Source organism: Leuresthes tenuis, unplaced genomic scaffold, assembly GCF_036924035.1.
Source record: "Leuresthes tenuis unplaced genomic scaffold, fLeuTen1.0.hap1 SCAF_10, whole genome shotgun sequence".
Classification (NCBI taxonomy): domain Eukaryota; kingdom Metazoa; phylum Chordata; class Actinopteri; order Atheriniformes; family Atherinopsidae; genus Leuresthes; species Leuresthes tenuis.
In genome coordinates this window covers 28,028,425-28,088,150 of record NW_027325364.1, presented here as the reverse complement: position 1 = coordinate 28,088,150, position 59,726 = coordinate 28,028,425, and the positions used below count along the sequence as shown (strand labels likewise).

Genomic DNA, 59,726 nt, shown 5'->3' with positions numbered 1-59,726 from the left:
GGTGCGAATGCCTAACCATACATCATCAAAAGAGGGAGCGGAGGTGTTCCGCTGTAAGACGGTGTGAATGTCCGACCATAGATGGTAAAAAGCGGGTAAGAAAAGGTTAAATTACCCGACTGTACACAATCAAAAGAGGGAGCGGAGTTGTTCAGCTAAGAGAAGGTGTGAAAGTCCGACCTTGGTTTGTAAAAAGCGGGTAAGAAAAGGTTCGTATGCCCGAATATACACCATCAAAAGCGGAAGCGGAGGTGTTCGGCTGCAAGATATTGTGAACGTCCGACCAAAGTTTGTAAAAAGCAGTTAAGAAAAGGTTCGAATATCCAACCATACATAATCAAAAGCGGGAGCAGAGCTGTTCGACTGCAAGTAGGTGTGAATGTCAGATCATAATTTGCAAAAAGCTGATGAGAAAGGGTGAGAATGCCCGACTATACACCATCAAATGCGGTAGCGGAGTGGTTCGGCTGTGAGTAGGTGTGAATCTCCAACCATAATTGCTGAAAAATGTGTTAGAAAAGGTAAAAATGCCGGTCCATACATAATCAAAATCGGGAGAGGTGGTGTTCAGCTGCAAGAAGGTCTAAATGTCCATCAATAATTGCTAGAAAACATGAAAGAAAATTTTCGAAAATCAAACCACACATGATCATAAGTGGGAGAGGAGGTGTTCAGCTGCAAGAAGGTGTGAATGTCCACCCATAATACCTGAAAAATGGGTAAAAAAAAGGTGTGAATGCCCAACCATACATCATCAAAAGCAGGAGTGCATGTGTTCGGCTACAAGAAGGTGTGAACGTCCAACCAAAGTTTGTAAAAAGCAGTTAAGAAAAGGTTCGAATATCCAACCATACATAATCAAAAGCGGGAGCAGAGCTGTTCGACTGCAAGTAGGTGTGAATGTCAGATCATAATTTGCAAAAAGCTGATGAGAAAGGGTGAGAATGCCCGACTATACACCATCAAATGCGGGAGCGGAGTTGTTCGGCTGTGAGTAGGTGTGAATCTCCGACCATAATTGCTGAAAAATGTGTTAGAAAAGGTAACAATGCCGGTCCATACATCATCAAAAGCGAGAGAGGTTGTGTTCGGCTGCAAGTAGGTGTGAATGTCCAGCCATAATTACTCACAAACGGGTAAGAAAAGGTAGTATTGCCAGACCATATATGATCAAAACAGGGAGCGGAGGTGGTTCAGCTGCAAGAAGGTTTGAATGTCCGACTAAAGTTCAAATATATTAACAAAAGCGGGAGGAGAGGTCTTCGGATGAGAGTGGTTGAAAATTTCCAACCATAATGTATAAAATGCGGTGAAAAAAAGGTGTGATAGAACACTAAAAGGTGGAGCGGAAGTGTTCGGCTGCAAGAAGGTGTGACTGTCCGACTATATTTGGTGAAAAGCAGGTGAAGCAAGGTCTGAATGCCCAACCTTACATCATCAAAAGCGAGATCAGAGGTGTTTGGCTGCAAGAAGGCCATAGTTTGCCAAAAGCGGGTAAGGTGCGAATGTCCGACTAAATATCAACAAAATTTGGGGCGGAGGTCTTCGGATGCAAGTGGGTGTGAATGTCCGACTATATTTGGTGAAAAGCAGGTGAAGCAAGGTCTGAATGCCCAACCTTACATCATCAAAAGCGAGATCAGAGGTGTTTGGCTGCAAGAAGGCCATAGTTTGCCAAAAGCGGGTAAGGTGCGAATGACCGACTAAATATCAACAAAAGTGGGGGCGGAGGTCTTCGGATGCAGGTGGGTGTGAATATCCCACCATACAAGTATGGTGGAGAGGAAGCTGTGAATTGCCGACCATAGTAAAAGGCGGGTGAGAGAAGGTGCGAATGTCAAACCATACATAATCAAAACAGGGAGCGGAGGTGTTCTGCTGTAAGAAGGTGTGAATGTCCAACCATAGTTGGTAAAAAGCGGGTAAGAAAAGGTTAAAATACCCAACTGTACACAATCAATAGCGGGAGCGGAGTTGTTCGGCTACTAAAAGGTGTGAAAGTCCGACCATGGTTTGTAAAAAGCGGGTAAGAAAAGGTTCGAATGCCCGACAATGTATGATCAAAAGAGGGAGTGGAGGTTTTCGGCTGCAAGAAGGTCTGAATGTCCAACCATAATTTGTAAAAACCGGGGAAGAAAAGGCTCGAAAGCCCGACTATACACCATCAAAAGTGGGAGCGGAGGTGTTCAGCTGCAAGACGGTCTGAATGTCCATCAATAATTGCTAGAAAACATGAAAGAAAATTTTCGAATATCAAACTGCACATGATCATAAGCAGAAGAGGAGGTGTTCAGCTGCAAGAAGGTGTGAATGTCTACCCATAATTACTGAAAAATGGGTAAGAAAAGGTGCGAATGCCTAACCATACATCATCAAAAGAGGGAGCGAAGGTGTTCCGCTGTAAGACGGTGTGAATGTCCGACCATAGATGGTAAAAAGCGGGTAAGAAAAGGTTAAATTACCCGACTGTACACAATCAAAAGAGGGAGCGGAGTTGTTCAGCTAAGAGAAGGTGTGAAAGTCCGACCTTGGTTTGTAAAAAGTGGGTAAGAAAAGGTTCGTATGCCCAAATATACACCATCAAAAGCGGAAGCGGAGGTGTTCGGCTGCAAGATATTGTGAACGTCCGACCAAAGTTTGTAAAAAGCATTTAAGAAAAGGTTCGAATATCTAACCAAACATAATCAAAAGCGGGAGCAGAGCTGTTCGACTTGAAGTAGGTGTGAATGTCAGATCATAATTTGCAAAAAGCTAATGAGAAAGTTTGAGAATGCCCGACTATACACCATCAAATGCGGTAGCGGAGTTATTCTGCTGTGAATAGGTGTGAATCTCCAACCATAAATGCTGAAAAATGTGTTAGAAAAGGTAAAAATGCCGGTCCATACATCATCAAAATCGGGAGAGGTGGTGTTCAGCTGCAAGAAGGTCTAAATGTCCATCAATAATTGCTAGAAAACATGAAAGAAAAGTTTCGAAAATCAAACCACACATGATCATAAGTGGGAGAGGAGGTGTTCAGCTGCAAGAAGGTGTGAATGTCCACCCATAATACCTGAAAAATGGGTAAACAAAAGGTGCGAATGCCCAACCATACATCATCAAAAGCAGGAGTGCATGTGTTCGGCTACAAGAAGGTGTGAACGTCCAACCAAAGTTTGTAAAAAGCAGTTAAGAAAAGGTTCGAATATCCAACCAAACATAATCAAAAGCGGGAGCAGAGCTGTTCGACTGCAAGTAGGTGTGAATGTCAGATCATAATTTGCAAAAAGCTGATGAGAAAGGGTGAGAATGCCCGACTATACACCATCAAATGCGGGAGCGGAATTGTTCGGCTGTGAGTAGGTGTGAATCTCCGACCATAATTGCTGAAAAATGTGTTAGAAAAGGTAACAATGCCGGTCCATACATCATCAAAAGCGAGAGAGGTTGTGTTCGGCTGCAAGTAGGTGTGAATGTCCAGCCATAATTACTCACAAACGGGTAAGAAAAGGTAGTATTGCCAGACCATATATGATCAAAACAGGGAGCGGAGGTGGTTCAGCTGCAAGAAGGTTTGAATGTCCGACTAAAGTTCAAATATATTAACAAAAGCGGGAGAGGTCTTCGGATGAGAGTGGTTGAAAATTTCCGACCATAATGTATAAAATGCGGTGAAAAAAAGGTGTGATAGAACACTAAAAGGTGGAGCGGAAGTGTTCGGCTGCAAGAAGGTGTGAATGTCCAACTATATTTGGTGAAAAGCAGGTGAAGCAAGGTCTGAATGCCCAACCTTACATCATCAAAACGGAGATCAGAGGTGTTTGGCTGCAAGAAGGCCATAGTTTGCCAAAAGCGGGTAAGGTGCGAATGTCCGACTAAATATCAACAAAATTTGGGGCGGAGGTCTTCGGATGCAAGTGGGTGTGCATATCCCACCATACAAGTATGGTGGAGAGGAAGCTGTGAATAGCCGACCATAGTTTGGAAAAAGCGGGTAAGAAAAGGTTTGAATGCCCGAACATACACCATCAAAAGAGGGAGCGGAGGTGTTCCGCTGTACGAAGGTGTGAATGTCCGACAATACTTGGTAAAAAGCGGGTAAGAAAAGGTTAAAATACCCGACTGTACACAATTAATAGCGGGAGCGGATGTGTTCGGCTACAAGAAGATGTGAAAGTCCGACCGTGGTTTGTAAAAAGCAGTTAAGAAAAGGTTCGAATATCCAACCAAACATAATCAAAAGCGGGAGCAGAGCTTTTCGACTGCAAGTAGGTGTGAATGTCCAGCCATAATTACTCACAAACGTGGGAAGAAAAGGTAGTATTGCCAGACCATACATGATCAAAACAGGGAGCGGAGGTTCAGCTGCAAGGTGTGAATGTCTGACTATAGTTTGTAAAAAGCGGGTAAGACAAGGTGCGAATGCCCGACAATGTATGATCAAAAGAGAATGCGGAGGTGTTCGGCTGCAAGGTCTGAATGTCCAACCATAATTTGTAAAAACCGGTTAAGAAAAGGCTTGAAAGCCCGACTATACATCATCAAAAGCGGGAGCGGAGGTGTTCAGCTGCAAGAAGGTGTGAATGTTCGACTAAAGTTTGTAAAAAGCTAGTAAGACAAGGAGCGATGTCCCGACATTGTATGATCAAAAGCGGGAGCGGAGGTGTCCAGCTGTGAGTAGGTGTGAATGTCCGACCATAATTGCTGAAAAATGTGTTAGAAAAGGTAAAAATACTGGACCATACATCATCAAAAGCGGTAGAGGTGGTGTTCGGCTGCAAGAAGGTGTGAAAGTCCGACAATGGTTTGTAAAAAGCGGGTAATAAAAGGTTCGAATGCCCGAATATACATCATCAAAAGCGGAAGCGGAGGTGTTCGGATGCAAGAAGGTGTGAACGTCCGACCGAAGTTTGTAAAAAGCAGTGAAAAGCGAGAAAAAGCTTTTCGTGAGTTCTGCATGATTTGGGATTTTGCTTATAAAATGCATTACTTCACTCAAACTATGTTAAAACTGATTTGTCCTTCATATTTACCATGTCTAGAAAGATTTAAACAAAAAAAACAACGTTGTACTTTGCAGTAAAAGAAAGAGCAAATCTAAAGTTTCAGGAATCCGAGTATAAGCCTGCTTTCATGAGTTCTGCACGATTTCGGATTTTGCTATAAAATGAATTGCTTTGCTCAAACCAAGTTAAAACTGCTTTGTCCTTCCATATTCATCAATGTCTAGATCGACTTCAACAAAGAAAAACATTGGACTTTGCAGTAGAAGAAGTTGAAATCCATCTACACATTGATAAATATGAAGGACAAAGCAGTTCCCACTTGCCCATAAGAAAATAAGCTTATTCTCGGATTCCTGATCCTTCAGTTTTGCTCTTTCTTCTACTGCAAAATACAATGTTTTTCTTTGTTGAAGTCGATCTAGACATTGATAAATATGAATGAAAAAGCAGTTTTAACTAGGTTTGAGTGAATGAATTCATTTCATACATAAAATCCGAAATCGTGCAGAACTCATAAAAATAAGCTTATTCTCGGATTCCTAAAACTTTTGATTGGCTCTTTCTTTTACTGCAAAGTACAACGTTGTTTTTTTGTTTAAATCTATCGAGACATTGATAAATATGAAGGTAAAAGCCGTTTTAACATAGTTTGAGTGAAGGAATTGATTTTATAGATAAAATCCCAAATCATGCAGAACTCCTCAAAAGGGGCGTATGGCTTAATCACAAGTGTGGTTCTTTCTCATTCAGGGTAGTATGAGGAAGTTTATGCTTGAAATATATGTAGAAATGGGTACATATGAAGGACAAAGCAGTGTTAACTTAGTTTGAGTGAAGGAATTCATTTTATACATAAAATCCCAAATCATGCAGAACGTATGAAAAGAAGCTTATTCTCGGATTCCTGATCCTTCAGTTTTGCTCTTTCTTCTACTGCAAAATACAATGTTGTTCTTTGTTGAAGTCGATCTAGACATTGATAAATATGAAGGAAAAAGCAGTTTTAACTTGGTTTGAGTGAATGAATTCATTTTATATATAAAATCCGAAATCGTGCAGAACACATGAAAATAAGCTTATTCTCGGATTCCTAAAACTTTTGATTTGCTCTTTCTTTTATTGCAAAGTACAACGTTGTTTTTTTGTTTAAATCTATCGAGACATTGATAAATATGAAGGTAAAAGCCGTTTTAACATAGTTTGAGTGAAGGAATTAATTTTATAGATAAAATCCCAAATCATGCAGAACTCCTCAAAAGGGAGGTATGGCTTAATCACAAGTGTGGCTCTTTCTCATTCAGGGTAATATGAGGAAGTTTATGCTTGAAATATATGTAGAAATGGGTACATATGAAGGACAAAGCAGTGTTAACTTAGTTTGCGTGAAGAAATTCATTTTATACATAAAATCCGAAATCGTGCAGAACTCATGAAAATAAGCTTATTCTCGGATTCCTAAAACTTTTGATTTGCACTTTCTTTTACTGCAAAGTACAACGTTGTTTTTTGTTGAAATCTATCTAGACATTGATAAATACCAGCCGAAACTCTGCTGCCGCTTTTGATAATTTACGGTTGGGCATTCTTACCTTTTCTTACCCGCTTTTTACAAATTATGATCTTACATTCACACCTACTTGCAGTCGAACACCTTCTCATCCACTTATGATCATGTGCGGTTGGGCTTTCGCACCTTTTCTTACCCATTTTTCAGTAATTATGGGTGGACATTCAGACCTTCTTGCAGCCGAAAACCTCCGCTCCTCTTTTGATCATACATTGTCGGGCATTCACACCTTGTCTTACCCGCTTTTTACAAACTTTAGTCGGACATTCAAACCTTCTTGCAGCTGAACCACCTCCGCTCCCTGTTTTGATCATATATGGTCTGGCAATAGTACCTTTTCTTACCCGTTTGTGAGTAATTATGGCTGGACATTCACACCTACTCACAGACGAACACCTCCGCTCCCACATTTGATAGTGTATAGTCGGGCATTCTCACCCTTTCTCATCAGCTTTTTGCAAATTATGATCTGATATTCACACCTACTTGCAGTCGAACAGCTCTGCTCCCGCTTTTGATTATGTTTGGTTGGATATTCGAACATTTTCTTAATGCTTTTTACAAACTTTGGTCGGACGTTCACACCGTCTTTCAGCCGAACACCTCCGCTTCCGCTTTTGATGGTGTATAGTCGGGCATTCGAGCCTTTTCTTACCCACCTATTACTTACTATGGTTGGACATTCAAACCTTCTTGTAGCCGAACACATCCTTTCCTGCTTTTGATGATGTATGATTTGGCATTCGCACCTTTTCTTACCCATTTTTCAGTAATTATTGGTCGGACGTTCAGACCTTCTTGCACCTGAACACCTCTGCTCCCGCTTTTGATGGTGTATAGTCGGGCTTTCGAGCCTTTTCTTCCCCGATTTTTACAAATTATGGTGGGACATTCAGACCTTGCAGCCGAAAACCTCCGCTCCCTCTTTTGATCATACATTGTCGGGCATTCGCCCCTTGTCTTACACGGTTTTTACAAACTTTAGTCAGACATTCACACCTTGCAGCTGAACCACCTCCATTCCCTGTTTTGATCATGTGTGGTCTGGAAATACTACCTTTTCTTCCCCCGTTTGTGAGTAATTATGGCTGGACATTCACACCTACTTGCAGCCGAAAAACCACCTCTCCCGCTTTTGATGATGTATTGTCCGGCATTCTAGTCTTTTCTATCACATTTTTCAGCAATTATGATCTGACATTCACACCTACTTGCAGTCGAACAGCTCTGCTCCCGCTTTTGATTATGTTCGGTTGGATATTCAAACCTTTTCTTAACTGCTTTTTACAAACTTTGGTCGGATGTTCACACCTTCTTGCAGCCGAACACACCCGCTTCCGCTTTTGATGGTATATATTCGGGTATTCGAACCTTCTCTTACCCGCTTTTTACAAACCATGGTTGGACTTTCATACCTTCTTGTAGCTGAACAACTCCACTCCTGCTTTTGATGATTTATGGTTGGACATTCGCATCTTTTCCTACCCATTTTTCAGTAATTATGGGTGGATATTCACATCTTCTTGCAGCTGAACACCTCCTCTCCCGCTAATGATCATGTAAGGTTTGATATTCGAAAATTTTCTTTCATGTTTTAAAGCAATTATTAATGGACATTCACACCTACTTGCAGCCGAACACCACCTCTCCCGCTTTTGATGATGTATGGACCGGCATTCTTACCTTTTCTAACACATTTTTCAGCAATTATGGTTGGAGAATCACACCTACTCACAGCCGAACAACTCCGCTACCGCATTTGATGGTGTATAGTCAGGATTTCTCACCCTTTCTCATCAGCTTTTTGCAAATTATTCTCTGACATTCACACCTACTTGCAGTTGAACAGCTCTGCTCCCGCTTTTGATTATGTTTGGTTAGATATTCGAACCTTTTCTTAACTGCTTTTTTACAAACTTTGGTCGGACGTTCACATCTTCTTGCAGCCGAACACCTACGCTTCCGGTTTTGATAGTGTATATTCGGGCATACGAACCTTTTCTTACCCGCTTTTTACAAACCATGGTCGGACTTTCACACCTTCTCTTAGCTGAACAACTCCGCTCCCTCTTTTGATTGTGTACAGTCGGGTATTTTAACCTTTTCTTACCCGCTTTTTACCAACTATGATCGGACATTCACACCGTCTTACAGCGGAACACCTCCGCTCCCTCTTTTGATGGTGTATGTTCGGGCATTCGAACCTTTTCTTACCCGCTTTTCACAAACCAGGGTCGGACTTTCACACCTTTTAGTAGCCGAACAACTCCGCTCCCGCTATTGATTGTGTACAGTCGGGTATTTTAACCTTTTCTTACCCGCTTTTTACCAACTATGATCGGACATTCACACCTTCGTACAGCGGAACACCTCCGCTCCCTCTTTTGATGGTGTATGTTCGGGTATTCAAACCTTTTCTTACCCGCTTTTTCCAAACTATGGTCGGCTATTCACAGCTTCCTCTCCACCATACTTGTATGGTTGGATATTCACACCCACTTGCATCCGAAGACCTCTGCCCCAAATTTTGTTGATATTTAGTCGGACATTCGCACCTTACCCGCTTTTGGCAAACTATGGCCTTCTTGCAGCCAAACACCTCTGATCTCGCTTTTGATGATGTAAGGTTGGGCATTCAGACCTTGCTTCACCTGCTTTTCACCAAATATAGTCGGACATTCACACCTTCTTGCAGCCGAACACTTCCGCTCCACCTTTTAGTGTTCTATCACACCTTTTTTTCACCGCATTTTATACATTATGGTCGGAAATTTTCAACCACTCTCATCCGAAGACCTCTCCTCCCGCTTTCTTTAATATATTTGAACTTTAGTCGGACATTCAAACCTTCTTGCAGCTGAACCACCTCCGCTCCCTGTTTTGATCATATATGGTCTGGCAATACTACCTTTTCTTACCCGTTTGTGAGTAATTATGGCTGGACATTCACACCTACTTGCAGCCGAACACAACCTCTCTCGCTTTTGATGATGTATGGACCGGCATTTTTACCTTTTCTAACACATTTTTCAGCAATTATGGTCGGAGATTCACACCTACTCACAGCCGCATTTGATGATGTATAGTCGGGCATTCTCACCCTTTCTCATCAGCGTTTTGCAAATTATGATCTGACATTCACACCTACTTGCAGTCGAAAAGCTCTGCTCCCGCTTTTGATTATGTTTGGTTGGATATTCGAACCTTTTCTTAACTGCTTTTTACATATTTTGGTTGGACGTTCACACCTTCTTGTAGCCGAACACTTCCACTCCTGCTTTTGATGATGTATGGTTGGGCATTCACACCTTTTTTTTGCCCATTTTTCAGGAATTATGGGTGGACATTCACACCTTGCAGCTGAACACCTCCTATCCCACTTATGATCATGTGCGGTTTGATTTTCGAAAAATTTCTTTCATGTTTTCTAGCAATTATTGATGGACATGTAGACCTTCTTGCAGCTGAACACCTCCGCTCCCGCTTTTGATCATACATTGTCAGGCATTCGCACCTTGTCTTACCCACTTTTTACAAACTTTAGTCGAACAGTCACACCTACTTGCAGCCGAACACAACCTCTCTCGCTTTTGATGATGTATGGACCGGCATTCTTACCTTTTCTAACACATTCTTCAGCAATTATGGTCGGAGATTCACACCTACTCACAGCCGAACAACTCCGCTCCCGCATTTGATGGTGTATAGTCGGGCATTCTCACCCTTTCTCATCAGCTTTTTGCAAATTATGATCTGACATTCACACCTAATTGCAGTCGAACAGCTCTGCTCCCGCTTTTGATTATGTTTGGTTGGATATTCGAACCTTTTCTTAACTGCTTTTTACAAACTTTGGTTGGATGTTCACACCTTCTTGTAGCCGAACACATGCACTCCTGCTTTTGATGATGTATGGTTGGGCATTCGCACCTTTTTTTTACCCATTTTTCAGGTATTATGGGTGGATATTCACACCTTCTTGCAGCTGAACACCTCCTCTCCCACTTATGATCATGTGTGGTTTGATTTTCGAAAATTTTCTTTCATGTTTTCTAGCAATTATTGATGGAAATTTAGACCTTCTTGCAGCTGAACACCACCTCTCCCAATTTTGATGATGCATGGACCGGCATTTTTACCTTTTCTAACACATTTTTCAGCAATTATGGTTGGAGATTCACACCTACTCACAGCCGAATAACTCCGCTACCGCATTTGATGGTGTATAGTCGGGCATTCTCACCCTTTCTCATCAGCTTTTTGCAAATTATGATCTGACATTCACACCTACTTGCAGTCGAACAGCTCTGCTCCCGCTTTTGATTATGTATGGTTGGATATTCGAACCTTTTCTTAACTGCTTTTTACAAACTTTGGTCGGACGTTCACAATATCTTGCAGCCGAACACCTCCGCTTCCGCTTTTGATGGTGTATATTCGGGCATACGAACCTTTTCTTACCCGCTTTTTACAAACCAAGGTCGGACTTTCACACCTTCTCTTAGCTGAACAACTCCGCTCCCTCTTTTGATTGTGTACAGTCGGGTAATTTAACCTTTTCTTACCCGCTTTTTACCATCTATGGTCGGACATTCACACCGTCTTACAGCGGAACACCTCCGCTCCCTCTTTTGATGATGTATGGTTAGGCATTCGCACCTTTTCTTACCCATTTTTCAGTAATTATGGGTAGACATTCACACCTTCTTGCAGCTGAACACCTCCTCTCCCGCTTATGATCATGTGCAGTTTGATATTCGAAAATTTTCTTTCATGTTTTCTAGCAATTATTGATGGACATTCAGACCGTCTTGCAGCTGAACACCTCCGCTCCCACTTTTGATGGTGTATAGTCGGGCATTCGAGCCTTTTCTTCCCCGGTTTTTACAAATTATGGTTGGACATTCAGACCTTCTTGCAGCCGAAAACCTCCACTCCCTCTTTTGATCATACATTGTCGGGCATTCGCACCTTTTCTTACCCGCTTTTTACAAACCATGGTCGGACTTTCACACCTTTTAGTAGCCGAACAACTCCGCTCCCGCTATTGATTGTGTACAGTCGGGTATTTTAACCTTTTCTTACCCGCTTTTTACCAACTATGGTTGGACATTCACACCTTCTTACAGCAGAACACCTCCGCTCCCTGTTTTGATTATGTATGGTTTGACATTCGCACCTTCTCTCACCCGCCTTTTACTATGGTCGGCCATTCACAGCTTCCTCTCCACCATACTTGTATGGTGGGATATTCACACCCACCTGCATCCGAAGACCTCCGCCCCCACTTTTGTTGATATTTAGTCGGTCATTCGCACCTTACCCGCTTTTGGCAAACTATGGCCTTCTTGCAGCCCAACACCTCTGATCTCGCTTTTGATGATGTAAGGTTGGGCATTCAGACCTTGCTTCACCTGCTTTTCACCAAATATAGTCGGACATTCACACCCACTTGCATCCGAAGACCTCCGCCCCAAATTTTGTTGATATTTAGTCGGACATTCGCACCTTACCCGCTTTTGGCAAACTATGGCCTTCTTGCAGCCAAACACCTCTGATCTCACTTTTGATGATGTAAGGTTGGGCATTCAGACCTTGCTTCACCTGCTTTTCACCAAATATAGTCGGACATTCACACCTTCTTGCAGCCGAACACTTCCGCTCCACCTTTTAGTGTTCTATCACACCTTTTTTTCACCGCATTTTATACATTATGGTTGGAAATTTTCAACCACTCTCATCCGAAGACCTCTCCTCCCGCTTTTGTTAATATATTTGAACTTTAGTCGTACATTCAAACCTTCTTGCAGCTGAACCACCTCCGCTCCCTGTTTTGATCATATATGGTCTGGCAATACTACCTTTTCTTACCCGTTTGTGAGTAATTATGGCTGGACATTCACACCTACTTACAGCCGAACACAACCTCTCCCACTTATGATCATGTGTGGATTGATTTTCGAAAATTTTCTTTCATGTTTTCTAGCAATTATTGATGGACATTTAGACCTTCTTGCAGCTGAACACCACCTCTGCCGATTTTGATTATGTATGGACCGGCATTTTTACCTTTTCTAACACATTTTTCAGCAATTATGGTTGGAGATTCACACCTACTCACAGCCGAACAACTCGGATTTTGCTATAAAATTGCTTTGCTCAAACCAAGTTAAAACTGCTTTGTCCTTCCATATTCATCAATGTCTAGATTGACTTCAACAAAGAAAAACATTGGACTTTGCAGTAGAAGAAGTTGAAATCCATCTACACATTGATAAATATGAAGGAAAAAGCAGTTTTAACTTAGTTTGAGTGAAGGAATTCATTTTATACATAAAATCCCAAATCATGCAGAACTTATGAAAAGAAGCTTATTCTCGGATTCCTAAAACTTTTGATTGGCTCTTTCTTTTACTGCAAAGTACAACGTTGTTTTTTTGTTTAAATCTATCGAGACATTGACAAATATGAAGGTAAAAGCCGTTTTAACATAGTTTGAGTGAAGGAATTGATTTTATAGATAAAATCCCAAATCATGCAGAACTCCTCAAATGGGATGTATGGCTTAATCACAAGTCTGGTTCTTTCTCATTCAGGGTAGTATGAGGAAGTTTATGCTTGAAATATATGTAGAAATGGGTACATATGAAGGACAAAGCAGTGTTAACTTAGTTTGAGTGAAGGAATTCATTTTATACATAAAATCCCAAATCATGCAGAACGTATGAAAAGAAGCTTATTCTCGGATTCCTGATCCTTCAGTTTTGCTCTTTCTTCTACTGCAAAATACAATGTTGTTCTTTGTTGAAGTCGATCTAGACATTGATAAATATGAAGGAAAAAGCAGTTTTAACTTGGTTTGAGTGAATTAATTCATTTTATACATAAAATCCGAAATCGTGCAGAACTCATGAAAATAAGCTTATTCTTGGATTCCTAAAACTTTTGATTTGCTCTTTCTTTTATTGCAAAGTACAACGTTGTTTTTTTGTTTAAATCTATCAAGACATTGATAAATATGAAGGTAAAAGCCGTTTTAACATAGTTTGAGTGAAGGAATTAATTTTATAGATAAAATCCCAAATCATGCAGAACTCCTCAAAAGGGAGGTATGGCTTAATCACAAGTGTGGCTCTTTCTCATTCAGGGTAGTATGAGGAAGTTTATGCTTGAAATATATGTAGAAATGGGTACATATGAAGGACAAAGCAGTGTTAACTTAGTTTGCGTGAAGAAATTCATTTTATACATAAAATCCGAAATCGTGCAGAACTCATGAAAATAAGCTTATTCTCGGATTCCTAAAACTTTTGATTTGCACTTTCTTTTACTGCAAAGTACAACGTTGTTTTTTGTTGAAATCTATCTAGACATTGATAAATACCAGCCGAAACTCTGCAGCCGCTTTTGATAATTTATGGTTAGGGAATTCTTACCTTTTCTTACCCGCTTTTTACAAATTATGATCTTACATTCACACCTACTTGCAGTCGAACACCTTCTCATCCACTTATGATCATGTGCGGTTGGGCTTTCGCACCTTTTCTTACCCATTTTTCAGTAATTATGGGTGGACATTCAGACCTTCTTGCAGCCGAAAACCTCCGCTCCTCTTTTGATCATACATTGTCGGGCATTCACACCTTGTCTTACCCGCTTTTTACAAACTTTAGTCGGACATTCACACCTTCTTGCAGCTGAACCACCTCCGCTCCCTGTTTTGATCATATATGGTCTGGCAATAGTACCTTTTCTTACCCGTTTGTGAGTAATTATGGCTGGACATTCACACCTTCTTGCAGCCGAACACAACCTCTCCCGCTTTTGATGATATATGGTCCGGCATTCTTACCTTTTCTAACACATTTTTCAGCAATTATGGTCGGACATTCACACCTACTCACAGACGAACAACTCCGCTCCCACATTTGATAGTGTATAGTCGGGCATTCTCACCCTTTCTCATCAGCTTTTTGCAAATTATGATCTGATATTCACACCTACTTGCAGTCGAACAGCTCTGCTCCCGCTTTTGATTATGTTTGGTTGGATATTCGAACATTTTCTTAATGCTTTTTACAAACTTTGGTCGGACGTTCACACCGTCTTGCAGCCGAACACCTCCGCTTCCGTTTTTGATGGTGTATAGTCGGGCATTCGAGCCTTTTCTTACCCACCTATCACTTACTATGGTTGGACATTCAAACCTTCTTGTAGCCGAACACATCCGCTCCTGCTTTTGATGATGTATGATTTGGCATTCGCACCTTTTCTTACCCATTTTTCAGTAATTATTGGTCGGACGTTCAGACCTTCTTGCACCTGAACACCTCTGCTCCCGCTTTTGATGGTGTATAGTCGGGCTTTCGAGCCTTTTCTTCCCCGATTTTTACAAATTATGGTTGGACATTCAGACCTTGCAGCCGAAAACCTCCGCTCCCTCTTTTGATCATACATTGTCGGGCATTCGCCCCTTGTCTTACACGGTTTTTACAAACTTTAGTCAGACATTCACACCTTGCAGCTGAACCACCTCCATTCCCTGTTTTGATCATGTGTGGTCTGGAAATACTACCTTTTCTTCCCCCGTTTGTGAGTAATTATGGCTGGACATTCACACCTACTTGCAGCCGAAAAACCACCTCTCCCGCTTTTGATGATGTATTGTCCGGCATTCTAGTCTTTTCTATCACATTTTTCAGCAATTATGATCTGACATTCACACCTACTTGCAGTCGAACAGCTCTGCTCCCGCTTTTGATTATGTTCGGTTGGATATTGAAACCTTTTCTTAACTGCTTTTTACAAACTTTGGTCGGACGTTCACAATATCTTGCAGCCGAACACCTCCGCTTCCGCTTTTGATGGTGTATATTCGGGCATACGAACCTTTTCTTACCCGCTTTTTACAAACCAAGGTCGGACTTTCACACCTTCTCTTAGCTGAACAACTCCGCTCCCTCTTTTGATTGTGTACAGTCGGGTAATTTAACCTTTTCTTACCCGCTTTTTACCATCTATGGTCGGACATTCACACCGTCTTACAGCGGAACACCTCCGCTCCCTCTTTTGATTATGTATGGTTTGACATTCGCACCTTCTCTCACCCGCCTTTTACTATGGTCGGCCATTCACAGCTTCCTCTCCACCATACTTGTATGGTGGGATATTCAAACCCACCTGCATCCGAAGACCTCCGCCCCCACTTTTGTTGATATTTAGTCGGTCATTCGCACCTTACCCGCTTTTGGCAAACTATGGCCTTCTTGCAGCCCAACACCTCTGATCTCGCTTTTGATGATGTAAGGTTGGGCATTCAGACCTTGCTTCACCTGCTTTTCACCAAATATAGTCGGACATTCACACCCACTTGCATCCGAAGACCTCCGCCCCCACTTTTGTTGATATTTAGTCGGACATTCGCACCTTACCCGCTTTTGGCAAACTATGGCCTTCTTGCAGCCAAACACCTCTGATCTCGCTTTTGATGATGTAAGGTTGGGCATTCAGACCTTGCTTCACCTGCTTTTCACCAAATATAGTCGGACATTCACACCTTCTTGCAGCCGAACACTTCCGCTCCACCTTTTAGTGTTCTATCACACCTTTTTTTCACCGCATTTTATACATTATGGTTGGAAATTTTCAACCACTCTCATCCGAAGACCTCTCCTCCCGCTTTTGTTAATATATTTGAACTTTAGTCGGACATTCAAACCTTCTTGCAGCTGAACCACCTCCGCTCCCTGTTTTGATCATATATGGTCTGGCAATACTACCTTTTCTTACCCGTTTGTGAGTAATTATGGCTGGACATTCACACCTACTTGCAGCCGAACACAACCTCTCTCGCTTTTGATGATGTATGGACCGGCATTCTTACACTTTCTAACACATTTTTCAGCAATTATGGTCGGAGATTCACACCTACTCACAGCCGAACAACTCCGCTCCCGCATTTGATGGTGTATAGTCGGGCATTCTCACCCTTTCTCATCAGCTTTTTGCAAATTATGATCTGACATTCACACCTACTTGCAGTTGAACAGCTCTGCTCCCGCTTTTGATTATGTATGGTTGTATATTCGAACCTTTTCTTAACTGCTTTTTACAAACTTTGGTTGGACGTTCACACCTTCTTGTAGCCGAACACATGCACTCCTGCTTTTGATGATGTATGGTTGGGCATTCGCACCTTTTTTTTTACCCATTTTTCAGGTATTATGGGTGGACATTCACACCTTCTTGCAGCTGAACACCTCCTCTCCCACTTATGATCATGTGTGGTTTGATTTTCGAAAATTTTCTTTCATGTTTTCTAGCTATTATTGATGGACATTTAGACCTTCTTGCAACTGAACACCACCTCTCCCGATTTTGATTATGTATGGACCGGCATTTTTTACCTTTTCTAACACATTTTTCAGCAATTATGGTTGGAGATTCACACCTACTCACAGCCGAACAACTCCGCTACCGCATTTGATGGTGTTTAGTCGGGCATTCTCACCCTTTCTCATCAGCTTTTTGCAAATTATGATCTGACATTCACACCTACTTGCAGTCGAACAGCTCTGCTCCCGCTTTTGATTATGTATGGTTGGATATTCGAACCTTTTCTTAACTGCTTTTTACAAACTTTGGTTGGACGTTCACACCTTCTTGTAGCCGAACACATGCACTCCTGCTTTTGATGATGTATGGTTGGGCATTCGCACCTTTTTTTTACCCATTTTTCAGGTATTATGGGTGGACATTCACACCTTCTTGCAGCTGAACACCTCCTCTCCCACTTATGATCATGTGTGGTTTGATTTTCGAAAATTTTCTTTCATGTTTTCTAGCAATTATTGATGGACATTTAGACCTTCTTGCAGCTGAACACCACCTCTCCCGATTTTGATTATGTATGGACCGGCATTTTTACCTTTTCTAAGACATTTTTCAGCAATTATGGTTGGAGATTCACACCTACTCACAGCCGAACAACTCCGCTACCGCATTTGATGGTTTATAGTCGGGCATTCTCACCCTTTCTCATCAGCTTTTTGCAAATTATGATCTGACATTCACACCTACTTGCAGTCGAACAGCACTGCTCCCGCTTTTGATTATGTATGGTTGGATATTCGAACCTTTTCTTAACTGCTTTTTACAAACTTTGGTTGGACGTTCACACCTTCTTGTAGCCGAACACATGCACTCCTGCTTTTGATGATGTATGGTTGGGCATTCGCACCTTTTTTTTACCCATTTTTCAGGTATTATGGGTGGACATTCACACCTTCTTGCAGCTGAACACCTCCTCTCCCACTTATGATCATGTGTGGTTTGATTTTCGAAAATTTTCTTTCATGTTTTCTAGCAATTATTGATGGACATTTAGACCTTCTTGCAGCTGAACACCACCTCTCCCGATTTTGATTATGTATGGACCGGCATTTTTACCTTTTCTAACACATTTTTCAGCAATTATGGTTGGAGATTCACACCTACTCACAGCCGAACAACTCCGCTACCGCATTTGATGGTGTATAGTCGGGCATTCTCACCCTTTCTCATCAGCTTTTTGCAAATTATGATCTGACATTCACACCTACTTGCAGTCGAACAGCTCTGCTCCTGCTTTTGATTATGTATGGTTGGATATTCGAACCTTTTCTTAACTGCTTTTTACAAACTTTGGTCGGACGTTCACAATATCTTGCAGCCGAACACCTCCGCTTCCGCTTTTGATGGTGTATATTCGGGCATACGAACCTTTTCTTACCCGCTTTTTACAAACCAAGGTCGGACTTTCACACCTTCTCTTAGCTGAACAACTCCGCTTCCTCTTTTGATTGTGTACAGTCGGGTAATTTAACCTTTTCTTACCCGCTTTTTACCAACTATGATCGGACATTCACACCGTCTTACAGCGGAACACCTCCGCTCCCTCTTTTGATGATGTATGGTTAGGCATTCGCACCTTTTCTTACCCATTTTTCAGTAATTATGGGTAGACATTCACACCTTCTTGCAGCTGAACACCTCCTCTCCCGCTTATGATCATGTGCAGTTTGATATTCGAAAATTTTCTTTAATGTTTTCTACCAATTATTGATGGACATTCAGACCGTCTTGCAGCTGAACACCTCCGCTCCCACTTTTGATGGTGTATAGTCGGGCTTTCGAGCCTTTTCTTCCCCGCTTTTTACAAAATTATTGTTTGGACATTCAGACCTTCTTGCAGCAGAAAACCTCCACTCCCTCTTTTGATCATACATTGTCGGGCATTCGCACCTTTTCTTACCCGCTTTTTACAAACCATGGTCGGACTTTCACACCTTCTTGTAGCCGAACAACTCCGCTCCCGCTATTGATTGTGTACAGTCGGGTATTTTAACCTTTTCTTACCCGCTTTTTACCAACTATTGTTGGACATTCACACCGTCTTACAGCGGAACACCTCCGCTCCCTCTTTTGATGGTGTATGTTCGGGCATTCGAACCTTTTCTTACCCGCTTTTTACAAACTATGGTCAGACATTCAAACCTTCTTGTAGCCGAACACATCCACTCCTGCTTTTGATGATGGGTATTCAAACCTACTTGTTGCCCGCTTTTCATTAATTATGGGTGGACATACACACCTTGTCGCAGCCAAACACCTCCGCTCCCTGTTAGGATCATGTATGGTTGGGCATTCGTACCTTTTCTTACCCATTTTGCAGTAATTATGGGTGGACATTCACACCTTCTTGCATTTGAACACCTCCTCTCCCGCTAATGATCATGTGCGGTTTGATATTCGAAAATTCTCTTCCATGTTTTCTAGCAATTATTGATGGACATTCAGACCTTCTTGCAGCTGAACACCTCCGCTCCAGCTGTTGATGGTGTATAGTCGGGCTTTCGAGCCTTTTCTTCCCAGATTTTTACAAAATATGGATGGACATTCAGACCTTGTTTCAGCCGAAAACCTCCACTCCCTCTTTTGATCATACATTGTCGGGCATTCGCACCTTTTCTTACCCGCTTTTTACAAACCATGGTCGGACTTTCACACCTTTTAGTAGCGGAACAACTCTGCTCCCGCTATTGATTGTGTACAATCGGGTATTTTAACCTTTTCTTACCTGCTTTTTGCCAACTATGGTCGGACATTCACACCTTCTTACAGCGGAACACCTCCGCTCCCTCCTTTGATGGTGTATGTTCGGGCATTCGAAACTTTTCTTACCCGCTTTTTACAAACTATGGTCAGACATTCACACCTTCTTGCAGCCGAACACTTCCGCTCTACCTTTTAGTGTTCTATGGGGTATTCACACCTTTTTTTTCACCGCATTTTATAGATTATGGTTGTAAATTCTCACCCACTCTTATCCGAAGACCTCTCCTCCTGCTTTGGTTAATATATAGTCGGGCATTCGAACCTTTTCTTACCCGCTTTTTACAAATTATGGTCGAACATTCACACCTACTTGCAGCCGAACACCTCCGCTCCCGCTTTTGTTGGTGTATAGTCGGGCTTTCGAGCCTTTTCTTCCCCGGTTTTTACAAATTATGGTTGGACATTCAGACCTTGCAGCCGAAAACCTCCGCTCCCTCTTTTGATCATACATTGTCAGGCATTCGCACCTACTTACAGCCGAATACTTCCGCTCCACCTTTTAGTGATGTATGGTTGGCATTTGCACCTTTTCTTACCCTTTCTTACCCTACTGATTGCTTAAGATTAAGTTGTTTTTTCTCAAACTACAACATTTTTTTAATTGTTGAAACTTGATTTGAAGTGGATAAATAAGGAGGACAAACAGTTTTAAGTCAGGCTGATAGAAGGAATTAATTTTATAGCAAAATCTGTATTTCGTCATATGTCGAGAGATGCTTATTGCTGAAGAAGTTCTTTCTCATTCTACAAAGTACAACGTTGTTTATCGTTGAAACTTGATTAGACATGAATAAATATGAAGGACAAAGCAGTCTTAACTTGGTTAGAGTTAAGGAATTCGTTTAATAGGAGAATCCGAATTCGTGCATAACTCGTAAAATAGAGCTTATTTTCGGATTCCTGAAGAATGAGTCTGGTTCTTTCTCATGATACAAAGTTTGTTGTTTATTGTTGAAACTTCATCAGAAGTGAAGAAATAAATGAATGCCTATCAACAAATGTGGGATCTAAACTCTAGTGCTTCCTCTAAAATAATTTCCTTTCTCAATTCAGAAATGTGTGTGTGTAAGTCACAACACCCGTGACACCAAAACGGCTTTCTTTTCTCTCTTTTCTCTACACTCTGCACTGTGAGCACACACACCAAATCAGAAAGGCTTTTTTCTCTCTTTTCTACATTATGGACTGTGGGGACTCTCTTTTTTTTTTTGATTGTGTGCCAGGGCGTTGTCTCACGTATTAGATTATGCTTACGATACGAATGGGTTTATCAGTCACATCAGAATCCATACATACTGATCCTCCCGTAATAAAATGGTCGGATCTTATCAAACACACTTTGTTTCTTGTGACAATCAAGTCAGCGAAACAGCGTATACACGTCAAGACACTGAATCAAGTTTGCCACAAGAACTCATAAGTTTGGCAGTATTGCTCTGCCGTCAGCAATCATACACCCATTTTATTTTCATGAGACATGTGCAGGCACCTGTTCATCTACTGTTCTATCACTATGAATTAGTTTATCTATTATCAATAAGGATACTTCTACAACTACTATCAAAGTATGTCCAGACTTCTTATGTTGTCAGTTGCTATATATGAATAAGTGGGTAGCTACTGACAAGCATTAAGCATGTCACACAGCCCAAACATATAACATTTCAGGACACACCACACAGTAACAACCACAGTGAAGCGTGTCAAAGCCCAAACATGTAACATTCAACAGGACACTTACACAACACATTCAAATCAAACAGTCAGACAACATACAAGAACTTATACCCCAGCCGGCATTGCTCCCTGCCTATTTTCCTACAGCTCACTATGTGTGCGCACACCTTTATTCACAAACTCTTCAACTTATACTCTTTTACCAAAGCTGCTACAGCTCGATTGGCCGAATACCCTTAGATCCTATTTCGGTGAATTTGACATCTGCCTTACATGTAACAGATTAGCGGTTTAGCAGTTTTAATTTAGTTTCAGTGAAGGAATTCATTTTATAGCAAAATCCGAAATCGTGAAGAACTCATGAAAGTAAGCTTATTCTCGGATTCCTGAAACTTTAGATTTGCTCTTTCTTTTACTGCAAAGTACAACGTTGTTTTTTTTTTGTTTAAATCTTTCTAGACATGGTAAATATGAAGGACAAAGCAGTTTTAACATAGTTTGAGTGAAGGAATTCATTTTATAGATAAAATCCCAAGAGTCTGCTGAGAAAAGAGAGTGAATGCAAAGTAGACTTTAACACGGCTCTGGGAGCGAGCCGAGTGTGGGCTAACCGGGAGAATTGCTTGAAAGAAACGCGACACCGAATGAGCGGTCAGAACAAAGCCTCAATACGGTGTTCCCGTGGTGTTTTTGTTGCTGCCTTGTCGATTGCACAGGGGCAAGCGTTTCAACCAAGCAACGCTCACCATGGGGAAGGTGGCTATGGCAACTAGCCTGATGCCCTGCTCCCGCAGTGACGGATAATCGTACTCTGGTTTCTCTTCATAACATACAAGTCTTTCGCCTTTTACTAAAGACTTTCGTGGAGAGCAGCACTAATGAGTTGTTTCTATTTTTGGCAGGCTTTACCTTTGCGGGTGAAGCCCTTTCTGTCTGTGCAAAAGAAATCTTGTTACTGTGCAGAGTGACTTCTCTGAGTAGAGTCGCCTTACTTGTTGCGATTGTGCCGATGTTCGAAGCTGGAGTGCAAAGTTGTTGCTTGAATGGTGCTTGCTGGAGCATGCGGGAGTGCAAAGTTATACCATTTAAAAGGGCTGAAGAGTGCTCAGTGCAGCGGGTGGGCGGAGGTGCAACGTGACACTCTGGCCACCTATGGCCATAAAAAGAACACTGCTACAAGTGCGCATTGTGCCAGCAAGGGCCCTCGGACCTGAAACAGTGGACAGTTATCGCTTCTCGGCCTTTTGGCTAAGATCAAGTGTAGTATCTGTTCTTATCAGTTTAATATGTCCTCTATACGAGGACTACATATTAAATGGATTTTTAAGAATAGGAGTTGAAAAAGAAGCTTGCTCCGTTCACTCCAAGCATCGACCCAGTACTGCAGTGCCGCTGGGAACGGTGCGCTCTTCTCTGCTCTTGTGAAAAAGCAAACAGCGGTGCAGGATGGAAGTTTCAGGGAGCCCAAGATGAAACTTTCTTTTAATCTGCTGAGAAAAGAGAGTGAATGCGAAGTAGACTTTAACACGGCTCTGGGAGCGAGCCGAGTGTGGGCTAACCGGGAGAATTGCTTGAAAGAAACGCGACACCAAATGAGTGGTCAGAACAAAGCCTCAATACGGTGTTCCCGTGGTGTTTGTGGCTGCCTTGTCTTTTGCACAGAGTAAAAGACAAGGCAGCCATCGAATAGGGCCCGATTGTTCCTACTTGGTCAGCTGAGGAGCAAGGGGGGGGAGCAAGCGTCTCAACCAAGCAAATCTCACCAAGTAGGAACAATCGGGCCCTATTCAATGGCTGCAACACCTGAAAGAGATATTGATGCGAGACCCGATCAAAAGCTTTTTCAAAGTCTAAATTTAAGATGACAAGCCGGGTGTTTCTGTCTCTAGCGTAATCAATGATGTCTCGAATCAGTACGAGGCTGTCGGTGAGTTGTCTCTCTGAGATGGCACAAGCCTGGTCTGGGTGAATTACCTCCTCTAAAACAGAGGACATCCGTGTCGTTAAAACCTTGCTAAAAAGTTTACAGTCAAAGTTTAAAAGTGTGATGGGCCTCCAATTCTTTAGGTCAGTCTTATCATTTTTATCAGAAGTGAAGAAATAAATGAATGCCTATCAACAAATGTGGGATCTAAACTCTAGTGCTTCCTCTAAAATAATTTCCTTTCTCAATTTAGAAATGTGTGTGTGTAAGTCACAACACCCGTGACACCAAAACGGCTTTCTTTTCTCTACACTCTGCACTATGAGCACACACACCAAATCAGAAAGGGTTTTTTCTCTCTTTTCTACATTATGGACTGTGGGGACACAAAACCGCTCTCTCTTTTTTTTTTATCGTGTGCCAGGGCGTTGTCTGACGTATTAGATTGTGCTTAAGATACGAATGGGTTTATCAGTCACATCAGAATCCATACATACTGATCCTCCCGTAATAAAATGGTCGGATCTTATCAAACACACTTTGTTTCTTGTGACAATCAAGTCAGCGAAACAGCGTATACACGTCAAGACACTGAATCAAGTTTGCCACAAGAACTCATAAGTTTGGCAGTATTGCTCTGCCGTCAGCAATCATACATCCATTTTATTTTCGTGAGACATGTGCAGGCACCTGTTCATCTACTGTTCTATCACTATGAATTAGTTTATCTATTATCAATAAGGATACTTCTACAACTACTATCAAAGTATGTCCAGACTTCTTATGTTGTCAGTTGCTATATATGAATAAGTGGGTAGCTACTGACAAGCATTAAGCATGTCACACAGCCCAAACATATAACATTTCAGGACACACCACACAGTAACAACCACAGTGAAGCGTGTCAAAGCCCAAACATGTAACATTCAACAGGACACTTACACAACACATTCAAATCAAACAGTCAGACAACATACAAGAACATATACCCCAGCCGGCATTGCTCCCTGCCTATTTTCCTACAGCTCACTATGTGTGCGCACACCTTTATTCACAAACTCTTCAACTTATACTCTTTTACCAAAGCTGCTACAGCTCGATTGGCCGAATACCCTTAGATCCTATTTCGGTGAATTTGACATCTGCCTTACATGTAACAGATTAGCGGTTTAGCAGTTTTAATTTAGTTTGAGTGAAGGAATTCATTTTATAGCAAAATCCGAAATCGTGAAGAACTCATGAAAGTAAGCTTATTCTCGGATTCCTGAAACTTTAGATTTGCTCTTTCTTTTACTGCAAAGTACAATGTTGTTTTTTTTTTGTTTAAATCTTTCTAGACATGGTAAATATGAAGGACAAAGCAGTTTTAACATAGTTTGAGTGAAGGAATTCATTTTATAGATAAAATCCCAAGAGTCTGCTGAGAAAGTTTGTAAAAAGCGGGTAAGAAAAGGTTCGAATGCCCGAACATACACCATCAAAGGAGGGAGCGGAGGTGTTCCGCTGTAAGAAGGTGTGAATGTCCGACCATAGTTGGCAAAAAGCAGGTAAGAAAAGGTTAAAATACCCGATTGTACACAATCAATAGCGGGAGCAGAGTTGTTCCGCTACTAAAAGGTGTGAAAGTCCGACCATGGTTTGTAAAAAGCGGGTAAGAAAAGGTGTGAATGCCCGACAATGTATGATCAAAAGAGGGAGAGGAGGTTTTCGGCTGAAACAAGGTCTGAATGTCCATCCATATTTTGTAAAAATCTGGGAAGAAAAGGCTCGAAAGCCCGACTATACACCATCAACAGCTGGAGCGGAGGTGTTCAGCTGCAAGAAGGTCTGAATGTCCATCAATAATTGCTAGAAAACATGGAAGAGAATTTTCGAATATCAAACCGCACATGATCATAAGCGGGAGAGGAGGTGTTCAAATGCAAGAAGGTGTGAATGTCCACCCATAATTACTGCAAAATGGGTAAGAAAAGGTACGAATGCCCAACCATACATGATCCTAACAGGGAGCGGAGGTGTTTGGCTGCGACAAGGTGTGTATGTCCACCCATAATTAATGAAAAGCGGGCAACAAGTAGGTTTGAATACCCATCATCAAAAGCAGGAGTGGATGTGTTCGGCTACAAGAAGGTTTGAATGTCTGACCATAGTTTGTAAAAAGCGGGTAAGAAAAGGTTCGAATGCCCGAACATACACCATCAAAGGAGGGAGCGGAGGTGTTCCGCTGTAAGAAGGTGTGAATGTCCAACCATAATTGGCAAAAAGCAGGTAAGAAAAGGTTAAAATACCCTATTGTACACAATCAATAGCGGGAGCAGAGTTGTTCCGCTACTAAAAGGTGTGAAAGTCCAACAATGAATTGTAAAAAGCGGGTAAGAAAAGGTGCGAATGCCCGACAATGTATGATCAAAAAAGGGAGCGGAGGTTTTCGGCTGAAAGAAGGTCTGAATGTCCATCCATAATTTGTAAAAATCGGGGAAAAAAAAGGCTCGAAAGCCCGACTATACACCATCAACAGCTGGAGCAGAGGTGTTCAGCTGCAAGAAGGTCTGAATGTCCATCAATAATTGCTAGAAAACATGGAAGAGAATTTTCGAATATCAAACCGCACATGATCATAAGCGGGAGAGGAGGTGTTAAAATGCAAAAAGGTGTGAATGTCCACCCATAATTACTGCAAAATGGGTAAGAAAAGGTACGAATGCCCAACCATACATCATCAAAAGCAGGAGTGGATGTGTTCGGCTACAAGAAGGTTTTAATGTCCGACCATAGTTTGTAAAAAACGGGTAAGAAAAGTTTCGAATGCCCGAACATACACCATCAAAAGAGGGAGCGGAGGTGTTCCACTGTAAGAAGGTGTGAATGTCTGACCATAGTTGGTAAAAAGCGGGTAAGAAAAGGTGAAAATACCCGACTGTACACAATCAATAGCGGGAGCGGAGTTGTTCGGCTACTAAAAGGTGTGAAAGTCCGACCCTGGTTTGTAAAAAGCGGGTAAGAGAAGGTGCGAATGCCCGACAATGTATGATCAAAAGAGGGAGCGGAGGTTTTCGGCTGCAAGAAGGTCTGAATGTCCAACAATAATTATGTAAAAACCGGGGAAGAAAAGGCTCGAAAGCCCGACTATACATCATCAAAAGCGGGAGCGGAGGTGTTCAGCTGCAAAAAGGTCTGAATGTCCATCAATAATTGCTAGAAAACATGAAAGAAAATTTTCGAATATCAAACAACACATCATCATAAGCGGGAGAGGAGGTGTTCAGCTGCAAGAAGGTGTGAATGTCCGACCATAGTTTGTAAAAAATGGGTAAGAAAAGGTGCGAATGCTCAACCATACATCATCAAAAGCAGGAGTGGATGTGTTTTGCTAAAAGAAGGTTTGAATGTCCGACCATAGTTCGTAAAATGCGGGTAAGAAAAGGTTCGAATGCCCGAACATACACCATCAAAAGAGGGAGCGGAGGTGTTCGGCTACAAGAAGGTGTGAAAGTCCGACCATGGTTTGTAAAAAGCGGGTAAGAAAAGGTTCGAATGCCCGAATATATACCATCAAAAGCGGAAGCGGAGGTGTTCGGCTGCAAGAAGGTGTGAATGTCCGACCAAAGTTTGTAAAAAGCAGTGAAGAAAAGTTTCGAATATCCAACCAAACATAATCAAAAGCGGGAGCGGAAGTGTTCGGCTGTAAGTAGTTGTGAATGTCAAACCATAATTGCTGAAAAATGTGTTGGAAAAGACTAGAATGCCGGACCATACATCATCAAAAGCGGGAAAAGTGTTGTTCGGCTGCAAGTAGGTGTGAATGTCCAGCCATAATTACTCACAAACCGGTAAGAAATGGTAGTATTGCCAGACCATACATTATCAAAACAGGGAGCGGAGGTGGTTCAGCTGCAAGGTGTGAATGTCTGACTAAAGTTTATAAAAAGCGGGTAAGACAAGGTGCGAATGCCTGACAATGTATGATCAAATGAGGGAGCGGAGGTTTTCGGCTGCAAGGTCTGAATGTACAACCATAATTTGTAAAAACCGGGGAAGAAAAGGCTCGAAAGCCCGACTATACACCATCAAAAGCGGGAGCGGAGGTGTTCGGCTGCAAGTAGGTGTGAATGTTCGACCATAATTTGTAAAAAGCGGGTAAGAAAAGGTTTGAATGGCCGACTATATATTAACAAAAGCAGGAGGAGAGGTCTTCGGATAAGAGTGGGTGAGAATTTCCAACCATAATCAATAAAATGCGGTGAAAAAAAAGGTGTGAATACCCCATAGAACACTAAAAGGTGGAGCAGAAGTGTTCGGCTGCAAGAAGGTGTGACTGTTCGACTATATTTGGTGAAAAGCAGGTGAAGCAATGTCTGAATGCCCAACCTTACATCATCAAAAACGAGATCAGAGGTGTTTGGCTGCAAGAAGGCCATAGTTTGCCAAAAGCGGGTAAGCTGCGAATGACCGACTAAATATCAACAAAAGTGGGGGCGGAGGTCTTCGGATGCAAGTGGGTGCGAATATCCCACCATACAAGTATGGTGGAGAGGAAGCTGTGAATGGCCGACCATAGTAAAAAGCGGGTGAGAAAAGGTGCGAATGTCCAATCATACATGATCAAAACAGGGAGCGGAGGTGTTTGGCTGCGACAAGGTGTGTATGTCCACCCATAATTAATGAAAAGCGGGCAACAAGTAGGTTTGAATACCCATCATCAAAAGCAGGAGTGGATGTGTTCGGCTACAAGAAGGTTTGAATGTCCGACCATAGTTTGTAAAAAGCGGGTAAGAAAAGGTTCGAGTGCCCGAACATACACCATCAAAAGAGGGAGCGGAGGTGTTCCGCTGTAAGACGGTGTGAATGTCCAACAATAGTTGGTAAAAAGCGGGTAAGAAAAGGTTAAAATACCCGACTGTACACAATCAATAGCGGGAGCGGAGTTGTTCGGCTACAAGAAGGTTGAAAGTCCGACCATGGTTTGTAAAAAGCGGGTAAGAAAAGGTGCGAATGCCCGACAATGTATGATCAAAAGAGGGAGTGGAGGTTTTCGGCTGCAAGAAGGTCTGAATGTCCAACCATAATTTGTAAAAACCGGGGAAGAAAAGGCTCGAAAGCCCGACTATACACCATCAAAAGTGGGAGCGGAGGTGTTCAGCTTCAAGACGGTGTTCAGCTTCAAGACAGTCTGAATGTCCATCAATAATTGCTAGAAAACATGAAAGAAAATTTTCGAATATCAAACTGCACATGATCATAAGCAGGAGAGGAGGTGTTCAGCTGCAAGAAGGTGTGAATGTCTACCCATAATTACTGAAAAATGGGTAAGAAAAGGTGCGAATGCCTAACCATACATCATCAAAAGAGGGAGCGGAGGTGTTCCGCTGTAAGACGGTGTGAATGTCCGACCATAGATGGTAAAAAGCGGGTAAGAAAAGGTTAAATTACCCGACTGTACACAATCAAAAGAGGGAGCGGAGTTGTTCAGCTAAGAGAAGGTGTGAAAGTCCGACCTTGGTTTGTAAAAAGCGGGTAAGAAAAGGTTCGTATGCCCGAATATACACCATCAAAAGCGGAAGCGGAGGTGTTCGGCTGCAAGATATTGTGAACGTCCGACCAAAGTTTGTAAAAAGCAGTTAAGAAAAGGTTTGAATATCTAACCAAACATAACAATGAGTCTTTTCCGCTGTAGAATGCCCGACTATAGACCATCAAATGCGGGAGTGGAGGTGTTCGGCTCTGAGTAGGTGTGAATGTCCGACCATAATTGCTGAAGAATGTGTTAGAAAAGGTAAGAATGCTGGACCATACATCATCAAAAGCGGTAGAGGTGGTGTTCGGCTGCAAAAAGGTGTGACTGTTCGACTAAAGTTTGTAAAAAGTGGGTAAGACAAGGTGCGAATGCCTGACAATGTATGATCAAAAGCGGGAGCGGAGGTGTTCAGCTGCAAGAAGGTCTACATGTCCATCAATAATTGCTAGAAAACATGAAAGAAACTTTTCGAAAATCAAACCGCACATGATCATAAGTGGGATAGGAGGTGTTCAGCTGCAAGGTGTGAATGTCCACCCATAATTCCTGAAAAATGGGCAAAAAAAAGGTGTGAATGCCCAACCATACATCATCAAAAGCAGGAGTGGAAGTGTTCGGCTACAAGAAGGTGTGAACGTCCAACCAAAATATGTAAAAAGAAGTTAAGAAAAGGTTCGAATATCCAACCAAACATAATCAAAAGCGGGAGCAGAGCTGTTCGACTGCAAGTAGGTGTGAATGTCAGATCATAATTTGCAAAAAGCTGAATAGAAAGGGTGAGAATGCCCGACTATACATCATCAAATGCGGGAGCGGAGTTGTTCGGCTTTGAGTAGGTGTGAATCTCCGACCATAATTGCTGAAAAATGTGTTAGAAAAGGTAAAAATGCTGGTCCATACATCATCAAAAGCGAGAGAGGTTGTGTTCGGCTGCAAGTAGGTGTGAATGTCCAGCCATAATTACTCACAAACGGGTAAGAAAAGGTAGTATTGCCAGACCATATATGATCAAAACAGGGAGCGGAGGTGGTTCAGCTGCAAGAAGGTTTGAATGTCAAACTAAAGTTCAAATATATTAACAAAAGCGGGAGGAGAGGTCTTCGGATGAAAGTGGTTGAAAATTTCCAACCATAATGTATAAAATGCGGTGAAAAAAAAGGTGTGATAGAACACTAAAAGGTGGAGCGGAAGTGTTCGGCTGCAAGAAGGTGTGAATGTCCGACTATATTTGGTGAAAAGCAGGTGAAGCAAGGTCTGAATGCCCAACCTTACATCATCAAATGCAAGATCAGAGTTGTTAGGCTGCAAGAAGGCCATAGTTTGCCAAAAGCGGTTAAGATGCGAATGTCCGACTAAATATCAACAAAATTTGGGGCGGAGGTTTTCGGATGCAAGTGGGTGTGAATATCCCACCATACAAGTATGGTGGAGAGGAAGCTGTGAATAGCCGACCATAGTTTGGAAAAAGCGGGTAAGAAAAGGTTTGAATGCCCGAACATACACCATCAAAAGAGGGAGCGGAGGTGTTCCGCTGTACGAAGGTGTGAATGTCCAACCATACTTGGTAAAAAGCGGGTAAGAAAAGGTTAAAATACCCAACTGTACACAATCAATAGCGGGAGCGGATGTGTTCGGCTACAAGAAGGTGTGACAGTCCGACCATGGTTTGTAAAAAGCGGGTAAGAAAAGGTGCGAATGTCCGACAATGTATGATCAAAAGAGAGAGCGGAGGTTTTCGGATACACGAAGGTTTGAATGTCCTACCATAGTTTGTAAATAGCGGGTAAGAAAAGGTTCGAATGCCCGACTATACACCATAAAAAGCGGGAGCGGAGGTGTTCCGCTGTAAGACGTGTGAATGTCCGACCATAGTTGGTAAAAAGCGGGTAAGAAAAGGTTAAAATACCCGACTGTACACAATCAATAGCGGGAGCGGAGTTGTTCGGCTACAAGAAGGTGTGAAAGTCCGACCATGGTTTGTAAAAAGCAGTTAAGAAAAGGTTCGAATATCCAACCAAACATAATCAAAAGCGGGAGCAGAGCTGTTCGACTGCAAGTAGGTGTGAATGTCCAGCCATAATTACTCACAAACGGGGGAAGAAAAGGTAGTATTGCCAGACCATACATGATCAAAACAGGGAGCGGAGGTTCAGCTGCAAGGTGTTAATGTCTGACTATAGTTTGTAAAAAGCGGGTAAGACAAGGTGCGAATGCCCAACAATGTATGATCAAAAGAGAGAGCGGAGGTGTTCGGCTGCAAGGTCTGAATGTCCAACCATAATTTGTAAAAACCGGGTAAGAAAAGGCTCGAAAGCCCGACTATACATCATCAAAAGCGGGAGTGGAGGTGTTCAGCTGCAAGAAGGTGTGAATGTTCGACTAAAGTTTGTAAAAAGCTGGTAAGACAAGGAGCGATGTCCCGACATTGTATGATCAAAAGCGGGAGCGGAGGTGTCCAGCTGTGAGTAGGTGTGAATGTCCGACCATAATTGCTGAAAAATGTGTTAGAAAAGGTAAGAATACTGGACCATACATCATCAAAAGCGGGAGAGGTGGTGTTCGGCTGCAAGAAGGTGTGAAAGTCCGACAATGGTTTTTAAAAAGCGGGTAAAAAAAGGTTCGAATGCCCGAATATACATCATCAAAAGTGGAAGCGGAGGTGTTCGGATACAAGAAGGTGTGAACGTCCGACCAAAGTTTGTAAAAAGCAGTGAAAAGCGAGAAAAAGCATTTCGTGAGTTCTGCATGATTTGGGATTTTGCTTATAAAATGCATTACTTCACTCAAACTATGTTAAAACTGATTTGTCCTTCATATTTACCATGTCTAGAAATATTTAAACAAAAAAACAACGTTGTACTTTGCAGTAAAAAAAAGAGCAAATCTAAAGTTTCAGGAATCCGAGTATAGGCCTGCTTTCATGAGTTCTGCACGATTTCGGATTTTGCTATAAAATGAATTGCTTTGCTCAAACCAAGTTAAAACTGCTTTGTCCTTCCATATTCATCAATGTCTAGATCGACTTCAACAAAGAAAAACATTGGACTTTGCAGTAGAAGAAGTTGAAATCCATCTACACATTGATAAATATGAAGGACAAAGCAGTTCCCACTTGCCCATAAGAAAATAAGCTTATTCTCGGATTCCTGATCCTTCAGTTTTGCTCTTTCTTCTACTGCAAAATGCAATGTTGTTCTTTGTTGAAGTCGATCTAGACATTGATAAATATGAAGGAAAAAGCAGTTTTAACTTGGTTTGAGTGAATGAATTCATTTTATATATAAAATCCGAAATCGTGCAGAACACATGAAAATAAGCTTATTCTCGGATTCCTAAAACTTTTGATTTGCTCTTTCTTTTATTGCAAAGTACAACGTTGTTTTTTTGTTTAAATCTATCGAGACATTGATAAATATGAAGGTAAAAGCCGTTTTAACATAGTTTGAGTGAAGGAATTAATTTTATAGATAAAATCCCAAATCATGCAGAACTCCTCAAAAGGGGCGTATGGCTTAATCACAAGTGTGGTTCTTTCTCATTCACGGTAGTATGAGGAAGTTTATGCTTGAAATATATATAGAAATGGGTACATATGAAGAACAAAGCAGTGTTAACTTAGTTTGAGTGAAGGAATTCATTTTATACATAAAATCCCAAATCATGCAGAACGTATGAAAAGAATCTTATTCTCGGATTCCTGATCCTTCAGTTTTGCTCTTTCTTCTACTGCAAAATGCAATGTTGTTCTTTGTTGAAGTCGATCTAGACATTGATAAATATGAAGGAAAAAGCAGTTTTAACTTGGTTTGAGTGAATTAATTCATTTTATACATAAAATCCGAAATCGTGCAGAACTCATGAAAATAAGCTTATTCTCGGATTCCTAAAACTTTTGATTTGCTCTTTCTTTTATTGCAAAGTACAACGTTGTTTTTTTTGTTTAAATCTATCGAAACATTGATATATATGAAGGTAAAAGCCGTTTTAACATAGTTTGAGTGAAGGAATTAATTTTATAGATAAAATCCCAAATCATGCAGAACTCCTCAAAAGGGAGGTATGGCTTAATCACAAGTGTGGCTCTTTCTCATTCAGGGAAATATGAGGAAGTTTATGCTTGAAATATATGTAGAAATGGGTACATATGAAGGACAAAGCAGTGTTAACTTAGTTTGCGTGAAGAAATTCATTTTATACATAAAATCCGAAATCGTGCAGAACTCATGAAAATAAGCTTATTCTCGGATTCCTAAAACTTTTGATTTGCACTTTCTTTTACTGCAAAGTACAACGTTGTTTTTTGTTGAAATCTATCTAGACATTGATAAATACCAGCCGATACTGCTGCCGCTTTTGATAATTTATGGTTGGGCATTCTTACCTTTTCTTACCCGCTTTTTACAAATCATGATCTTACATTCACACCTACTTACAGTCGAACACCTTCTCATCCACTTATGATCATGTGCGGTTGGGCTTTCGCACCTTTTCTTACCCATTTTTCAGTAATTATGGGTGGACATTCAGACCTTCTTGCAGCCGAAAACCTCCGCTCCTCTTTTGATCATACATTGTCGGGCATTCACACCTTGTCTTACCCGCTTTTTACAAACTTTAGTCGGATATTCAAACCTTCTTGCAGCTGAACCACCTCCGCTCCCTGTTTTGATCATATATGGTCTGGCAATAGTACCTTTTCTTACCCGTTTGTGAGTAATTATGGCTGGACATTCACACCTTCTTGCAGCCGAACACAACCTCTCCCGCTTTTGATGATATATGGTCCGGCATTCTTACCTTTTCTAACACATTTTTCAGCAATTATGGTCGGACATTCACACCTACTCACAGACGAACACCTCCGCTCCCACATTTGATAGTGTATAGTCGGGCATTCTCACCCTTTCTCATCAGCTTTTTGCAAATTATGATCTGATATTCACACCTACTTGAAGTCGAACAGCTCTGCTCCCGCTTTTGATTATGTTTGGTTGGATATTCGAACATTTTCTTAATGCTTTTTACAAACTTTGGTCGGACGTTCACACCGTCTTGCAGCCGAACACCTCCGCTTCCGCTTTTGATGGTGTATATTCGGGCATTCAAGCCTTTTCTTACCAACCTATTACTTACTATGGTTGGACATTCAAACCTTCTTGTAGCCGAACACATCCGCTCCTGCTTTTGATGATGTATGATTTGGCATTCGCACCTTTTCTTACCCATTTTTCAGTAATTATTGGTCGGACATTCAGACCTTCTTGCACCTGAACACCTCTGCTCCCGCTTTTGATGGTGTATAGTCGGGCTTTCGAGCCTTTTCTTCCCCGATTTTTACAAATTATGGTTGGACATTCAGACCTTGCAGCCGAAAACCTCCGCTCCCTCTTTTGATCATACATTGTCGGGCATTCGCCCCTTGTCTTACACGGTTTTTACAAACTTTAGTCAGACATTCACACCTTGCAGCTGAACCACCTCCATTCCCTGTTTTGATCATGTGTGGTCTGGAAATACTACCTTTTCTTCCCCCGTTTGTGAGTAATTATGGCTGGACATTCACACCTACTTGCAGCCGAAAAACCACCTCTCCCGCTTTTGATGATGTATTGTCCGGCATTCTAGTCTTTTCTATCACATTTTTCAGCAATTATGATCTGACATTCACACCTACTTGCAGTCTAACAGCTCTGCTCCCGCTTTTGATTATGTTCGGTTGGATATTCAAACCTTTTCTTAACTGCTTTTTACAAACTTTGGTCGGACGTTCACACCTTCTTGCAGCCGAACACCCCCGCTTCCGCTTTTGATGGTATATATTCGGGTATTCGAACCTTCTCTTACCCGCTTTTTACAAACCATGGTTGGACTTTCATACCTTCTTGTAGCTGAACAACTCCACTCCTGCTTTTGATGATTTATGGTTGGACATTCGCATCTTTTCCTACCCATTTTTCATTAATTATAGGTGGATATTCACATCTTCTTGCAGCTGAACACCTCCTCTCCCGCTAATGATCATGTAAGGTTTGATATTCGAAATTTTTTTTTCATGTTTTAAAGCAATTATTAATGGACATTCACACCTACTTGTAGCCGAACACCACCTCTCCCGCTTTTGATGATGTATGGACCGGCATTCTTACCTTTTCTAACACATTTTTCAGCAATTATGGTTGGAGAATCACACCTACTCACAGCCGAACAACTCCGCTACCTCATTTGATGGTGTATAGTCGGGATTTCTCACCCTTTCTCATCAGCTTTTTGCAAATTATTCTCTGACATTCACACCTACTTGCAGTCGAACAGCTCTGCTCCCGCTTTTGATTATGTTTGGTTAGATATTCGAACCTTTTCTTAACTGCTTTTTTACAAACTTTGGTCGGACGTTCACACCTTCTTGCAGCCGAACACCTACACTTCCGGTTTTGATAGTGTATATTCGGGCATACAAACCTTTTCTTACCCGCTTTTTACAAACCATGGTCGGACTTTCACACCTTCTCTTAGCTGAACAACTCCGCTCCCGCTATTGATTGTGTACAGTCGGGTATTTTAACCTTTTCTTATCCGCTTTTTACCAACTATGGTCGGACATTCACACCGTCTTACAGCGGAACACCTCCTCTCCCGCTTATGATCATGTACGGTTTGATATTCGAAAATTTACTTTCTTGTTTTAAAGCAATTATTAATGGACATTCAAACCTTCTTTTTGATGGTGTATAGTCGGGCTTTCGATTCTTTTCTTCCCGGTTTTTACAAACCATGGTCGGACTTTCACACCTTCTTGTAGCCGAACAACTCCGCTCCTGCTATTGATTGTGTACAGTCGGGTATTTTAACCTTTTCTTACCCGCTTTTTACCAACTATGGTCGGACATTCACACCGTCTTACAGCGGAACACCTCTGCTCCCGCTTTTGATGGTGTATAGTCGGGCATTCGAACCTTTTCTTACCCGCTTTTTACAAACTATGGTGGGACATTCAAACCTTCTTGTATCCGAAAACCTCCGCTCTCTCTTTTGATCATACATTGTCGGACATTCGCACCTTTTCTTACCCGCTTTTTACAAACCATGGTCGGACTTTCACACCTTCTTGTAGCCGAACACATCCGCTCCCGCTATTGATTGTGTACAGTCGGGTATTTTAACCTTTTCTTACCCGCTTTTTACCAACTATGGTCGGACATTCACAACTTCGTACAGCGGAACACCTCCGCTCCCTCTTTTGATGGTGTATGTTCGTGTATTCAAACCTTTTCTTACCCGCTTTTTCCAAACTATGGTCGGCTATTCACAGCTTCCTCTCCACCATACTTGTATGGTTGGATATTCACACCCACTTGCATCCGAAGACCTCTGCCCCAAATTTTTTTGATATTTAGTCGGACATTCGCACCTTACCCGCTTTTGGCAAACTATGGCCTTCTTGCAGCCAAACACCTCTGATCTCGCATTTGATGATGTAAGGTTTGGCATTCAGACCTTGCTTCACCTGCTTTTCACCAAATATAGTCGGACATTCACACCTTCTTGCAGCCGAACACTTCCGCTCCACCTTTTAGTGTTCTATCACACCTTTTTTTCACCGCATTTTATACATTATGGTCGGAAATTTTCAACCACTCTCATCCGAAGACCTCTCCTCCCGCTTTCTTTAATATATTTGAACTTTAGTCGGACATTCAAACCTTCTTGCAGCTGAACCACCTCCGCTCCCTGTTTTGATCATATATGGTCTGGCAATACTACCTTTTCTTACCCGTTTGTGAGTAATTATGGCTGGACATTCACACCTACTTGCAGCCGAACACAACCCCTCTCGCTTTTGATGATGTATGGACCGGCATTTTTAACTTTTCTAACACATTTTTCAGCAATTATGGTCGGAGATTCACACCTACTCACAGCCAAACAACTCCGCTCCCGCATTTGATGATGTATAGTCGGGCATTCTCACCCTTTCTCATCAGCTTTTTGCAAATTATGATCTGACATTCACACCTACTTGCAGTCGAAAAGCTCTGCTCCCACTTTTGATTATGTTTGGTTGGATATTCGAACCTTTTCTTAACTGCTTTTTACTTAAGATATGAATGGGTTTATCAGTCACATCAGAATCCATACATACTGATCCTCCCGTAATAAAATGGTCGGATCTTATCAAACACACTTTGTTTCTTGTGACAATCAAGTCAGCGAAACAGCGTATACACGTCAAGACACTGAATCAAGTTTGCCACAAGAACTCATAAGTTTGGCAGTATTGCTCTGCCGTCAGCAATCATACACCCATTTTATTTTCGTGAGACATGTGCTAGCACCTGTTCATCTACTGTTCTATCACTATGAATTAGTGATCTATTATCAATAAGGATACTTCTACAACTACTATCAAAGTATGTCCGGACTTCTTATGTTGTCAGTTGCTATATATGAATAAGTGGGTAGCTACTGACAAGCATTAAGCATGTCACACAGCCCAAACATATAACATTTCAGGACACACCACACAGTTAACAACCACAGTGAAGCGTGTCAAAGCCCAAACATGTAACATTCAACAGGACACTTACACAACACATTCAAATCAAACAGTCAGACAACATACAAGAACATATACCCCAGCCGGCATTGCTCCCTGCCTATTTTCGTACAGCACACTATGTGTGCGCACACCTTTATTCACAAACTCTTAAACTTATACTCTTTTACCGAAGCTGCTACAGCTCGATTGGCCGAATACCCTTTGATCCTATTTCGGTGAATTTGACATCTGCCTTACATATAACAGATTAGCGGTTTAGCAGTTTTAATTTAGTTTGAGTGAAGGAATTCATTTTATAGCAAAATCCGAAATCGTGAAGAACTCATGAAAGTAAGCTTATTCTCGGATTCCTGAAACTTTAGATTTGCTCTTTCTTTTACTGCAAAGTACAACGTTGTTTTTTTTGTTTAAATCTTTCTAGACATGGTAAATATTAAGGACAAAGCAGTTTTCACATAGTTTGAGTGAAGGAATTCATTTTATAGATAAAATCCCAAGAGTCTGCTGAGAAAAGAGAGTGAATGCGAAGTAGACTTTAACACGGCTATGGGAGCGAGCCGAGTGTGGGCTAACCGGGAGAATTGCTTGAAAGAAACGCGACACCGAATGAGCGATCAGAACAAAGCCTCAATACGGGATTCTCGTGGTGTTTTTGTTGCTGCCTTGTCTTTTGCACAGAGTAAAAGAAAAGGCAGCCATCGAATAGGGCCCGATTGTTCCTAGTTGGTCAGCCGAGGAGCAAGGGGGGGGGGAGCAAGCGTCTCAACCAAGCAAAGCTCACCATGGGGAAGGTGGCTATGCCAACTAGCCTGATGCCCTGCTCCCGCAGTGACGGATAATCGTACTCTGGTTTCTCTTCATAACGTACAAGTCTTTCGCCTTTTACTAAAGATTTCTGTGGAGAGCAGCACTAATGAGTTGTTTCTATTTTTGGCAGGCTTTACCTTTGCGGGTGAAGCCCTTTCTGTCTGTGCAAAAGAAATATTCTTACTGTGCAGAGTGACTTCTCTGAGTAGAGTCGCCTTACTTGTTGCGATTGTGCCGATGTTCGAAGCTGGAGTGCAAAGTTGTTGCTTGAATGGTGCTTGCTGGAGCATGCGGGAGTGCAAAGTTATACCATTTAAAAGGGCTGAAGAGTGCTCAGTGCAGCGGGTGGGCGGAGGTGCAACGTGACACTCTGGCCACCTATGGCCATAAAAAGAACACTGCTACAAGTGCGCATTGTGCCAGCAAGGGCCCTCGGACCTGAAACAGTGGACAGTTATCGCTTCTCTGCCTTTTGGCTAAGATCAAGTGTAGTATCTGTTCTTATCAGTTTAATATGTCCTCTATACGAGGACAACATATTAAATGGATTTTTAAGAATAGGAGTTGAAAAAGAAGCTTGCTCCGTTCACTCCAAGCCTCGACCCGGTACTGCAGTGCCGCTGGGAACGGTGCGCTCTCCTCTGCTCTTGTGAAAAAGCAAACAGCGGTGCAGGATGGAAGTTTCAGGGAGCCCAAGATGAAACTTTCTTTTAATCTGCTGAGAAAAGAGAGTGAATGCGAAGTAGACTTTAACACGGCTCTGGGAGCGAGCCGAGTGCGGGCTAACCGGGTGAATTGCTTGAAAGAAACGCGAGACCGAATGAGTGGTCAGAACAAAGCCTCAATACGGTGTTCCCGTGGTGTTTGTGGCTGCCTTGTCTTTTGCACAGAGTAAAAGACAAGGCAGCCATCGAATAGGGCCCGATTGTTCCTAGTTGGTCAGCCGAGGAGCAAGGGGGGGGGGAGCAAGCGTCTCAACCAAGCAAAGCTCACCATGGGGAAGGTGGCTATGCCAACTAGCCTGATGCCCTGCTCCCGCAGTGACGGATAATCGTACTCTGGTTTCTCTTCATAACGTACAAGTCTTTCGCCTTTTACTAAAGATTTCTGTGGAGAGCAGCACTAATGAGTTGTTTCTATTTTTGGCAGGCTTTACCTAAAAGACAAGGCAGCCATCGAATAGATTGTTTCTACTTGGTCAGCCGAGGAGTAGGGGGGGGGGGCAAGCGTCTCAACCAAGCAAAGCTCACCAAGTAGGAACAATCGGGCCCTTTTCGATGGCTGCAACACCTGAAAGAGATATTGATGCGAGACCCGATCAAATGCTTTTTCAAAGTCTAAATTTAAGATGACAAGCCGGGTGTTTCTGTCTCTAGCGTAATCAATGATGTCTCGAATCAGTACGAGGCTGTCGGTGAGTTGTCTCCCTGAGATGGCACAAGCTTGGTCTGGGTGAATTACCTCCTCTAAAACAGAGGACATCCGTGTCGCTAAAACCTTGCTAAAAAGTTTACAGTCAAAGTTTAAAAGTGTGATGGGCCTCCAATTCTTTAGGTCAGTCTTATCATTTTTTTATAAAGTAGAGTCACTATTCCCACTCTAAAACTGTCAGGCAGTCGGTCGAGTTTTTCAAAATCTTTAAAAACATCTAAAATGTCTGATGATAAAAGGTCCCAATAGGTCAGATAGAATTCTGCAGGAAGCCCGTCTAAACCCGGAGCTCGACTTCTCTTAAAACCTGTTAGGCATTTTTTTAACTCTAAAGCAGTAAAATTCTGTGTCAAGTGCACATTCTCTTTTACGGTTTTGTCAACGAATTTTAAGATTTCTGCCGATGTTTCCAAGTCCACTGGTTTCTCTTTGTACATGTTACTATAAAAGGTATGTACAGTTTCAATCATCTCTTGTGTGGATTTTGTTAAAAACCCATCTTCTCTTTTTAGATTTTGATTACACTCCTTTTTATTTATAACTTTCTTTCTTTTTCACCTTCCTCAATTTCCTGCTCCCTGCTTCTTACAAAAATTCCTTTACTCTTTATTTCTGCTAAAACTGACATTTCCTTTTTGACATCTTTGATTTCTTCTTTAAAGTCTATGCCACACTGATTTAGTTTAAAGTAGCGCTGTAAGCGTTTATGTAGTCCCATCATACATCTATTCTCTTTCCTTTTTTTACGTTTACCTTGCTGTTTAAAAAAAGTCTGGGTCGTTTCCTTCACCATTTCCCACCATTGTGCATGTGTTTCGTAGAGGTCTTGAAGGGTCTGCCACTCTTTATAACATTCCCTGTACTGACTGACTATGATTTCATCCTCCAACAGGGAACAGTTGAGTTTCCACAGACCACTTCCTACCGTCACACCAGAAGGGGGTGAAAGGGTGCAGGAGAGCATAAGGTGGTCTGAAAAGAAAACAGGGGTTAATCTAACATCAGTGGGTGGGCAATCTCTAGTAAAGAAATAATCAATGCGAGAGGCTCTGGTGCCATCATGACTAAACCAGGTGAAGCCCTCCTCTCTGGGATGCATGGTTTTAAAACAGTCAGTAAGCTTAAAATCCCTGCATATGCCCTGAAGTAAAATCGAAGTCTTATCCACTTTAAAATCTACCCCTGCTCTTTTTCTATCTTTCCTGCTCAAGATACAGTTAAAATCCCCTCCTACAACTAAAGGTACTTGCCCTAGCATGTAAAGCTGTATATCTTCTAAAAGGTCATACCTTTCATTTTTTCCATTGAAACCATAAATATTTAAGAGGTTAAAGTCTTGCCCCATAAAATTCAAGTGTGCTAAAAGTGCCCGTCCGTCTCTCACCACTGTGCTACCTTTCACCAGAACATGCGGATTTTTAATTAGAATGGCCACACCATCATTTTTATTTTGATTTGAGCCACTCCATATCAATAAATGGGGCCACATTTCCTCCCATTGTCTATGGTTTTTTAAAAAAGGTAGTCCACATTCTTGTATTAAAAACACATCTGATTTTATGGAGTCTAAGAAGGATAAAATACTCTGGGCTCTTGTCTTTGATTTCACACTTCTCACATTTAGTGTTGAGAAGGTGAGAACCATTAAAAGCATAAAGGAAAGTAGGTATGTCATTTTCGTTTTTCTAAGTTATCAAAACAAATTACACACAGGTTATTTCTTGGGAAACTAGCTCTTCCTTCATTTCTTTAGGTGAAAAGTGAGTAGGGTGATCTATATTTCCTTTTCGGACTCTCGGTGTTGGCCTCTGACGCAATGTTGCATTTAACTTTGAGTCCCTGGGGGTTGATTGCAGAGCTGAAGTTAAAAAGGAGACCTCATTTGGTGAGTCGGAGGGGAAGACTAGGTTCTTCCACTGAAGAACTGTCTGAAAGGGACCTAACCCTTCCCCTCTTCTCTGATACCACTGGGGAATCAGAGGCTCAGATGCCGTCCTCTTCGGCTGTTGACCTTCGGGGAGGTGAGTATCTTCACTAGACTCACCTGTCTGCTCTTCCTCCTCATTTAGCGTAGCTCCACCCTCTGCCTGTGAATTCTCACAGACTTCAACACTGAGTGGTGAGGCCTCTACAGGCCCCTCCCCTTTTTGCTCCTCACTTCTAATCCAAGCTTTTGGCGGGAAGTTTGAATTTATTGGGTCAACCTCTTCACTTTGTTCACCAACTGCCACCTTTGGTTCTTCTCTTTGTTGGCTTGACTGTGGCTTTACCGTCTTTAATTTGTTGGCAAAAGATTTAGGGCAATCTCTGAAGAGGTGATTTAATTCTCCACAGAGATTACATTTCCTGCCATTTGGACACTCTCCAAAAGTTTGCCCAATTTCTCTGCTCTTCCCACATAACACCTTGGTACAAGCCTCAACCAGGTGTCCATGCTCACCACACTTGCGGCAGAACTTGGGCTGCCCCTGGTAGTGGATGTAACCTCGGTTTTCAAGGTGGCCAGAGTGTCGCCCACCCGCTGCACTGAGCACTCTTCAGCCCTTTTAAATGGTATAACTTTGCACTCCCGCACGCTCCAGCAAGCACCATTCAAGCAACAACTTTGCACTCCAGCTTCGAACATCGGCACAATCGCAACAAGTAAGGCGACTCTACTCAGAGAAGTCACTCTGCACAGTAAGAAGATTTCTTTTGCACAGACAGAAAGGGCTTCACCCGCAAAGGTAAAGCCTGCCAAAAATAGAAACAACTCATTAGTGCTGCTCTCCACAGAAATCTTTAGTAAAAGGCGAAAGACTTGTACGTTATGAAGAGAAACCAGAGTACGATTATCCGTCACTGCGGGAGCAGGGCATCAGGCTAGTTGGCATAGCCACCTTCCCCATGGTGAGCTTTGCTTGGTTGAGACGCTTGCCCCCCCCCCCTTGCTCCTCGGCTGACCAAGTAGGAACAATCGGGCCCTATTCGATGGCTGCCTTGTCTTTTACTCTGTGCAAAAGACAAGGCAGCAACAAAAACACCACGAGAATCCCGTATTGAGGCTTTGTTCTGATCGCTCATTCGGTGTCGCGTTTCTTTCAAGCAATTCTCCCGGTTAGCCCACACTCGGCTCGCTCCCATAGCCGTGTTAAAGTCTACTTCGCATTCACACTCTTTTCTCAGCAGACTCTTGGGATTTTATCTATAAAATGAATTCCTTCACTCAAACTATGTGAAAACTGCTTTGTCCTTAATATTTACCATGTCTAGAAAGATTTAAACAAAAAAAACAACGTTGTACTTTGCAGTAAAAGAAAGAGCAAATGTAAAGTTTCAGGAATCCGAGAATAAGCTTACTTTCATGAGTTCTTCACGATTTCGGATTTTGCTATAAAATGAATTCCTTCACTCATACTAAATTAAAACTGCTAAACCGCTAATCTGTTATATGTAAGGCAGATGTCAAATTCACCGAAATAGGATCAAAGGGTATTCGGCCAATCGAGCTGTAGCAGCTTCGGTAAAAGAGTATAAGTTGAAGAGTTTGTGAATAAAGGTGTGTGCACACATAGTGTGCTGTACGAAAATAGGCAGGGAGCAATGCCGGCTGGATGTTCTTGTATGTTGTCTGACTGTTTGATTTGAATGTGTTGTGTAAGTGTCCTGTTGAATGTTACATGTTTGGGCTTTGACACGCTTCACTGTGGTTGTTAACTGTGTGGTGTGTCCTGAAATGTTATATGTTTGGGCTGTGTGACATGCTTAATGCTTGTCAGTAGCTACCCACTTATTCATATATAGCAACTGACAACATAAGAAGTCCGGACATACTTTGATAGTAGTTGTAGAAGTATCCTTATTGATAATAGATCACTAATTCATAGTGATAGAACAGTAGATGAACAGGTGCTTGCACATGTCTCACGAAAATAAAATGGGTGTATGATTGCTGACGGCAGAGCAATACTGCCAAACTTATGAGTTCTTGTGGCAAACTTGATTCAGTGTCTTGACGTGTATACGCTGTTTCGCTGACTTGATTGTCACAAGAAACAAAGTGTGTTTGATAAGATCCGACCATTTTATTACGGGAGGATCAGTATGTATGGATTCTGATGTGACTGATAAACCCATTCGTATCTTAAGCATAATCTAATACGTGAGACAACGCCCTGGCACACGATAAAAAAAAAAAAAGAGAGAGAGCGGTTTTGTGTCCCCACAGTCCATAATGTAGAAAAGAGAGAAAAAAGCCTTTCTGATTTGGTGTGTGTGCTCACAGTGCAGAGTGTAGAGAAAAGAAAGCCGTTTTGGTGTCACGGGTGTTGTGACTTACACACACACATTTCTAAATTGAGAAAGGAAATTATTTTAGAGGAAGCACTAGAGTTTAGATCCCACATTTGTTGATAGGCATTCATTTATTTCTTCACTTCTGATGAAGTTTCAACAATAAACAACAAACTTTGTATTATGAGAAAGAACCAGACTCATTCTTCAGGAATCCGAAAATAAGCTCTATTTTATGAGTTATGCACGAATTCGGATTCTCCTATAAAACGAATTCATTAACTCAAACCAAGTTAAGACTGCTTTGTCCTTCATATTTATTCAGGTCTAATCAAGTTTCAACGATAAACACCGTTGTACTTTGTAGAATGAGAAAGAACTTCTTCAGCAATAAGCATCTCTCGACATATGACGAAATACAGATTTTGCTATAAAATTAATTCCTTCTATCAGCCTGACTTAAAACTGTTTGTCCTCCTTATTTATCCACTTCAAATCAAGTTTCAACAATTAAAAAAAAATTGTAGTTTGAGAAAGAACACCTTAATCTTCAGCAATCAGTATAAAAAGAGGTGCAAATGCCAACCATACATACCTAAAAGGTGGAGCGGAAGTATTCAGCTGCAAGTAGGTGTGAATGTTCAACCATAATTTGTAAAAAGCGGGTAAGAAAAGGTTCGAATGCCCGACTATATATTAACAAAAGCGGGAGGAGAGGTCTTCGGATGAGAGTGGGTGAGAATTTCCAACCATAATCTATAAAATACGGTGAAAAAAAATATGTGAATGCCTCATAGAACACTAAAAGCGGAAGTGTTCGGCTGCAAGAAGGTGTGAATGTCCGACTATATTTGGTGAAAAGCAGGTGAAGCAAGGTCTGAATGCCCAACCTTACATCATCAAAAGCGAGATCAGAGGTGTTTGGCTGCAAGAAGGCCATAGTTTGCCAAAAGCGGGTAAGGTGCGAATGTCCGACTAAATATCAACAAAATTTGGGGCGGAGGTCTTCGGATGCAAGTGGGTGTGAATGTCCGACTATATTTGGTGTAAAGCAGGTGAAGCAAGGTCTGAATGCCCAACCTTACATCATCAAAAGCGAGATCAGAGGTGTTTGGCTGCAAGAAGGCCATAGTTTGCCAAAAGCGGGTAAGGTGCGAATGACCGACTAAATATCAACAAAAGTGGGGGCGGAGGTCTTCGGATGCAAGTGGGTGTGAATATCCCACCATACAAGTATGGTGGAGAGGAAGCTGTGAATGGCCGACCATAGTAAAAGGCGGGTGAGAGAAGGTGCGAATGTCAAACCATACATAAACAAAACAGGGAGCGGAGGTGTTCTGCTGTAAGAAGGTGTGAATGTCCAACCATAGTTGGTAAAAAGCGGGTAAGAAAAGGTTAAATTACCCGACTGTACACAATCAAAAGAGGGAGCGGAGTTGTTCAGCTAAGAGAAGGTGTGAAAGTCCGACCTTGGTTTGTAAAAAGCGGGTAAGAAAAGGTTCGTATGCCCGAATATACACCATCAAAAGCGGAAGCGGAGGTGTTCGGCTGCAAGATATTGTGAACGTCCGACCAAAGTTTGTAAAAAGCAGTTAAGAAAAGGTTCGAATATCCAACCATACATAATCAAAAGCGGGAGCAGAGCTGTTTGACTGCAAGTAGGTGTGAATGTCAGATCATAATTTGCAAAAAGCTGATGAGAAAGGGTGAGAATGCCCGACTATACACCATCAAATGCGGTAGCGGAGTTGTTCGGCTGTGAGTAGGTGTGAATCTCCAACCATAATTGCTGAAAAATGTGTTAGAAAAGGTAAAAATGCCGGTCCATACATAATCAAAATCGGGAGAGGTGGTGTTCAGCTGCAAGAAGGTCTAAATGTCCATCAATAATTGCTAGAAAACATGAAAGAAAATTTTCGAAAATCAAACCACACATGATCATAAGTGGGAGAGGAGGTGTTCAGCTGCAAGAAGGTGTGAATGTCCACCCATAATACCTGAAAAATTGGTAAAAAAAAGGTGTGAATGCCCAACCATACATCATCAAAAGCAGGAGTGCATGTGTTCGGCTACAAGAAGGTGTGAACGTCCAACCAAAGTTTGTAAAAAGCAGTTAAGAAAAGGTTCGAATATCCAACCATACATAATCAAAAGCGGGAGCAGAGCTGTTCGACTGCAAGTAGGTGTGAATGTCAGATCATAATTTGCAAAAAGCTGATGAGAAAGGGTGAGAATGCCCGACTATACACCATCAAATGCGGGAGCGGAGTTGTTCGGCTGTGAGTAGGTGTGAATCTCTGACCATAATTGCTGAAAAATGTGTTAGAAAAGGTAACAATGCCGGTCCATACATCATCAAAAGCGAGAGAGGTTGTGTTCGGCTGCAAGTAGGTGTGAATGTCCAGCCATAATTACTCACAAACGGGTAAGAAAAGGTAGTATTGCCAGACCATATATGATCAAAAGCGGGAGCGGAGGTGTTCAGCTGCAAGAAGGTCTACATGTCCATCAATAATTGCTAGAAAACATGAAAGAAACTTTTCGAAAATCAAACCACACATGATCATAAGTAGGATAGGAGGTGTTCAGCTGCAAGGTGTGAATGTCCACCCATAATTCCTGAAAAATGGGCAAAAAAAAGGTGTGAATGCCCAACCATACATCATCAAAAGCAGGAGTGGAAGTGTTCGGCTACAAGAAGGTGTGAACGTCCAACCAAAATATGTAAAAAGCAGTTAAGAAAAGGTTCGAATATCCAACCATACATAATCAAAAGCGGGAGCAGAGCTGTTCGACTGCAAGTAGGTGTGAATTTCAGATCATAATTTGCAAAAAGCTGATGAGAAAGGGTGAGAATGCCCGACTATACATCATCAAATGCGGGAGCGGAGTTGTTCGGCTGTGAGTAGGTGTGAATCTCCGACCATAATTGCTGAAAAATGTGTTAGAAAAGGTAAGAATGCCGGTCCATACATCATCAAAAGCGAGAGAGGTTGTGTTCGGCTGCAAGTAGGTGTGAATGTCCAGCCATAATTACTCACAAACGGGTAAGAAAAGGTAGTATTGCCAGACCATATATGATCAAAACAGGGAGCGGAGGTGGTTCAGCTGCAAGAAGGTTTGAATGTCCGACTAAAGTTAAAATATATTAAGAAAAGCCGGAGGAGAGGTCTTCGGATGAGAGTGGTTGAAAATTTCCAACCATAATGTATAAAATGCGGTGAAAAAAAGGTGTGATAGAACACTAAAAGGTGGAGCGGAAGTGTTCGGCTGCAAGAAGGTGTGAATGTCCGTCTATATTTGGTGAAAAGCAGGTGAAGCAAGGTCTGAATGCCCAACCTTACATCATCAAAAGCGAGATCAGAGGTGTTTGGCTGCAAGAAGGCCATAGTTTGCCAAAAGCGGTTAAGGTGCGAATGTCCGACTAAATATCAACAAAATTTGGGGCGGAGGTCTTCGGATGCAAGTGGGTGTGAATGTCCGACTATATTTGGTGAAAAGCAGGTGAAGCAAGGTCTGAATGCCCAACCTTACATCATCAAAAGCGAGATCAGAGGGTTTTTGGCTGCAAGAAGGCCATAGTTTGCCAAAAGCGGGTAAGGTGCGAATGACCGACTAAATATCAACAAAAGTGGGGGCGGAGGTCTTCGGATGCAAGTGGGTGTGAATATCCCACCATACAAGTATGGTGGAGAGGAAGCTGTGAATGGCCGACCATAGTAAAAGGCAGGTGAGAGAAGGTGCGAATGTCAAACCATACATAATCAAAACAGGGAGCGGAGGTGTTCTGCTGTAAGAAGGTGTGAATGTCCAACCATAGTTGGTAAAAAGCGGGTAAGAAAAGGTTAAAATACCCGACTGTACACAATCAATAGCGGGAGCGGTGTTTATGGCTGCCTTGTCTTTTGCACAGAGTAAAAGACAAGGCAGCCATCGAATAGGGCCCGATTGTTCCTACTTGGTCAGCCGAGGAGCAAGGGGGGGGAGCAAGCGTCTCAACCAAGCAAATCTCACCAAGTAGGAACAATCGGGCCCTATTCGATGGCTGTAACACCTGAAAGAGATATTGATGCGAGACCCGATCAAAAGCTTTTTCAAAGTCTAAATTTAAGATGACAAGCCGGGTGTTTCTGTCTCTAGCGTAATCAATGATGTCTCGAATCAGTACGAGGCTGTCGGTGAGTTGTCTCTCTGAGATGGCACAAGCCTGGTCTGGGTGAATTACCTCCTCTAAAACAGAGGACATCCGTGTCGTTAAAACCTTGCTAAAAAGTTTACAGTCAAAGTTTAAAAGTGTGATGGGCCTCCAATTCTTTAGGTCAGTCTTATCATTTTTATCAGAAGTGAAGAAATAAATGAATGCCTATCAACAAATGTGGGATCTAAACTCTAGTGCTTCCTCTAAAATAATTTCCTTTCTCAATTTAGAAATGTGTGTGTGTAAGTCACAACACCCGTGACACCAAAACGGCTTTCTTTTCTCTACACTCTGCACTATGAGCACACACACCAAATCAGAAAGGCTTTTCTCTCTCTTTTCTACATTATGGACTGTGGGGACACAAAACCGCTCTCTCTTTTTTTTTTTATCGTGTGCCAGGGCGTTGTCTCACGTATTAGATTGTGCTTAAGATACGAATGGGTTTATCAGTCACATCAAAATCCATACATACTGATCCTCCCGTAATAAAATGGTCGGATCTTATCAAACACACTTTGTTTCTTGTGACAATCAAGTCAGCGAAACAGCGTATACACGTCAAGACACTGAATCAAGTTTGCCACAAGAACTCATAAGTTTGGCAGTATTGCTCTGCCGTCAGCAATCATACATCCATTTTATTTTCGTGAGACATGTGCAGGCACCTGTTCATCTACTGTTCTATCACTATGAATTAGTTTATCTATTATCAATAAGGATACTTCTACAACTACTCTATCAAAGTATGTCCGGACTTCTTACGTTGTCAGTTGCTATATATGAATAAGTGGGTAGCTACTGACAAGCATTAAGCATGTCACACAGCCCAAACATATAACATTTCAGGACACACCACACAGTTAACAACCACAGTGAAGCGTGTCAAAGCCCAAACATGTAACATTCAACAGGACACTTACACAACACATTCAAATCAAACAGTCAGACAACATACAAGAACATATACCCCAGCCGGCATTGCTCCCTGCCTATTTTCCTACAGTTCACTGTGTGTGCGCACACCTTTATTCACAAACTCTTCAACTTATACTCTTTTACCGAAGCTGCTACAGCTCGATTGGCCGAATACCGAATAATCCTAATTCGGTGAATTTGACATCTGCCTTACATGTAACAGATTAGCGGTTTAGCAGTTTTAATATAGTTTGAGTGAAGGAATTCATTTTATAGCAAAATCCGAAATCGTGAAGAACTCATGAAAGTAAGCTTATTCTCGGATTCCTGAAACTTTAGATTTGCTATTTCTTTTACTGCAAAGTACAACGTTGTTTTTTTTCTTTAAATCTTTCAAGACATGGTAAATATGAAGGACAAAGCAGTTTTAACATAGTTTGAGTGAAGGAATTCATTTTATTGTTAAAATCCCAAGAGTCTGCTGAGAAAAGAGAGTGAATGCGAAGTAGACTTTAACACGGCTCTGGGAGCGAGCCGAGTGCGGGCTAACCGGGAGAATTGCTTGAAAGAAACGCGACACCGAATGAGCGGTCAGAACAAAGCCTCAATACGGTTTTCCCGTGGTGTTTTTGTTGCTGCCTTGTCTTTTGCACAGAGTAAAAGACAAGGCAGCCATCGAATAGGGCCCGATTGTTCCTACTTGGTCAGCCGAGGAGCAGGGGGGGGGGGGGGGGGGGGGGAGCAAGCGTCTCAACAAAGCAAAGCTCACCATGGGGAAGGTGGCTATGCCAACTGGCCTGATGACCTGCTCCCGCAGTGACGGATAATCGTACTCTGGTTTCTCTTCATAACGTACAAGTCTTTCGCCTTTTACTAAAGACTTCATTACGGTGAAAAAAAATATGTGAATGCCTCATAGAACACTAAAAGCGGAAATGTTGTAGTTTGAGAAAAAACAACTTAATCTTAAGCAATCAGTAGGGTAAGAAAGGGTAAGAAAAGGTGCAAATGCCAACCATACATCACTAAAAGGTGGAGCGGAAGTATTCGGCTGCAAGTAGGTGCGAATGCCTGACAATGTATGATCAAAAGAGGGAGCGGAGGTTTTCGGCTGCAAGGTCTGAATGTCCAACCATAATTTGTAAAAACCGGGGAAGAAAAGGCTCGAAAGCCCGACTATACACCATCAAAAGCGGGAGCGGAGGTGTTCGGCTGCAAGTAGGTGTGAATGTTCGACCATAATTTGTAAAAAGCGAGTAAGAAAAGGTTCGAATGCCCGACTATATATTAACCAAAGTAGGAGGAGAGGTCTTCGGATAAGAGTGGGTGAGAATTTACAACCATAATCTATAAAATGCGGTGAAAAAAAAGGTGTGAATACCCCATAGCACACTAAAAGGTAGAGCGGAAGTGTTCGGCTGCAAGAAGGTGTGAATGTCTGACCATAGTTTGTAAAAAGCGGGTAAGAAAAGGCTCGAATGCCCGAACAAACACCATCAAAGGAGGGAGCGGAGGTGTTCCGCTGTAAGAAGGTCTGAATGTCCGACCATAGTTGGCAAAAAGCAGGTAAGAAAAGGTTAAAATACCCGACTGTACACAATCAAAAGCGGAAGCGGAGGTGTTCGGCTGCAAGAAGGTGTGAACGTCCGACCAAAGTTTGTAAAAAGCAGTGAAGAAAAGTTTCGAATATCCAACCAAACATAATCAAAAGCGGTAGCAGAGCTGTTCGACTGCAAGTAGGTGTGAATGTCAGATCATAATTTGCAAAAAGCTGATGAGAAAGGGTGAGAATGCCCGACTATACACCATCAAATGCGGGAGCGGAGTTGTTCGGCTGTGAGTAGGTGTGAATCTCCGACCATAATTGCTGAAAAATGTGTTAGAAAAGGTAAGAATGCCGGTCCATACATCATCAAAAGCGGGAGAAGTGGTGTTCGACTGCAAGTAGGTGTGAATGTCCAGTCATAATTACTCACAAACCGGTAAGAAAAGGTAGTATTGCCAGACCATACATTATCAAAACAGGGAGCGGAGGTGGTTCAGCTGCAAGGTGTGAATGTCTGACTAAAGTTTATAAAAAGCGGGTAAGACAAGGTGCGAATGCCTGACAATGTATGATCAAATGAGGGAGCGGAGGTTTTCGGCTGCAAGGTCTGAATGTACAACCATAATTCGTAAAAACCGGGGAAGAAAAGGCTCGAAAGTCCGACTATACACCATCAAAAGCGGGAGCGGAGGTGTTCGGCTGCAAGTAGGTGTGAATGTTCGACCATAATTTGTAAAAAGCGGGTAAGAAAAGGTTTGAATGCCCGACTATATATTAACAAAAGCAGGAGGAGAGGTCTTCGGATAAGAGTGGGTGAGAATTTCCAACCATAATCAATAAAATGCGGTGAAAAAAAAGGTGTGAATACCCCATAGAACACTAAAAGGTGGAGCAGAAGTGTTCGGCTGCAAGAAGGTGTGACTGTTCGACTATATTTGGTGAAAAGCAGGTGAAGCAAGGTCTGAATGCCCAACCTTACATCATCAAAAACGAGATCAGAGGTGTTTGGCTGCAAGAAGGCCATAGTTTGCCAAAAGCGGGTAAGCTGCGAATGACCGACTAAATATCAACAAAAGTGGGGGCGGAGGTCTTCGAATGCAAGTGGGTGTGAATATCCCACCATACAAGTATGGTGGAGAGGAAGCTGTGAATGGCCGACCATAGTAAAAAACGGGTGAGAAAAGGTGCGAATGTCCAATCATACATGATCAAAACAGGGAGCGGAGGTGTTTGGCTGCGACAAGGTGTGTATGTCCACCCATAATTAATAAAAAGCGGGCAACAAGTAGGTTTGAATACCCATCATCAAAAGCAGGAGTGGATGTGTTCGGCTACAAGAAGGTTTGAATGTCTGACCATAGTTTGTAAAAAGCGGGTAAGAAAAGGTTCGAGTGCCCGAACATACACCATCAAAAGAGGGAGCGGAGGTGTTCCGCTGTACGAAGGTGTGAATGTCCGACCATAGTTGGTAAAAAGCGGGTAAGAAAAGGTTAAAATACCCGACTGTACACAATCAATAGCGGGAGCGGATGTGTTCGGCTACAAGAAGATGTGAAAGTCCGACCATGGTTTGTAAAAAGCGGGTAAGAAAAGGTGCGAATGTCCGACAATGTATGATCAAAAGAGAGAGCGGAGGTTTTCGGATACAAGAAGGTTTGAATGTCCCACCATAGTTTGTAAAAAGCGGGTAAGAAAAGCTTCGAATGCCCGACTATACACCATCAAAAGCGGGAGCAGAGGTGTTCCGCTGTAAGACGGTGTGAATGTCCGACCATAGTTGGTAAAAAGCGGGTAAGAAAAGGTTAAAATACCCGACTGTACACAATCAATAGCGGGAGCGGAGTTGTTCGGCTACAAGAAGGTGTGAAAGTCCGACCATGGTTTGTAAAAACCGGGAAGAAAAGGCTCGAAAACCCGACTATACACCATCAAAAAGAAGGTTTGAATGTCCATCAATAATTGCTTTAAAACAAGAAAGTAAATTTTCGAATATCAAACCGCACATGATCATAAGCGGGAGAGGAGGTGTTCGGCTGCAAGAAGGTGTGAATGTCCACCCATAATTCATGAAAAATGGGTAAAAAAAAAGGTGCGAATGCCTAACAATACATTATCAAAAGCAGGTGTGAATGTCAGATCATAATTTGTAAAAAAGCTGATGAGAAAGGGTGAGAATGCCCGACTATACACCATCAAATGCGGGAGCGGAGGTGTTCGGCTCTGAGTAGGTGTGAATGTCCGACCATAATTGCTGAAGAATGTGTTAGAAAAGGTAAGAATGCTGGACCATACATCATCAAAAGCGGGAGAGGTGGTGTTCGGCTGCAAAAAGGTGTGACTGTTCGACTAAAGTTTGTAAAAAGAGGGTAAGACAAGGTGCGAATGCCTGACAATGTATGATCAAAAGCGGGAGCGGAGGTGTTCAGCTGCAAGAAGGTCTACATGTCCATCAATAATTGCTAGAAAACATGAAAGAAACTTTTCGAAAATCAAACCGCACATGATCATAAGTGGGATAGGAGGTGTTCAGCTGCAAGGTGTGAATGTCCACCCATAATTCCTGAAAAATGGGAAAAAAAAAGGTGTGAATGCCCAACCATACATCATCAAAAGCAGGAGTGGAAGTGTTCGGCTACAAGAAGGTGTGAACGTCCAACCAAAATATGTAAAAAGAAGTTAAGAAAAGGTTCGAATATCCAACCAAACATAATCAAAAGCGGGAGCAGAGCTGTTCGACTGCAAGTAGGTGTGAATGTCAGATCATAATTTGCAAAAAGCTGATGAGAAAGGGTGAGAATGCCCGACTATACATCATCAAATGCGGGAGCGGAGTTGTTCGGCTGTGAGTAGGTGTGAATCTCCGACCATAATTGCTGAAAAATGTGTTAGAAAAGGTAAAAATGCCGGTCCATACATCATCAAAAGCGAGAGAGGTTGTGTTCGACTGCAAGTAGGTGTGAATGTCCAGCCATAATTACTCACAAACGGGTAAGAAAAGGTAGTAGCCAGACCATATATGATCAAAACAGGGAGCGGAGGTGGTTCAGCTGCAAGAAGGTTTGAATGTCAAACTAAAGTTCAAATATATTAACAAAAGCGGGAGGAGAGGTCTTCGGATGAGAGTGGTTGAAAATTTCCAACCATAATGTATAAAATGCGGTGAAAAAAAAGGTGTGATAGAACACTAAAAGTTGGATCGGAAGTGTTCGGCTGCAAGAAGGTGTGAATGTCCGACTATATTTGGTGAAAAGCAGGTGAAGCAAGGTCTGAATGCCCAACCTTACATCATCAAAAGCAAGATCAGAGTTGTTTGGCTGCAAGAAGGCCATAGTTTGCCAAAAGCGGGTAAGGTGCGAATGTCCGACTAAATATCAACAAAATTTGGGGCGGAGGTCTTCGGATGCAAGTGGGTGTGAATATCCCACCATACAAGTATGGTGGAGAGGAAGCTGTGAATACCCGACCATAGTTTGGAAAAAGCGGGTAAGAAAAGGTTTGAATGCCCGAACATACACCATCAAAAGAGGGAGCGGAGGTGTTCCGCTGTACGAAGGTGTGAATGTCCAACCATACTTGGTAAAAAGCGGGTAAGAAAAGGTTAATATACCCGACTCTACACAATCAATAGCGGGAGCGGATGTGTTCGGCTACAAGAAGGTGTGACAGTCCGACCATGGTTTGTAAAAAGCGGGTAAGAAAAGGTGCGAATGTCCGACAATGTATGATCAAAAGAGAGAGCGGAGGTTTTCGGATACACGAAAGTTTGAATGTCCTACCATAGTTTGTAAATAGCGGGTAAGAAAAGGTTCGAATGCCCGACTATACACCATAAAAAGCGGGAGCGGAGGTGTTCCGCTGTAAGATGGTGTGAATGTCCGACCATAGTTGGTAAAAAGCGGGTAAGAAAAGATTAAAATACCCGACTGTACAAAATCAATAGCGGGAGCGGAGTTGTTCGGCTACAAGAAGGTGTGAAAGTTCGACCTTGGTTTGTAAAAAGCAGTTAAGAAAAGGTTCGAATATCCAACCAAACATAATCAAAAGCGGGAGCAGAGCTGTTCGACTGCAAGTAGGTGTGAATGTCCAGCCATAATTACCCACAAACGGGGGAAGAAAAGGTAGTATTGCCAGACCATACATGATCAAAACAGGGAGCGGAGGTTCAGCTGCAAGGTGTGAATGTCTGACTATAGTTTGTAAAAAGCGGGTAAGACAAGGTGCGAATGCCCGACAATGTATGATCAAAAGAGAAAGCGGAGGTGTTCGGCTGCAAGGTCTGAATGTCCAACCATAATTTGTAAAAACCGGTTAAGAAAAGGCTTGAAAGCCCGACTATACATCATCAAAAGCGGGAGCGGAGGTGTTCAGCTGCAAGAAGGTGTGAATGTTCGACTAAAGTTTGTAAAAAGCTAGTAAGACAAGGAGCGATGTCCCGACATTGTATGATCAAAAGCGGGAGCGGAGGTGTCCAGCTGTGAGTAAGTGTGAATGTCCGACCATAATTGCTGAAAAATGTGTTAGAAAAGGTAAGAATACTGGACCATACATCATCAAAAGCGGTAGAGGTGGTGTTCGGCTGCAAGAAGGTGTGAAAGTCCGACAATGGTTTGTAAAAAGCGGGTAATAAAAGGTTCGAATGCCCGAATATACATCATCAAAAGCGGAAGCGGAGGTGTTCGGATGCAAGAAGGTGTGAACGTCCGACCAAAGTTTGTAAAAAGCAGTGAAAAGCGAGAAAAAGCTTTTCGTGAGTTCTGCATGATTTGGGATTTTGCTTATAAAATGCATTACTTCACTCAAACTATGTTAAAACTGATTTGTCCTTCATATTTGCCATGTCTAGAAAGATTTAAACAGAAAAACAACGTTGTACTTTGCAGTAAAAGAAAGAGCAAATCTAAAGTTTCAGGAATCCGAGTATAAGCCTGCTTTCATGAGTTCTGCACGATTTCGGATTTTGCTATAAAATGAATTGCTTTGCTCAAACCAAGTTAAAACTGCTTTGTCCTTCCATATTCATCAATGTCTAGATCGACTTCAACAAAGAAAAACATTGGACTTTGCAGTAGAAGAAGTTGAAATCCATCTACACATTGATAAATATGAAGGACAAAGCAGTTCCCACTTGCCCATAAGAAAATAAGCTTATTCTCGGATTCCTGATCCTTCAGTTTTGCTCTTTCTTCTACTGCAAAATACAATGTTTTTCTTTGTTGAAGTCGATCTAGACATTGATAAATATGAATGAAAAAGCAGTTTTAACTTGGTTTGAGTGAATGAATTCATTTTATACATAAAATCCGAAATCGTGCAGAACTCATAAAAATAAGCTTATTCTCGGATTCCTAAAACTTTTGATGGGCTCTTTCTTTTACTGCAAAGTACAACGTTGTTCTTTTGTTTAAATCTATCGAGACATTGATAAATATGAAGGTAAAAGCCGTTTTAACATAGTTTGAGTGAAGGAATTGATTTTATAGATAAAATCCCAAATCATGCAGAACTCCTCAAAAGGGGCGTATGGCTTAATCACAAGTGTGGTTCTTTCTCATTCAGGGTAGTATGAGGAAGTTTATGCTTGAAATATATGTAGAAATGGGTACATATGAAGGACAAAGCAGTGTTAACTTAGTTTGAGTGAAGGAATTCATTTTATACATAAAATCCCAAATCATGCAGAACGTATGAAAAGAAGCTTATTCTCGGATTCCTGATCCTTCAGTTTTGCTCTTTCTTCTACTGCAAAATACAATGTTGTTCTTTGTTGAAGTCGATCTAGACATTGATAAATATGAAGGAAAAAGCAGTTTTAACTTGGTTTGAGTGAATGAATTCATTTTATATATAAAATCCGAAATCGTGCAGAACACATGAAAATAAGCTTATTCTCGGATTCCTAAAACTTTTGATTTGCTCTTTCTTTTATTGCAAAGTACAACGTTGTTTTTTTGTTTAAATCTATCGAGACATTGATAAATATGAAGGTAAAAGCCGTTTTAACATAGTTTGAGTGAAGGAATTCATTTTATAGATAAAATCCCAAATCATGCAGAACTCCTCAAAAGGAGGTATGGCTTAATCACAAGTGTGGCTCTTTCTCATTCAGGGTAATATGAGGAAGTTTATGCTTGAAATATATGTAGAAATGGGTACATATGAAGGACAAAGCAGTGTTAACTTAGTTTGCGTGAAGAAATTCATTTTATACATAAAATCCGAAATCGTGCAGAACTCATGAAAATAAGCTTATTCTCGGATTCCTAAAACTTTTGATTTGCACTTTCTTTTACTGCAAAGTACAACGTTGTTTTTTGTTGAAATCTATCTAGACATTGATAAATACCAGCCGAAACTCTGCAGCCGCTTTTGATAATTTATGGTTGGGCATTCTTACCTTTTCTTACCCGCTTTTTACAAATTATGATCTTACATTCACACCTACTTGCAGTCGAACACCTTCTCATCCACTTATGATCATGTGCGGTTGGGCTTTCGCACCTTTTCTTACCCATTTTTCAGTAATTATGGGTGGACATTCAGACCTTCTTGCAGCCGAAAACCTCCGCTCCTCTTTTGATCATACATTGTCGGGCATTCACACCTTGTCTTACCCGCTTTTTACAAACTTTAGTCGGACATTCAAACCTTCTTGCAGCTGAACCACCTCCGCTCCCTGTTTTGATCATATATGGTCTGGCAATAGTACCTTTTCTTACACGTTTGTGAGTAATTATGGCTGGACATTCACACCTTCTTGCAGCCGAACACAACCTCTCCCGCTTTTGATGATATATGGTCCAGCATTCTTACCTTTTCTAACACATTTTTCAGCAATTATGGTCGGACATTCACACCTACTCACAGACGAACACCTCCGCTCCCACATTTGATAGTGTATAGTCGGGCATTCTCACCCTTTCTCATCAGCTTTTTGCAAATTATGATCTGATATTCACACCTACTTGCAGTCGAACAGCTCTGCTCCCGCTTTTGATTATGTTTGGTTGGATATTCGAACATTTTCTTAATGCTTTTTACAAACTTTGGTCGGACGTTCACACCGTCTTGCAGCCGAACACCTCCGCTTCCGCTTTTGATGGTGTATAGTCGGGCATTCGAGCCTTTTCTTACCCACCTATTACTTACTATGGTTGGACATTCAAACCTTCTTGTAGCCGAACACATCCTTTCCTGCTTTTGATGATGTATGATTTGGCATTCGCACCTTTTCTTACCCATTTTTCAGTAATTATTGGTCGGACGTTCAGACCTTCTTGCACCTGAACACCTCTGCTCCCGCTTTTGATGGTGTATAGTCGGGCTTTCGAGCCTTTTCTTCCCCGATTTTTACAAATTATGGTTGGACATTCAGACCTTGCAGCCGAAAACCTCCGCTCCCTCTTTTGATCATACATTGTCGGGCATTCGCCCCTTGTCTTACACGGTTTTTACAAACTTTAGTCAGACATTCACACCTTGCAGCTGAACCACCTCCATTCCCTGTTTTGATCATGTGTGGTCTGGAAATACTACCTTTTCTTCCCCCGTTTGTGAGTAATTATGGCTGGACATTCACACCTACTTGCAGCCGAAAAACCACCTCTCCCGCTTTTGATGATGTATTGTCCGGCATTCTAGTCTTTTCTATCACATTTTTCAGCAATTATGATCTGACATTCACACCTACTTGCAGTCGAACAGCTCTGCTCCCGCTTTTGATTATGTTCGGTTGGATATTCAAACCTTTTCTTAACTGCTTTTTACAAACTTTGGTCGGACGTTCACACCTTCTTGCAGCCGACAACCCCCGCTTCCGCTTTTGATGGTATATATTCGGGTATTCGAACCTTCTCTTACCCGCTTTTTACAAACCATGGTTGGACTTTCATACCTTCTTGTAGCTGAACAACTCCACTCCTGCTTTTGATGATTTATGGTTGGACATTCGCATCTTTTCCTACCCATTTTTCAGTAATTATGGGTGGATATTCACATCTTCTTGCAGCTGAACACCTCCTCTCCCGCTAATGATCGTGTAAGGTTTGATATTCGAAAATTTTCTTTCATGTTTTAAAGCAATTATTAATGGACATTCACACCTACTTGCAGCCGAACACAACCTCTCTCGCTTTTGATGATGTATGGACCGGCATTTTTACCTTTTCTAACACATTCTTCAGCAATTATGGTCGGAGATTCACACCTACTCACAGCCGAACAACTCCGCTCCCGCATTTGATGGTGTATAGTCGGGCATTCTCACCCTTTCTCATCAGCTTTTTGCAAATTATGATCTGACATTCACACCTAATTGCAGTCGAACAGCTCTGCTCCCGCTTTTGATTATGTTTGGTTGGATATTCGAACCTTTTCTTAACTGCTTTTTACAAACTTTTGTTGGACGTTCACACCTTCTTGTAGCCGAACACATGCACTCCTGCTTTTGATGATGTATGGTTGGGCATTCGCACCTTTTTTTTACCCATTTTTCAGGTATTATGGGTGGACATTCACACCTTCTTGCAGCTGAACACCTCCTCTCCCACTTATGATCATGTGGTTTGATTTTCGAAAATTTTCTTTCATGTTTTCTAGCAATTATTGATGGACATTTAGACCTTCTTGCAGCTGAACACCACCTCTCCCGATTTTGATGATGCATGGACCGGCATTTTTACCTTTTCTAACACATTTTTCAGCAATTATGGTTGGAGATTCACACCTACTCACAGCTGAATAACTCCGCTACCGCATTTGATGGTGTATAGTCGGGCATTCTCACCCTTTCTCATCAGCTTTTTGCAAATTATGATCTGACATTCACACCTACTTGCAGTCGAACAGCTCTGCTCCCGCTTTTGATTATGTTTGGTTAGATATTCGAACCTTTTCTTAACTGCTTTTTACAAACTTTGGTCGGACGTTCACAATATCTTGCAGCCGAACACCTCCGCTTCCGCTTTTGATGGTGTATATTCGGGCATACGAACCTTTTCTTACCCGCTTTTTACAAACCAAGGTCGGACTTTCACACCTTCTCTTAGCTGAACAACTCCGCTCCCTCTTTTGATTGTGTACAGTCGGGTAATTTAACCTTTTCTTACCCGCTTTTTACCATCTATGGTCGGACATTCACACCGTCTTACAGCGGAACACCTCCGCTCCCTCTTT

General features: G+C 41.9%; 6 non-coding genes and 1 pseudogene across 6 annotated transcripts; 6 read left to right on the top strand and 1 right to left on the bottom strand.

Moving 5' to 3' along the window:
- The first annotated feature begins 22,193 nt into the window (after nucleotides 1-22,193).
- Nucleotides 22,194-22,307, top strand: LOC140317368 (U5 spliceosomal RNA). Its single transcript, XR_011917689.1, has one exon. It is a non-coding gene; the product is annotated as a U5 spliceosomal RNA (small nuclear RNA).
- Nucleotides 22,308-22,615: 308 nt separating this feature from the next.
- LOC140317057 (U2 spliceosomal RNA) lies at nucleotides 22,616-22,799 on the top strand. The gene has a single exon (XR_011917407.1). It is a non-coding gene; the product is annotated as a U2 spliceosomal RNA (small nuclear RNA).
- Nucleotides 22,800-38,224: 15,425 nt separating this feature from the next.
- On the top strand, nucleotides 38,225-38,338 carry LOC140317271 (U5 spliceosomal RNA). Its single transcript, XR_011917599.1, has one exon. It is a non-coding gene; the product is annotated as a U5 spliceosomal RNA (small nuclear RNA).
- A 308-nt stretch (nucleotides 38,339-38,646) lies between these two features.
- On the top strand, nucleotides 38,647-38,830 carry LOC140317134 (U2 spliceosomal RNA). Its single transcript, XR_011917478.1, has one exon. It is a non-coding gene; the product is annotated as a U2 spliceosomal RNA (small nuclear RNA).
- Nucleotides 38,831-39,243: 413 nt separating this feature from the next.
- Nucleotides 39,244-39,356, top strand: LOC140317218 (U5 spliceosomal RNA). Its single transcript, XR_011917551.1, has one exon. It is a non-coding gene; the product is annotated as a U5 spliceosomal RNA (small nuclear RNA).
- Nucleotides 39,357-42,336: 2,980 nt separating this feature from the next.
- On the bottom strand, nucleotides 42,337-42,450 carry LOC140317269 (U5 spliceosomal RNA). Its single transcript, XR_011917598.1, has one exon. It is a non-coding gene; the product is annotated as a U5 spliceosomal RNA (small nuclear RNA).
- A 7,388-nt stretch (nucleotides 42,451-49,838) lies between these two features.
- On the top strand, nucleotides 49,839-49,927 carry LOC140317454 (U5 spliceosomal RNA; annotated as a pseudogene).
- Nucleotides 49,928-59,726: the final 9,799 nt, after the last annotated feature.